Consider the following 72089-nt stretch of genomic DNA (forward strand, 5'->3'; position numbering starts at 1 on the left):
ATGTAATGTTTTAGCCATGAAGCCACTTATTCAAACAAAATTTTACCCAAAAATCCTGATCTAAAAACAGAGAGAACTGGATCCATTCTGGTTGGTGTGGGGTAAAAAGCAGGATGTCCTGCCCACACAATCGCTTCCATACACACTCAGAGATACCTGATCTAAACCCAAGGACTCCATGGGACATGCTTTGAGAAACACTAATGGAGTTCAAACACTTAGATAGTAGAGCAAGCATGTCAAACTCAAAGGCTAACACAGGCCAAATAAACAAGGTTTAAGTTTATGTGGGCAACAAAAAAAACACAAAAGATTCAATTTTCATAGAAATGTAGGTTTATTTCAATAGAGACATGCTGAATACAAAGGGCTAAAATAAATGAGAAATTGTTAACATAAAATAATAGAACATTTTAATAAAAATTAATATTTTTCTTGAACATTAACTTACCAGACACTAAATAACTGCACAAATTAATAAGCATAATGCAAATAAGTCTATTTTTCTTGTTCTCCGAAAGCGAAATATTTCCTGTTGCGCACACCAAACAAGTCAGTCCAAGACTAATGACGTGGCAACTGGCTGCTAAAATATTCGCTGTTAGTATTAGTGAAGAGAAATGGTGTGCCTGCGCATAAGGCATGTAAGGGAAATGAATGCAACATGATTATAGTAATCAATCATTAGCAAACGCTGTAGTTCCTTATTAATAATCCTATATAGTAAAAGGGTAATATGCAAATCGACTGAACAGTGGAATAACTGGTCACTATGACGCATACTGACGACCAGGGGGCAGACGCTCAACGCAAGAGCTGCCCCCTGGTTGTCAGTGTGCTAGCCAGAAGCTGGGCTCACGGCTGGCAAGTGCAGTGGCAGTGGTGCTAAGGATGTCTGACTGACGGCTTAGGCCTGCTCCCTGCGGGCGTAAGCCATCAGTCAGACATCCCCCAAGGGCTCCCAAACTGCGAAAGGGCACAGCCTGGTTTGAAGGACCCCCACGAGTGCATGAATTTTGTGCCCTGGGCCTCTAGTTATATATAACAGAATATTGTAAAAATTAAGTTACGAAATTTTTATTAAAACATTTCTTACATACCGTTATATTGGCTGGGCTGCAAAAATATTCATTGTGGGACACATACAGCCCGTGGGCCATGATTTTGACATGCTTGCAGTAGAGGAAAATGTGATTAAATGGACAAAGAGATTATGTGACCTGAACAGGCTACAGAGTGATTGGCAACCAAACTGGGATCAGAAACCTGCTCTTTTGTTTTGTTTTAATATATGTTTTTATTGATTTCACAGAGGAAGGGAGATGGAGAGAGAGATAGAAACATCAGTGATGAGACAGAATCATTGATTGGCTGCCTCCTACATACCCCCAACTGGGGATTGAGCCCACAACCTGGGCATGTACCCTGACTGGGAACTGAACCATCACCTCCTGGTTCAAAGGTCCATGGTCAACTACTGAGCCACACCAGGCAGGCTGCTCTTCTGATTTTTATGCTGAGAAGAGTGAGCGGCTGTTAGGTGCAAGTACTATGCTAGATTTGGCAGTATATGGGGAAGCCTCAGCAGGGCCCTATGACACCCATCACTTAGGTTTCATCTAGGTGGTTGGTGTCTCTATACTGGTTTATAGGTCTTCAGGTGGATGTGTCTACCCCTGTAAGCCACCTTGGCTTTCAGAAATCACTGTGTCTGGGGAGAAAATATGGGGAAATATGGATGGAAAGAAAGAGATGGAATCAAGTAAAGTATACTTACTTTTCTTAACTTCTAGTAAATCCCTAATGAAAGGGTTGGTGGGATGGACTATCTTCCTGAAAGCCCATTGTAAAGCCAGCAAGTACTTTCCTGAACAGTCAGGTAGAAAACAGAATAAATAACATTTGTAAGAATGAAGTTGCTAGGAAACTTACACATTTCCATTCATGTGAGTACTAAGGTCTCCATCTAATAAGTTCTATATTGGAACTGACCAGGGCCTTCAGTGTTTCCTGGCCTTTCTCGCTGACATGAAACTTTAATGAAGGGGGCCTTTTATTTATTTTTACTTAAAAATATTTTTATTGATTTCAGAGAGGGAGATAGAAACACCAGTGATGAGAGAGAATCATTGGTTGGCTGCCTCCTGCCACACTGGGAATCGAGCCCACAACCCAGGCATGTGCCCTGACTGGGAATCAAACCATGACCTCCTGGTTCATAGTCGATGCTCAACCACTAAGCCACGCCAGCTGGGCAATGAAGGGGGCCTTTTAGAGCACAGTGTTTCAGCCAACTGAGAATAGAGCTCCAGACAAGAAATATAGAGGTAAGAGTTGTATTGTCAGCTCTGCTGCCTACTTGGGCAAGTAAATTGACCTCCCTGAGCAAAATGAAGGGGTTGAAGCAGACAAGGACTCTTCTGGTTTTAAAATGTCTTTTATTCCATATGAAGAGTCTGGCCCTAACTGGTTTGGCTCAGTGGATAGAGCGTTGGCCTGCGGACTGAAGGATCCCGGGTTCGATTCCGGTCAAGGGCATGTACCTTGGTTGCGGGCACATCCTCAGTAGGAGGTGTGCAGGAGGCAGCTGATCGATGTTTCTCTCTCATCGATGTTTCTGGCTCTCTATCCCTCTCCCTTCCTCTCTGTAAAAAATCAATAAAATATATTTTTTTAAAAAAGAGTCTGCAGCAAATGGCTGCCATCTTAAGCCAAAGAGCTTGCTGCAGCCTTCTCAGTTACACCTGCAGAGTCAGGTCATTGTCATAATCAATAGTGTCATAAAGAGTAGGTAATGATTTCTGAATCTGAACTCTCTCCTCTAAACCACTAATGCAAAGGAAGAGAACAATATGATTATTTCCTAAGCAACACATCACTTCAGTTTCATGGGTCACAATGTCCTGGGAACACTCTCCTTTCATTATCTACTGAGTTGAAGGAGAAGGTGCAGATTACAATGGAGAGATAAGTAAGGCTGGCATACGTGTTTGTGTGTGTGTGTGTGTGTGTGTGTGTGTGTGTGTGTGTGTGTAGAGAGAGAGAGAGAGAGAGAGAGAGAGGTGACACAGAAAGAGAGAGTCAAAGAGAGACATATATTATAGACAAGGAGAAAGTGGTAGAAGCAGAAGTCAGAAGTGTGTCAACGGTCAGCTGGCAAGTCTAGTGGAAAGAAGGCATATATCCTGCCACTTTCTCTGTTGTGAGACAGATGGGAAAAATTGCTGGGAAGGCCATCCCACCAGCTCAGCACTTAGGTAATATAGTCTCTGAAAGCTAGAACCTATTTTTATACCTGCCATTTATTTATTAATTCAATAAACATTTACTGAGCACTTACTATGAGAATAGACTAGTGGTCATGTTCTCTATCTTAAAGAAGCTCATAGGCTGCTATGGGTTCTGGCCCAGCGAACAGATAATTACAGTATGATAAATGCCATGATGAGGGAAGTCCAGGGATTAAGTGAAAACTCCCAAGTTTCATCCTTGGCTTGTTAAAGAAGGATTCTTTGGAAAAAGTCATGTCACCTGAAGGTGAAGCAAAAGCCAGCCTGGTGTTGGAGGAGGTGGAAGGAGAAAGAATGCTTTAGGCAGAAGTAGAACTACAGGTTATTTCAATTATCTTCTTTGTGCTTAGCAGTGTTTTTCAAATGTTCTTCATTGGACATATATTACATTTATATAGAAAGAATGTTAAAATATAAAAGACAGCAATAGCTATCTATTTTTAAAAATTTTTAATTTTTTTTCAATTACAGTTTACATTCAATATTATTTTGTATTACTTTCAGATGTACAGCATAGTGGTTAGACAATCATACACTTCACAAAGTGATCCTCCTGACATTTTCAATACCCACCTAGCACCATATATAGTAATTATAATATTATTTTTAAATTTATATTTATTGTTGACAGTATTATAGATGTCCCCCTTTTACCCTATTGACCCCCTCCACTCTGACCCCACCCCCACAATATTATTGACTATATTTTCTATACTGATTTAACATCCCCATGACTATTTTGTAACAAACAATCTGTATTTCTCAATCCCTTCACATTTTTCACCCAGTCCCCCAACCCCTCTCCTCTGGCAGCCATCAGTATGTTCTTTGTATCTCTGAATCTGTTTCTGTTTTGTTTGTTCATTTATATTGTTCTTTAGATTCCACATATAAGTGAGATCATATGGCATTTCTTTTTCGGACTGACTTATTTCACTTAGCATAATACCTTCTAGGTTCACCCATGTTGCCACAAATAAGATTTCATTCTTTTTTTTAATGGCTGAATAATCACAATGGCCCTCTCTTAATCAGTGAGCACCAATGAGAACTTCCTTAGCTTTGTGACACACTGACAGGGAGAGAAGAGAACACTGCAATTATTACTAATAACAGTAATGATAATATTTGTTGAGTTCTTACTACATTTTAGTGTTTTCCAGGCACCTCATTTAATCCTTACAATAATCCTCCACAATAGGCACAATTATTATCATCTTTATTCATGGATGAAAATACTAAGGCCCAGAGGCCACACAATTATTAAGTGGTAGAGGCAGGAATCAAATCCAAATAGCCCAATGGCAGAGCCCTGGCTTGTGACTACTACATTGTACTGCCCCTCTCTTCAAGATTAAAGTGATACACACAGAGATCAACTAGTGTTTTAACTCCTTCCTCTTATAAGAAACAACTGCTTGCCATCAGCTGACTATGTCTCTATCTCCTCCAAGTGGGGGTGGGGAGTCAACGGATAGTCTTTTTAAAAAAATATTTTTATTGATTTCAGCGAGGAGGGGAGAGGGAGAGAGAGTTAGAAACATCAGTGATGAGAGAGAATCATTGATTGGCTGCTTCCTGCATGGCCCCTACTGGGGATTGAGCCCACAACCTGGGCATGTGCCCTTGACTGGAATCGAACCTGGGACTCTTTCCACTGAGCCAAACCAGCTAGGGCGGGATAGTTTTCATGTGTGTGCCGAGAGGGAGATCAGATGCACAAAGAGCAGGAAGTGAGTGTCCTAAGGTTGCATGACAAGCTAATGGCTGAATGGGTTCCAAAAATCCACTTCAGCATCCCAACTACAGGACCCCTGCTTTGATCTGGTCACACCAGCAAAGCTTATTTTATGGGAAGTATCCGGTTTTCAAATCAGTGCCATAAATCCAAATGGTTTATTAAAAGTCCCCTATACTAATGGTGGTGTGCTGTCATGCAATCCCTATGTTAACCACATGGTTATGCTGCAGACAAATCTAGGAATTTGAGGAAGCAGGGGTTTAAGAATATTTGTGGTATTTTTATAAATTGTGATAGAGCTACATAATTAAAGCCATCCAAAAGAATGAGGTAAAGCCATATGTCTTTTAAGGAACATTTTCAAGATATGTAAATAAGTGAGAAAAGCAGGTCACTAAACAATATGAAGAGCAGGCTCACATTTGTCTAATTAAAATAAAAAAGAGTATACAGACACACACAGAGACACACACACATATATATACTGAGTGGCCAGATTATTATGATCTCTGGATTATTATAATCCTATATAATAAAAGGCTAATATGCAAATTGTCCCATCGACCAGGAGTTCAACCAGCAGGCAGGCCGGCCAACCTCCCATGTCCCCTCCCCCTGGCCAGGCTGGCCAGACCCCACCCATGCACGAATTCATGCACCGGGCCTCTAATATATACTGAGTGGCCAGATTATTATGCATTCAGATATCATAATAATCTGGCCACTCAGTGTGTGTGTGTGTGTGTGTGTGTGTGTGTGTGTGTGTGTGTATGCAGATATATGCATATTTTTTACCTGAGCATGTAAAAAAGAGACTGTTAACAGTTATTGCTTTTTTATCTTGAAATACAGAATTTTATTTAGAAACTGCTTAAAGTAGAAAAGAAAAAAACCCTGTCAAGAAAGACCAGGTGAAAAATGGGTTCCCAATAAAATGGAATTTTAGGGCAACAAAAGTTTAAAGGCCACAAAAGAGAAATAGCACCACTGTTATTTGAATAATGGCTAGTTACTTGCATTTTTGGCATTGTTAATCTCTGAATCAGGGTTTCTCTCTGAATTTCACAATCTATACAACAATCTATAATAATAACAATCTATAATAATAAAAGGGTAATATGCTAATTAGACCAGACATCTTCCAGATAGTCTTTCTGACAAAGCCGGGGCCGGAGGGAAGCAACCCGGGTCCTGGGTACCTGCCAGCAGCCAGAGGAGAGAAGCCTGGGTCCCAGGTGCTGGAGGGAAGCCGGTGCTGGCAGCCGGGGGAAGGAAGGTCTACTCTTGCACAAATTTTCGTGCATCAGGCCTCTAGTTTATTATAAAATACCTGCTTTCACACACATTTTAGGACAAACTACCACCATCAACAAATCAATACAATCACATCAGGGGCTGAACAAGCTCAAAAGTGGGTAACACACATTTTGCAGAATTCTGCCAAAGGAACTGAATAGGCTGTAGGCAAAGCAAATGAGGAGTGTTAAGGAATGAAATAGTTTAAATATTAATAATTAATTCAGACATGGTACTGTATTTTCTGCAAAAGAAACTTAACATTTAGTAGCACCCTAACAAAATTTTATCTCCAAAGAGATTAGTGCACTGGCAAAGTATTCTGATAACAGTGGAGGGCTGTGGACAGAAGGTACCAAAAACACCCAGCCTTGCAGATCTCAAGGTAGCGATGGCCTTCACTGATCACTCCCTTTGTCAGAAGTCCAAAAAGAACTTGCAGCATGATCACCTGCCTGCTGAACTTTCACTCTAAGCAGCAAACTTTAAGGAGCCAAAGAGGAGTCCCCAGTGGGCAAGGGATGCAGAAAAACATGTTAAGTGTAAACTTAAAAGACAGCAAAATGGGACACAAACCCCCATTCAAATCCCAGAGATGTGGGCAAGTCCCCAAAAGTAGTTGTTAAATTTTATTTATTTATTTTTTAAAGAATTTTTGTGAGTTTATTTGAGCCAAAATGTCGACATATGCCGGGAAGCAGAACCTCAACGAATTGAGATAATGCTCCCAGTTGTTAGATTTTAAAACTGAACACACCTCATTTCCCAAAAACACAATACATAGAAATTTCAGGGGTAACTGGAAAAATCATCAGAGAAATGCTCAATGAATATCAAGCTATTCAACTCAAATATCTTAGGGCTGAAACATACCCTCTATTCATTCAGCCAACAATGCCTCTTGCTTCTTAGCAGAGATGCAATTGGTCAAGGACACCAAATGGCTTTAGAGAACAACTTTTTACATTTTCCTTCTGGGCCAAGGTTAGGCCTATGAAGATTCAAACAGCCCTGCAAGGCCTGTGAACAGCAAGTTCTAAAGGTTCCAAGGTCTGGCCCTTCCTTCCCAGACACGAGGGCAACACACAAACTCTCCTGTCAGGTTAAAATTTATATTTTAAAATATGCAAATGTAATTTAAGTACTCTTAAGGTATTCATTTATTAAAACGTTCTCTGCCATGATTTCACATTAGCTAAAAATTAAAATCAGGCCGAAACCGGTTTGGCTCAGTGGATAGAGCGTCGGCCTGCGGACTCAAGGGTCCCAGGTTCGATTCCGGTCAAGGGCATGTACCTTGGTTGCGGGCACATCCCCAGTAGGGGGTGTGCAAGAGGCAGCTGATCGATGTTTCTCTCTCATCGATGTTACTGACTCTCTATCCCTCTCCCTTCCTCTCTGTAAAAAATCAATAAAATATATTAAAAAAATTAAAATCAGTCTTTACATTTCGCTACTGAGGTATCCACCTCAGCGTATCACATAAAAACACCTTCTCCAGCAATCAGTGTTACCAGCATCCATATGGTGATCCCATGGTCAGCCTCTCTGTTGCCTAAGTGAACCAACTAGATGTTAATACTGCTCTGCTCCAAGGTAAAACCTCCTAACTCAAACTTATTGAAAAAAGAGTGAAACTTCTGCAAAGTGCACTTTAAGAAGAGGTACTTTTTGCTTATGAAAAGAAAACAGTGAGTCCTCTAAAAATAATAAAAGGGAGTATTTTACAGTTAACCACAGGATTTGGAGTGAAGAATTCGGATGTTGCTCTGCTGGCCTAAGCTGTTAATATTCTTCTTGTTCTTCCTATGGGCCCCCTTCATCAGGTATCACAAAGCCTTCATCTTTGGCATAGAGAATGCCCACAATCCTCTGCAATACAGGGTTGCTTTCTCCCTAGTTCTCTTGGCAAATCAATTTAAAGGTCCTTAGCTTTCCAAAGTAGAAATCTCTTTCTTTCTTCAATTCTTGGAGAGTAAGTTTCAATATGCTGACCTGCTGCATCAGTTCAGTTACTTCGTGGTCCCCATTGCCCACACCAGGATTCTTTCGCAGCACACCTGGGCCAGCCTTAGGGGTTGCAGCAGTTCTGTGTGTAGCAATGGGCCTCTGTGGGCTGCACTGCTAGAGCTGAGAGGTTTCTTCGGTTTGTTCATAGCTGGAGCAACAAGGGAGGGAGCCACTGCAGTTTCTTGACCTTGTCTGGCAGCTACAGGGTCATAGTCTTTTCCATCATAGTTTGCATCAAAAACCTTCTTGAACCACTGCACGAATTCAAAATTGTCCTGAAATTTTCCTTTTACTAATCTGTCCACAGGAATTATTTTGTCAACACCCATCCTCTTAAAACCTGCTTGTAGTATTTTGAAGTTCTGGGTGTATTCATGTTCTAGCTTAGCTTGAAATTTCACTTTCTTCAAGGCAATGGAGCCAGGGAACAGCATGTCCATAAACTGACAATAGGCAGCCCCTGAGCACAACTGTTCCACCTTTGTCAGATTCAACTGCAGGGACTCATTGATCCAGGCCAGCATGTCATGTCGACTTAGGTTATCACTGGTGACTGATGTTGAATATACGTTCACTGCCATCTTTGGCTCGCGGAGGAACCACGTCCACTGCCGAGCCCGGCTTCGGTTCCGTCTTCCTCTCGTTCAAATCGTCTGACCCTGCCCGCCCACGTGATGACCTCACCTAGTTATTGCTTTTTAAAAAATATATTATATTGATTTTTTACAGAGAGGAAGGGAGAGGGATAGAGAGCTAGAAACATCGATGAGAGAGAAACATCGACCAGCCGCCTCCTGCACACCCTCCACCGGGGATGTGCCCGCAACCAATGTACATGCCCTTGACCGGAATAGAACCTGGGACCCTTCAGTCCGCAGACCGATGCTCTATCCACTGAGCCAAACCGGTTTCGGCTAGTTATTGCTTTTCAAATTTTCTTTTTCTTTTTATTATTTATTTATTTTTAAAATAGATTTTTATTGATTTCAGAGAGGAAGGGAGAGGGAGAGAGAGATAGAAACATCAGTGATGAGAGAGAATCATTAATCAGCTGCCTCCTGCACGCCCCACACCCACAGCCCAGACATGTGCCCTGACTGGGAATCAAACCATGATCTCCTGGTTCATAGGTTGACACTCAACCACTGAGCCATGCAGGTCAGGCAACAGTTATAACTTTGAGGAGTGGGACTGTGGTCCAAGGGAGGGGAAAGGGTATTTCCTTTAGATTTTATATCTTTTAAAATTATTTCAATCTTTTTAAATTTTTAAATTTTTTACTGATTTCAGAGAGGAAGGGAGAGGGAAAGAAAGATTGAAACATCAGCTACCTCCTGCACGGGGTGTGGGATGGGGAAATGGTGGGGGGACCCCAGGCATGTGCCCTGACCAGGAACCAAACCGTGGCCTCCTGGTTTATAAGTCGATGTTCAACCACTGAACCACATCAGCTAGGGAAAATTATTTCAATTTTTAATTATTTGTATCCATTAATTTAAAAATCATTATTACAAACACAGTCCAATTGCTGTAAAAATTTAAATACAGCAGAAGTTAATAAAAGTCCCTTCTCTCCCACCTCTTAATCCCATCCCTAGAGGACAGTTAACCACAGATATGAGTTTGGGGCCTGGTTTACTCGGTGTGGTTTCCAGAACAGCAGCATCAGGATCATCTGAGAAATTGCTAGAAATGCAGATTCTCATGCCCCACCCCAGATTTGCTCAAACTCCATAGCGGAGCCTAGTAATCTGTATTTTAAAAAGCCCCTTGGTAATTTGGGTGCATGCTCAAAGTTGAGAACCATTTCATTTTAGCAGGTTAGACTAGATCTTTGGTGGTGGTGTTGGGGGGAAGGGGGATTTGAGAAGAATCCTCCTGGGGAAAACTAATAATTCAAAATGACATGTCCCCATTCACCCAGCGAGCTCTTGGTCAAGGGTTGGCAGCCCCTTGAGCTCACTGTGACCTCTACATTGGGGTTGAGTGATAACCGTACTGCCACAGTTTGAAGGCATTATCTAGAAAAAGGGAACATGTTAGATGGAGAACCAGGCCGACATGGCTCAGTGGATGAATGTTGACCTATGAACCAGGAAGTCACAGTTCAATTCCCGGTCAGAGCACATGCCCGGGTTGTGGGCTATATCCCCAGTGTGGGGTGTGCAGGAGGCAGCTGATCAATGAATCTCTCTTATCACTGATGTTCCTCTTTCTTTCTCTGTCTCCCCTCATCTCTGAAATCAATAAAAAAGGAGAAAGGTAAAAGGAGTATAGAAGAAACTAAACAAGGATGAGTCAAGAAAGGAAATATGGCAGAGAGAGAATGAAGATAAAAAAGTCTTAAGATGGCAAGTAGATGACACCAACAACTTAGGGCCACTCATTCATTGAGTTAATTCATATTTATCATTTTAAAATGATAAATCTCTATATCTTTGTTAATTTCCTTCCCCTGACTCACACATTTCATTGTCTATGAAACTGAGAGTCCTTATGACATTGATTAAGTTTAGCTTGAAATCATAGCTCTAGAAATCATATGTCTCTCTCTGTATATGTATATATACCCCTCAGAAATCTATCCTCCCTCCTGACCCCAAATCATTAACCCAGGAGGCAGCAAAAGATAGAACTCAGTCCTGACTAATGGTGTCAAGGTTTGGACCTCTGGCAGGCTAAAGATAACATCTTGACCTAAGTTATGTTTCAGCTCCAGGCCCTCAGGTGGAATGATCCCTGGCTATTTTCCAAATAAACCAGACAGGAGGACACAGGAACAGACCTCAGAACTATCCTCAAGACCAGAAGAAATGATTTATTACCTTTACCTCACCTCTGACCAATCAGCACCCAGTACAACCCCAAACCCCTAACACACAAGTGTCTTGTGATTTTTGCCCTTTATTACCTGTAACCTACATGCCATCAGGCAGTTGCGGGTATTGAACATCAGCTTCCCATTCTCCTGGGTGTTGTCATCTATAATAATAAAAGGGTAATATGCAAATCGACTGAGCGGCTGAACAGTGGAACGACCATCCAGACGACCTTCCGGACGAAGCCAGGGCTGTGAGAACTGAGGCAGCCGGGGCTGCAAGGGTGGCTGGGGCTGTGAGGGCGGCCAGGGCTGTGAAGGCCTACTCTTGGATGAATTTCATGCATCGGGACTCTAGTTTATAATAAAATAACTAAGATTTCTCCATTGTAATTTTCAGTATTTAGTGTTTGGCTCTGCTAATGCTGGGTGGACAGACTTTCTGTTCCTCTGACCTATACATTTCATTGTCTATCATTTACCAAATGTGATAAGTTCATTATTTCTTACACCATTCAGTGTCTTGACATTTAGGAAGTGTTTGCTAGTGATCCCTGCTCCCTGGCCAAAGAATCATGAGCTCTCAAAGGGTTCCAAAGACTCTTAATCTAACTGGGCATGTGTGTGTGCATGTGTGTGTTTGCTGAGGAATTTCGCCCACTGGGGAGGTGTGAGGTATGGTAGGAGAGGAAGTGCACATGAAAGCACTCTGGATGCAGCACTATCAACAATCTAGTCAACACATATGAAGCTCAGATTGGAAGGGATCTTCTAGAGTTCCTGAAACATCGACCCTAGTCCCACAGGCTTGACTGTACCGCAGAAGAGCCTGGGGAAAGCTCCTTCAACTGGGCTGGGGTAATGAAAGACAGTGCATACAAAAGTAAGTAGTTTTCAGTGCTGGCCTGTGTGACTCAGTTGGTTGAACATCGACCCATGACCAGGAGGTCATGGTTCAGTTCCCTGTCAGGGCTCATACCTGTGTTGTGGGGTCAATCCCCAGTAGGGGGCATGCAGGAGGCAGCCGATCAATGATTCTCACTCATCATTGATGTTTCTCTCCCCTCTCCCGTCCTCACTGAAATCACTAAAAACAATTTTTTTTTTAAAAAAAGTAAGTAGTTTTCACAAGGTTTGAGATGGGGGGAACATTAAACAACTCTAAGTATAGAAGCTGAGACCAAACAAAGCTTTAAGTATTTTTAGCCTATTTTCTTTTTTACAAAATACCCATCACTTACCTATGACTTCCAAAACATTGTTCTGTCTCATGAACATACCTGTCCCAGTCAAGGAATCAGCATTTGTTTTGTCAGAGGAAAAGGTTGCAATGGTGGATTTAGTATAAAAGGCTGATCTATCTTACTGTGTTCCATTTTTTAATTTGATGACATCTGCAAGAGGTTAAGGGCAACAATTTATTAAACCAGATCTTTGACTCATTGAGGCACTTTGCTTCCTTATCCTATATAATAAAAGGCTAATATGCAAATTGTCCCCTCGACCGGGAGTTTGACCAGGGGGCAGGACTGGCTGGCCAACTGCCTGAGGCCCCTCCCCCAGCCGGCCCCGCCCCCAGTCCCCCCCCCCCCCCATCAGGGGCTGGGTGGCCGGCCAACTTCCCACGTCCTGTCCCCCTGGCTGACCCTGCCCGATTGCCCCAATCCAGTCCAGCCAGCCGGCCGGACCCCACCTGTGCACAAATTCATGCACCGGGCCTCTAGTATTTTATTTTATTTTTATTTATTTATTTATTTTATTTAAAAATATGGAACGCTTCTCGAATTTGCGTGTCATCCTTGCGCAGGGGCCATGCTAATCTTCTCTGTATCGTTCCAATTTTAGTATATGTGCTGCCGAAGCGAGCACGGGCCTCTAGTATTTTAAATAAAAGAGCATTTACTCTTACAGATTCCTGGAATTAGAAAGCTGGAGCCACTTAGAGATAATCTCTGACCCATTAATATTGCCTTGGGGAGTTTTGAGAAAAATACAATGCCCAGGCCCCACTCTATACCAACTGAATTTGAATCTCAAAGGACAGGACCAAGGGGCACCTCTGGTTTTAAAGCCCCACAAGTGATTCCAACAGGATTGAGAAACAGCTCTTAGTAAAATATATATATAATAAATAAATAAACAAAACACAAAAACAAACAAACAAAAAAGACAGGACCTACTATTTCAGAATCTCTGAGGGAATAAAGTACAGGAATCTGTATGTTATTAAAAATACCCAGATGATTCTTTTGGAAACTTACATTTGAGAAGCAGTACTTTATTTCAATTGGAAATTTTTATAGCTTTTGAATGCTTTCATTTGTTGAATATTGTAGGTTTCAACTGTTCAATTGTTAAATATACCAAATAGTATGTTTAGTATGAATTCATTAAAGGATATTTACATGTATATATGCATAGGAAAAGCAACTGGAAGGATGATGGATGGATATAGATAGATAAACACTGTCTCTGGGTAGTAGGTGTATGGATGATCTTTGTTTCCCGCCCCCCCTTTCTATTTTATTTCTATCTCATTTTCTCTCTCTATTTAAAGAAGAGTCTTCCTCTTTCTGAGTTGAATTTCCCTTTCTGAAAAACAGGGTGTTGTAACTTAGTGAACTTCAAGACCAGGTCCTGTTCTGGCGGTCAGTGACTTCATACTACCCACTAGCTCACTTGCCTATTTTAATAGCATGAACTGCATAGGTAACAACAGTGTTTGGAGAATCATCGTATATGATTCTTGTATGTATTATGTTGTGATGCCTAGCAACCGTTTTTACTCCAGCAAAATTATTCTCTTGTTCAAGGAATAGGAACTGAAATAATCTCTACCATCTACACCACCCGAAAGTTCATCCTTTCTCTTTCGCCTCAGATAAGGCCGTCCGCGCACATCTCTTAAGAACGTAAGAATGACCGTGAACCAAAAAGCCAGGGCGTGGTCGTTCCGCCCACCCGCCCTACATCACTACCCTTTTCGCGGCTTTGAAGCGCAGAGATTGGCTGAAGGCAAGAAAAAGCCCCGCCCCTAGTCTTATGACCAGCGCTGAAGCTCCCAGTCCCGGCTTTTACCGCGCTGTGGTCGGTGGTCAGCAACAGTCTTCCTCCGCTTCCCCGAGCCTTTTCCGTGGTGTTGCTGCTCTCGCTGCTGCCTGCTCTTCCGGATCATGGTGTGCTTCCGCCTTTCTCCGGTGCCGGGCTCGGGGTTCGTTCTGCTCTGCCTCATTCTGGGTGAGTTGTTGGGCCCTCCTGCTTAGTACCCGCCCCGCCTGGGCCCGGGGCGCCCAGTTCAAAGGCCACAACTTGCCGAACTGGTCTCGGGGGTGGGGGTTGAGAGGCTGAACAGCTGACACTGGGCGGTGGCGCTTGCCTCAGGTGACAAGCTATGACCTAGACGAGACCCGACGGGAGGGATGGCGAAGGAAGAAGGGCCAGTGAGAGTACGAAAGGGCAAGTAATCAGGGTGGGCTGGATGCCAAGAGAGTAGGTAGGAAAGAGCGAGGAGTGAAGCGGATGGGGTAGGAAGAGTCATTTGGGGAAAATACGAAGGAATGAGCTTAGGAAGTCGATACGTGCTGATTCTAGGGTGGCAGAGACTATTAGGAAAGCCCTGGCTTCCTAGGACCTGGGAAGAGTTTTGAAGATGGTGGAAAAGTAAGGGGCGAGAGAGAAAATTGGGGAAGGAAAAGACTGCCTGCGTGAAGAACTTGAGGGAAGTGGGGCAGATATGACAGTTGACTCTGAGGGACAGTGAGAGGGTTGGGGGCTTTGGTGGAAGGGTGACTAAAGAGATGAGGAATGATTCTGGATTTGACTTTGGTAGTTGGATTTCTGAGAGGGAAGGGACCTAAGGTGGCTGGGCAATTTCCAGGCAAGAAAACTCGGGCTCAACCTTTGGAGAGTAAAGGGATGAGTGGGAACTTCGATAAGGAGTGAATATCTGACTTGGAGGTGTTGAAGGTGTCAGTTTTCTACTAGTTTTGCTACTTTTCCAAGCCCCTAAATCCTCAAATGTTTCAATTGGAAGGACCTTCCAGATCCAAGGTTTTGAGAGTGTATGCTTCTTTGCTTTCAGAAGCTCGTTTTCTTCTTCCGTATCATACAACTGGTCTATTACTTGGTTTTCGGAGGAGGAAAAGGTGGAGGAGGGTAGGTAACTTGCTAAGGACTGGGTTGTTATCACTCATTATGTGGGTTCTGGAAAACTCCAGTGAACACTGTGAGAGGATGAGAGTGAAAAAAGGCAAATCTTATCATCTCAGAATGGCTGGGTGAATGTTGGCTGATTGTGTCCCCTCCCCCCCCCATAAGCAGTCAGTTTAATGCCTGAAAGGTGAACTTTGACTAAAATGTCTCTTCCTGACCTGCTTCATCCTGTTTGTTGCTACCCACTGACTCTTGCTGTTTGTGACCTAATTAAAAAAGAAACAAAAAACTGAAGGGACAGATCAGATGGGAGCGGAGAGGAAATCGATATATTAGGGGCCTGAGAAGACAGTGAGGAGTAAACATCTTATAATTCACACTTCAGGAGAATAAAATCAGCCCCCTAGAACAGTGGATTCTCAATCAGGGGATATTGGCAATATCTGGAGACATTTTTGGTTGTCACAGCTGGGAAGTGCTTTTAGCATCTAATGGTTAGAGGCCAGGCATGCTTCTAAATAACCTACAATGCACAAGACAGCTCCCCCTCCCCAAACAAAGAATTATCTACCTCAAAATGTCAGTAGTACCAAAGCTGAGAAATCTTGTTCCACATCCATAGCATTGAAAGGATTCTTGATTATCTGATGTAGTGATTCTCAAGGATCTTTGCTGGGAGTCTGTCAGATCAAAACTATTTACAGAAAAATACTAAGATATTATTTGTAATTTTCACTCTCATCCTCTCACCAGTGTTCAGTGGAGTTTTCCAGAAGCCACATAATGAGTGATGACATCACCCTGATGGCTCTGATATGTTTTACTTCTCAGTTTTAAATTCTATGGCAAATGCCTATAGATATAACTCACATAAAAGCTCTTTGAGATCCTCGGTGGATAAGACAGTAAAGGGGGTCTTGACACTGAAACATTTGTGAATCTCTGATCTAGTCCAGCTGTCCACAAAGTGCAGGAAACTCTTCTGTAGCCTTTCTGAAAGGGGGTCGTTGAGTCTTTGCTCAAGCACAGTTTGAAGCTTTCATGCTACTGAGAACTGAGCGATCCTAAGAAAGGATTATTTACCAGAAAAGCACCTTATCAGTGACTAGAACACATCTAACCACAGCATCTGCTAACCAGTAATTCGCTGCCAATTGAATCTGCACAAATATAACACTGTTATTGTTTAGAGAAAGTGAAACTAATAAATAGTTGTCTTACTTATTGGTTTTCATGTCATTATTTTTTTTAAATGAATGCTCTTTTGTTTTCACTTTACAAAAGCAATGCTTGCTCATTGCAGAAAATAAACATGCAAAAGAAACATAAAAGAACCTATCAGCTCATCTGCTAGTTTGCCATTTATTGATTGGGACTAACTAGATTCACCCTCTGGGAAGATTTCCTAGATTGATTACCTCCACTTGCAAGTTCAAAACAGATTTGAAGGAGTAAAAGTTAATAATGTACCCAGATCAGATTTTTAAAAGGTACTTTAAACAATAAAATAAAATTTAAAAAAGGGTAAAAATAATAATAAAAGGTACCAGGATGAAGTAGAAACCATGTATTCTATACAGCTGCTTTTTCCTGACAGCTGTTGGTTCAGTGTGGCACTAACTCCTTCCATGTGGTTTTGTCTCTTGGAATTTTAGCAGGTCTTCAGTTGCTTGGTGCATTTTGCATGTTGCTTTTATATATCAAAATAGCTACCAAGAATAAGTTTTTGAAAACTCAATAAATATTTGTAAAGTATCTGTTATGGATCCTATGCTGTTCCTGGGTACTAGGAGGGTGGTGAAGGATGATCTGTTCTGAATTTATAGCCTCATTAGCATTAGTGTTTTAGCTGTGCCACTTTGTGACTTTATAACTCTATCCCAGCTTCACCAGTAACTTTACTTTTTAAAAACAGCTGCTTTAGAGGAAGTGCAGAAAAGAATTCTTCGAGTCTATCTATTGGCCTTTTCCACAGAGTTAAATATGCTGATATTTATTTGAATTGTAACTGACTAGAGCACTTTCTGGAGAAGAGCTATATAGCAACATTATAAAGAGAGTACTAAATGAAAATCCTTTCCTAGCATCATTGCCTAACTGTGTTCCCGTCATGTGACATCAGAGATTTCAGAATTTTGTGGGTTTTGATTCTTATAACTAGTGACTTCTGGTTTTTATAGGGTTGAAGCTTTTCTGGGAGGGAAAAACCTCATAGAAATACCCTGAGTGTGTGTTTCACTGGTTGGAGCCCCTCCTTTCCACAAATGTTTCTTGAATGCCTATTTTGTACCAGCCGCTATACTAGGTGAAAGGTATAGATAGTGCAAAGGGAAAGACAGATGAGGTCCCAGCTCTTGGGAAGCTTACATTTTAGTGGCAGAAGACAATCCAACATGTAAATAATAGAATTTCAGAGAGTGCTAGGCGGTGTGAAGAAAATGCAGCAGGTAATGTGGAAAAGGAATGAGTAGATGATAGGGGTGGGTAATGGAGTCAGAAGGCCTTTCATTGTTGACATTTGAGCAGAGACCTGAGTGTTGGAAGATCAGCCAGGTGAGCATCTGGAGGAACAGGAGTAAATCTTGACTTTCCCAAATTCTTAGTTCATTACGCTAGCCTATTTTCCACTCTTTTTTTCCTAACAGTACCAGTGGTGTTCATTTCGGAGAGTGGAGACTATCTTATGTACAGTTATTTCCCTGTGTCTACCTAGCACAGGGCTTGGTACATATTTAACTCTCCGTAAATTTTTGTTGAGGGTACTCATTGATGGGCACTGGGGATATGATGGTGAACTAGACCAACTTGGTCTTCTTATTCCTCTTGAATCTTAAATTACGTTTTGAAAGAAGTTGTTTTTGTGTGTCTTTGAATTGAGATCATCAAGATTAATGCTAAGCAGTACAGATAATTATAAACCTATTTACTAAAGTATAATCCCATATAACAATGCTAGTATCTTACCTGTACCCCTTCATATATACCTACATAGTAGTGAAGGTTAACATGAAGAACAAGGAAGTCTGGTGAGAAGGAGATTATGGTTTTAACAAAGAACCAACTTCTCTCCTTTTGTGGGTGATCTAAAAGAGAATGTAAGCATTGAGATTTTTCTGTAGCCTAACCACATTTGGTTAAACTGATAACTTTGATTTCAAGGTTCTGCTAAAAATTATTCTAGCTATATTAGTGTGACTTGAAAGGACAGGCTATCATTGGTTATCACATCTGATAGGATTGTAGATATTCAAATATTTCATATGGGTGCAGCTTTCTTCCTCTGTATCCTTGGGTGGAATTTATGATCAAGGTTTGTTTCACAGTACTGTGTCTGACTTAAGTGATCCATTGGTGCAGGAAGGCTACTTTTCCTCATGTAGTAACAAAAGCATTCTGGTCATAATTTTGTATTACAGTGATCAGAGATCTCCTATCCAAAAGTATACTTTATGAGTACTTGTTGGTATCCTGCTATATGTTGCAAGAGAGTTCTGGAGGTCTGCCAGATACCACTCAGCAATAAGCACTTTCCACTAGTTGGATAATGTTGAATCTTATTTCCTTACCCACTCTGTGACCTTAAAAACATTAAATTATTTTGTAGCTTGCAATCATATTATTACTTTTATTTTTAAGAGATTTACCAGAAATCAAGAGTATCAGCAACTGAATGTGATGATTGTACCTATATTAGAAATTATAAGTGAGGAATTGTAAATAAGGAACAGTTAATCTGCCTTAAATCTATGAATAGAAAAGAAAGAGTAAATAGGTAGTATATGCCTATGTCCTGTTCTTTTGTTAAGACTCTGCTCAACATCATTTTGATTTGGTGAGTGTGAGGACAAGAATCTATAACTTTAATATGATGAAAATAAACATAAACCTAAAAGTTGGGAAGGGTTCCTTTAGGTGCTGTGTTTACTAGAAGGGAAGCTTGTAAGCTGGAACCTCTAACTTGCTTGGCAAAGTTCTCTTAGCTCTGAGGGTTTTATATGCTTTTGAAGAACCTATTAGAGAAATATGCACACTACAATTCTTCACAAGGTTAACTTACCCAGCGTCTCACAGCTAGTAAATTGGATGGCCTGATTTGAATTCTAGTTCTTCAATTCCAGGGATGGGGCTCTTAAGCACCTCATAATATTGCCTCTTAGATCATTGTTTGTTTTACTACCAGTATTATGTTCCCACCCACCCCATCTTCTTTACAAATGCATATTTTTCAGCTACATTGGGTCAAATAGACTTGTAAAAACGTAGCCATTTTTTTTGCAGTATCTTATGCTTTGAGAAATAACTTCTGATTTCTAAAAGAACCTATACATGATCTCTTTAAAAACAAATTAGAGAGGATATTTGAATTTGAGAAAATTGATTTTGAGGACTGCCTTTTTCTTTTCTTTGGAGAATGAACTCTCAACTCTATAATGACATACTCTAGGATATAGTCAGCTGTGGTTTTTTAATGGCATAAAGCCTTTAAACAAAAATGGTTTGGTTGGTCTAAAATCAAACACCGAAATCAGGATGGAAAATGCTGGAGATTTTTTACCAAAGTGTAAATATTTCAACTATAAACATACCTTATGAGAAAAGCATTATTCCTAGCCCGGAATTTATGTCAAAATTTGTTGAGGAAACTGACATGGGGTTTGAAGGAGCATCTAGAAAACTGACAGGTTGGGTTCATGATTTGGAAGAGCTAAAAGATTGGCCTTCCTATAATTAGATTAAGCTATATTTCAGGTCCTTATTGCAGTGTATTTGTACCTTGATATAATCAATCAGTTTTTATTGAGAATCTAATATATATTCAGCACTACTAGGAATGATAGGAGCTAGAATAAAGGTAATAGACATAGTCCCCACCACCATGACACCCATGATGGATGACATTCATATAAAAGACACACTCCTAGGGGCTGTGGCATAGATATGATCATTTGTTTAAAGGACTATATTGGAATTCAAAGGAATTGTAGAAACATTATCAAAAGAAATCTTGAATTCATATATATCATTCAGATATAGACTTTGGTATTTTTTTTATTAGTTAACAAATTACTTGTTACATGCTATAATTTACCATAGCACATCAGTTTGTTGGGAAGTGATAGTTGAAAACGGTTTTTGGAGCTTATGACAATAAGGAAGACAGGATTTGCAGACATAAAATAACTGAATAATTCAGGATAGTATGTGATATATTGAAATTTGGGGATGTCCACCGTGACTGCTCCTCCAGGGCGTTTATAATCAAGGAAATCTTTGTGGAGAAAATGGCTGCTGGAAAAATGGATAGCATATCAGTCTAGGTTCTTTAATTGTAAGCAACAGAAATAAAATCCAATTGATTTTAAGCAGAAAAGGAATTTATTAAAAAGATATCTGGGTATATGCATACCCTTTGACCCCCATACCCAATAGATGCACATACACATGGGTTTACTGATGTGTTCATTTGTAATAGAACCAAACTGGAAATTATGCAAATGCCCATCAACAGTAGCATAGATGAGTAGTAGAGTAGTCACCCAATGATAGAAAACTATACATACAGAGTGAGAATGGACAAACTGTAGTTACACACAACTGGAATGAACCTCACAAACATATTGAGTGAAAGAAGCCAGACATGAAAGAGCATAGAATGATTCTATTTATATCAAGTTGAAAAACAGGCAAAACTAATTTCTCCTGTTAGAAGTCAGGATAGTGGATAATGGTTACCCTTGGGAAGGAAATGGTAACTGGAAGGAGGAACGGAGAGAACTGTGAGAGTACTGGAATATTCTGTTTCTTGACACAGGTGGGTTCAGTTTGTGAAAAATCTTTGAGCTGTATACTTAATGTTATACATACTTTTATTTATATACTAGAGGCTCAGTGCATGAAAATTGTGCACTCAGGGGGGGTCCCTCAGCCCGGCCTGCACCCTCTTGCAGTCTGGGAGCACTCGGGGGATGTCCGACTGATGGCTTAGGCCTGCTCCCCCATAAGCATCCTTAGCACTAAGCTCGTCAGCCATGAGCCTGACTTCTGGCTGAGCAGCGCTACCCCTGTGGGAGTGCACTGACCACCAGGGGGCAGCTCCTGTGTTGAGTGTCTTCCCCCTGGTGGTCAGTGCGCCTCATAGCGACCGGTCATTCTGCCATCGGGCCAAATGTGAGAGGGCACAGGCCAGGCCGAGAAACCCCACCAGTGCACGATCAGACCTGGGGAGGAACCCGGAAGGGCTCCAGGGTGTGTCTGGCCCATCTTGCTCAGTCCCAATCTGCTGGACCCCAGCAGCCAGCTAACCTACCGGTGGAAGCGTCTGCCTCCTGGTGGTCAGTGCACATCATAGCAAGTGGTTGAGCAGCCTTAGCATATCATTAGCATATCATGCTTTCATTGGTTGAACAGCTGACCGGACGACCGAACACTTAGCATATTAGGCTTTTATTATATAGGATATATACTATATATTTCATAGAGAAAGGGAGAGGGAGAGAGAGTTAGAAATTCTGGGGGGTCAATGATGAGAGAGTATCATTGATAGGCTGTCTCCTGCATGCCCCACACTGGGGATTGAGCCCATAACCCAGGCATATGCCCTGACCAGGAATCGAACAGTGACCTCCTGGTTCAAGGGTCAATGCTCAACCACTGAGCCACACCAGCTGGTCATGCGTACTTTTCCCTTCCATATGTTATGCTGCATACTTTTCCATATGTGTGTTGCACATCAATACAATTTTCCTTTATAAAATATGCATATTAGGTAATGCAGAATTACTGGAGGTCCTGGCTACATATCCCAAAGTCTGATTCAGTATCCCAAATCATGTTCTTGAACTGCATTTCCACTGCCAAGCATTGAACTGAAGCTTGTACCACTGGCCACTGCCACTACCAGCTCTGCCTGCCTTGTTCCCTGGGAGCTTAATTCTGCTGTAGCTACTTCTACCTGAGGGAGACAGTTCCATTCCTGGCTCCTATACAAATTCTGGTGTGGATGCCTTTGTTAGGTGGAGCCTAGCACAAGATCCCATCCTTGCTGCAAGGGAGGCTTGGGAAAGCAAATATCTGACATTTTTAGCTTTTAAAGTAGGCAGTTGTAAAAGAAGAAGGAGGAGGAGGAGAGGAAGGAGAAGAAGGAGGAGGGAGACGCGGAGGAGGGGAGGAGGAGGTAGCAGTGGAGAGGGTGTTTCAAAGTGAAATCTTTCTTGAGGTGAACATTTAGGTCAGTAGAAGAAAGTAAATTTCAAATGTTAGGTACAGTGTCTAGGGGTAGAGATTGAATACAACATAGCATTTGGGTCCAGTGGAACAAGTTTAACCAGGTCAAAGGGTGTGTTCTGGGAAAATGGCTAGAAAAAAGTTGAAGGAGTAGGGTGGGAAAGATTAAGGATTAATTTGAAAGCCAGGCAGAGGAATTCAAATTTAATATGGGAATTTCAGAGCCAATAAAAGTTTGTGAACAAGAATGTGTCCTGAGAGGAAGAGGTATTCAAGGACCATTAATCCGGCAACACTTCTGGAGCAGCAGCTAGGAGGTGTCTAGTAATTTAGGGAATGGGTGGTGGATTTCGAGTAGAAATAAAAGACAAAGACTGGATTTAAGAGAGCATTTGAAGGGGGAAAAAATCAATAGGACTTAACAAAGAAAATGAAGGAGAAGGTAATTCTCCTACTTTTGAGCCTGATGTGGTACCGCCTTTCATTCAGAGCTAGAGAGGGAGAGAAGGGGGCTAGTTTGGAGGAAATAGAAGAATGAATTTTCATTTTGGAATTGTTGAGTTTGAGGTAATAGGTCTTTCAGTACTAGTAAAAGTAGTCCCTGTGCAGTTGGAGATAGAGGCCAGACAGTGAAGTAAGCTCTGCGGAAGGAATACTAGTAGCTCTCACAGGAATAGAGGGTGTGAAGGGACTAGAACAAATGTGCCAGAGCTCAGAGTGCTTCTCAGATCTCACATTTAATGTAGTGGTAAATATAATGTAGTGGAAAATTTGGACTACAAATTGTACCTTCTGCTTCGTAAAGCTTTACCTCGGCCCATATTGCTACTATTATTATTTGATGCTGTTTTCTTTCTATTACTCTAATATCTTTGAAGTGTATATAATTAATCCATATGAGGCTTCTCTTGGTTATTTCTAATAGTTTTGAATGCTTTAAATACAAGGAGAATATGTTCAAGCTAGGGACTTTAAACAAGACTGAGAGAGGCTGCATATAAAAAGCAGGCCTCCAGTTGATTAGAAAAATTATGAGTTGGAATTCTCAGCACCACTACCGGGTAGCCTTGGATCAGTGATGACAGCTCCATTCCATATTGTACTTAGAAAAGAATGGCTGTAAAACCTACTTAGGCCTCACCAGGTCTTTTCGAGCCTTAGCCAGTACATTTAGGCACTATCAGTAACCACAAGCTTTAGCACAATATTCAGGCTTGGCAAGGCAGCCTGGACTCTGGAGCCTGACGACAGGCTTTTGTGTACAGCTTGTAAGCTGTTGCTGAGGCACGCCTTCTTAGTATTCCTCTTAGGACTTTATTCTCTATAGTCTGTTACAAGTTCCTACTTGTAGATTATGCTATATTGCTCAGATATCATTAAAGGATCTGCAGCTATCTTAACAGGAAACAGCTCATCCCTTGGGCGATGTGTGAAATAGTGAAGAAAATCCTTAGATAGTTACCCATCATTGAAGCTGCTGGTGTGTTTGCTGGCATATAGTACCGTGAGTCCTCGGTCTCTCCAGGGTAATAGGTAATATCCTCCATATATTTAGCTTAGTGTAGATCTTACTCAAATTAGCAGAAAAGACTCAAGGGTTTGTCTGTCTCCCGCATAGTTTCTCTACCTAAAGAGGTAGCAGGTTGACAATGCAGGAAGTGATTTTGAGTTCGTGTCAAAGGATCTATCAGCCTTTCTAATTAATAGGATTTGTAAGTGAAACAAAAAGTGATGGACCAATATTGCATTTATAAAAAATAACTTTTTGCTTATGGATCAGATGACCTTTGCAACTCTGCTCTTTTGCTCCTATGGTAGACATGCATCGAAAGAGTTATCCCACCTCTTCACATCAGACGAAAGTAGTTTGCCTAGACATCCGCTTGTCATAGTTCATGTAGTTTCTGACAGACTTTAAGGCAACAAGACCATTGAATATCAGATCTATCATTTTTGCAGAGAGAGTTCCCTGAGTTGGTTTGAGAGAAGCAGGAGTTTAATACCCTTTCTAACCTCTCCCTTACTTCATTTATCCTAAAGGGCAAAAATCTGAACAGGCTAACTATAATTGGCTAAAACAAAGCCAGCAAGGCACAGATTAATGTCACCAACCTGTGGCATTACCTATACATCCTAGGTCAAGCAATCATTATTTTGGGAAGAAGAAATGCTAACTTTATCAATAGCATTCCACTAAAGATAAAAAGAAAAACAATGACCAAGATACCATATCTATTAAAAATACTTTGTTTCATTTTAGAGCTGGCTGAACTTCAGTGGTGGATAGAGCTTGTTCTTATATATGCTTTTGTAGTACAATTTAAAAAATCTTATTCTTTTTTCATCTTTTTAGGAGCTGTCTCGTCTTATGCATTAGAACTTAATTTGACGGATTCAAAAAATGTTACTTGCCTTTATGCAAAATGGCGGATGAATTTCACAATAGGCTATGAGACTACAAGCAAAACTAATGTAAGTATTTTTCTTTTTCTTTGAGTTTTATAGCAGGAATATAATTCTATTCTTTTTATCCTTTACATGCATTTATACAAATAAGATTTCATATGTTAACTGACTTAAATTCTGTGGGTTTTTTAAAAAACTTGTATCCTTGAATATATTCTGGTCAGTGTTGGAAGGAATATTTTAATTGGTTCTTTGAAGTGTTTTTGGAGTTCCTTAAGGGCAAATGATCTGAAGACTCTATGGTGTTCTAACTACTTCTGTAATGTTTTTAACATGTATTAACATCAAAGCTTGTCCCTTTTAAAATAGCTTGCTATTAAAAATCTCGCTTTTTGGCAGTACTTCTCAATCCCTTTGCCTTTTTATTTTCTTTTAGTTAAGGTCTTGCCTGCTTACAACCTGATTTTTAAAAAATCAACTTAAGAACAGAAATTCAGGCTAGTTTTCCTTTTCCTTTCAGACATAGTCATTTGTCCAGAAGACTGGTGTGTAGCTGAGGAATCTGAGACTGGTTTACACAGCAAATCAGGCAAAGGGCAACCTAGCCATGGGGGATGTGTAATGTAGACTGAAGTGACACATCCTGCGAAAATGCTTGTTGCTCACTACTGTCTGTTTGTTCCTTACAAACTTCTTTTTTATTTCAACTTCATCTTGTTTGTTTGTTTATATAACTACTAGAGGCCCAGTGCAAAAAATTCATGCACGGGGTGGGGGGTGTCCCTCAGCCCGGCCTGCACCCTCTCCAATCTGGGACCCCTCAGCAGTCGGACATCCCTCTCACAATCTGGGACTGCTGGCACCCAACCGCTCACCTGCCTGCCAGCCTGATTGCCCCAACTGCCCTCCCTTGCAGGCCTGATCAACGCCTAACTGCCCTCCCCTGCCGGCCCTATTGCCTGCAACTACCCTCCCCTGCAGGCTCGGTTGCCCCCAACTGCTCTCCTCTGCCAGCCTGGTCGCCCCTAACTGCCCTCCCCTGCAGGCCTGGTTGCCCCCAACTGCCTTCCCCTGTCAGCCTGGTCACCTGCAACTGCCCTCCCCGGCAGGCCCGGTCTCCCCCAACTGCCCTCCTCTGCCAGCTTGGTTGCCCCTAACTGCCCTCCCCTGCCAGCCTGATCTCGCCCCCCAACTGCCCTCCCCTGCAGGCCTGATGGCCCTCAACTGCCTTCCCCTGCTGGCCTGTTCGCCCCCAACTGCCCTCCCCTGCTGGCCATCTTGTGGTGGCCACTTTGTGATGATGTGAGGGTGTCATGTGAGGGCGCGAGGACCACCTAGGCTTTTATTAGTATAGATTAAATTTATTGTGTTTTATTGGTTAGTAACATGTAATTTTCAGGTGTACAAAATTATAATACATCATCTGTATATTGCATTGTATGCTCAACACTCAATCTACTTTCCATTACCTTATATTTGACCCCCTTTACCTATTTTGCTCTCCCTACCTCTCTTTCCCTTGTTGTCTGTATCGATGAGCTTGTTTTTGTTTGTTTTGTTAGTTTATTGCTTTTTATTTTATATTTCATATATGAGTGAAAGCTTATGGTTTTTGTCCTTTTTCATCTTAGCATAATACTCTCAAAACCTATCCATATTGTTGCAAATGGCAATATTTCATCTTTTTATGGTTGAGTAGTATTCCATTGTATGTATGTACCACATCTTCTTTATCTAATCATCCATAAATCAAACTTCTTTTTCTTTTAGAAAACTGTAACCATTTCAGACTTTGGCAATGCAACATATAATGGAAGCATCTGTGGTGATGATCAGATTGGTCCCAAAATTGAGGTGCAATTTGGATCTGTTTTTTCCTGGACTGCGTATTTTACAAAGGAGGTGTCTACTTATTTAATTGAAAGTATCTCATTTTCCTATAACACTAATGATAGCACAACATTTCCTGATGCTAAAAAGAAAGGTAACCTTAATAATTGGATTTGTGTTATGTTCTCTTGCTGTTCATTAATAATAAAAAATGTGAATAATTTAAAAATTATGCTTATGCATGTATGTCTTCCTAACTAGACTGGAAACTATGCTTTTGTATCCTTCCACACCCATGTACACCCATGTTCAACACAAAATTGCTATTTGCTATGCTTTGTACCAGATAATACCTTAATCCTTCCCAATAAGCCTGAGAAGTAGATATTTTCCCAACTTTACAGGTAAAAGGAATGAGGCTTGATGATATTAAATTACTTTCCCAAACATCACACAGGCTAGTAAGTGGGTGAGCTGTTTTTTGAACCAAAGTCTATTGAGCTACACACTTAACTATTACTATTTATTTCATTCAATGGGCACGCAATAAATGTTGAATCAGTGAACAAATCCTTTATTAATAACTATTTTAAATGTGTACAAGTTCAGTAATCTAAGAGCAGCAGAAATGATTCATCTGCAAATCTTTTTAACATTTCAATAGGATTTTGCCAAAAATAAATGATGATTAATTAAAGGTAAAATGACTGGAGTCAACATTTGCTGCTATTTTGAGACAATATCAGGTCAAAATGAACTTGGAGAAAGCATTGGCAATTAGGTCACCATTGTAACTACTAGAACTAAAATGTGTATTAAAATGTTTTGAAGGCATGGATAATGGAGATTTCCATTGTGTTAGGGATATAATTCTCTCCTTTCTTCCCCCTCTGTTGAGGTTGAGTTAACATGATGTTTGTAGTGCTTAGCATTTCTCACCAGTATTATTTCATTCTGACCCCAGAAATAGATACAGAGACCTCAGTTGCCTAGACCTGGAGATAAATGACTCATTTGGATATATGGATATCAAAAGATCATATTTTAAGGACCCAGAAGTGAATGTGGTCATATAAAATGGGAGTTATCGCAGACTGAGATTTGGAAATCAAATCCTAGTTTTCTTTTTTACTAATCTCTTAGTTTGAGGGGATAATTAAAGCAAATTTGTTATGAGATATTGTATATATTTAGTTTTGTGCCCTACATTGTATTTCAGAGCTAGTATAAGATTTGCCCCTCACTTTCAAGGAGCTTAAACACTAATTGGAGAGACAAAGTGAAATTATTTTTTCAAGTTATATGGGAAAATTAGAAAGCATTGAGATCTGTGTGAAGTTGTTTGTGCTTGGGAGGCTGGAGGGCTCATAAACCTTTTAGGTCACCACTGTAACTACCAGATAATGTGAGAGAAGCTCTAGACCCCCTCTCTCAAAATATAGAGTGACTTTTGCATATTGTACATACTCCCTGAGCCCATCTGTGCATGCCTGCAGTTAAGAGGCCAGATTTAAAGTGTTCTCATAAGGGGTCCTGATTAAGAAAGCACAGAGAAAGGAGAGGTCAGTGTGTGTTGAAGTGAAAAGTAGGACCTGAGCTGAAACTCTGATAGTGTAGAATTAGAGTAAGCAGGGAATTTTGAGCAGAGTATTTCCAGCAGGGGGAAGCATAGTGTGTGCAGCAGTAATTGGAGAGCTGCCTGATTAAAATAGAGGCTGTGTGTGTAGCAGCAAGAAAATCAAGTTGGCTAGGTGGCAGTGGGTCTAAATTATAGGGAGCCTTGGAAGCCAAGGAAAGGCATTTAGCTTGATGGGGTAGGCACTGGGGAACCATTTTAGGTTTTTACCAGGAGAGTGATATAACAAAAGCCGGGACTACTAGTTTATAAAGAATGTTCTGCAGGATTAATTTGGAAGTGAGGAGACTGTATGCAGAGAAGCCAGCTTCAAAGGCTATTATAGTAATTAAGGTATGATGTGATGAGTGCCTGGACCAAATGGGTGGCAAGAAAAGGAGGCGGGGTTTAATCTGACAGATTTGATGGGAAAACTTTGGACTCTAAAAGTTAACACCTATTTCACCCAGCTTTTATTTTAAATAAGGAGAATGCAGATTTTTTTTATTACTAGTATCTGTGTAGTATTTGAAACTATTTGGAATTTAAAAGGGCTTCCTTAAATGGACTGTTGATGGTTTTTGAAATAATTTTGTGTTTTCTTTTTAGACTTCTGATAATTGAAGTGACTTGGAAATTGCTGTTCTCTTTAAAAATTTTTTTTCTTGATTAAAATACAGAAAAGTACCAAGAATAATATAACAAGCCCACGTGTACCCATTATCCAGAATTAGTAAATGCCATTGTTTTTCACATTTATCTTATCTTTTAATTTTATTTTTAAATATATATTTTTCTTTTTTTCCTTTTTTTTATTGTTTAAAGTATTACATATAGTAGTACATATATCTCCTTTTTTTCCCCCATTGACCTTCCCATTGATTTCAGAGAGGAAGGGAGAGGGAAAGAGAGATAGAAACATCAATGATGAGAGAGAATCATTGATCGGCTGCCTCCTGCACACCCCACACTGGGGATCGAGCCCACAACACAGGCATGTGCCCTGACCAGGAATTGAATTGTGACTGCCTGGTTCATAGGTTGACGCTCATCCACTGAGCCACGCTGGCTGGGCTAAAGAAATAAAATCTTACAAATACACTTGAGGTTTCCTTTGTACCCACTCTCTACAGCAGCAGTTCTCAACCTGTGACCCGCTAGCAGGGTCGCCTAAGACCATCGGAAAACACAGATATTTACATTACGATTCATTAACAGTAGCAAAATTACAGTTATGAAGTAGCAACAAAAATAATTTTATAGCTGGGGGTCACCACAACATGAGGAACTGTATTAAAGGGTCGCGGCATTAGAAAGGTTGAGAACCACTGCTCTAGAGCCATTTTCCTCTCTGCCTCCTGAGAGGTAACCACTCTCATGAATTTGGAGTATAGCCTTCCTGTCTATTTGTTCATTCTTGACTAATACACATGTCAATATATATGTTCATAAACAATACATAGTTTTAAAATGATACTTTTATAGTATAATTCAATATTTCTGCAACTTGTTTTTTCATTCATTTGTGTGTTTTTAAAAATTTCTTTATTGATTAAGGCATTACATATGTGTCCTTATCCCCCCATTTCCCCCCACCCCCCCCACTCATGCTCTCACCCCCTGTTGTCTGTGTCCATTGGTTAGGCTTGTATTCATTTGTTTTTTGAGGTCTAAATACAGTGAGTTCATGTAGCTGTTCACTTTAAGGGTAAAAATTTTGGAGAAAAATGTTCTAGTTTATTGGTAAAAAAAATTTTTTTTTGGCCATTAGAGGGCGCCAAGGCAGCATTAACTGGCTGCCTAGCTATATGATGAGAGACACAGAAAGCAGCCTATATTATGGACCTTGAATAGTACCTTCCTCCCTTACTGCTTCTCCAAAAGAAACTAAGCCTTTTGGGTGGATAAGTGTGATCACAGTCTTTTGAAGTTTTATTATAGGAAGTATAATAAATACTATGTACAGAATGGCTATAACTTACTGCTTTCACATTCTGAAGACTTCATGAAATGAAATAGTCTTTGAATTCTATCCAAGAAGAGGTTCCAAAAATTCATATAGTTACTATAACTTATTTTGCGATAGTAGCACAAAAATAAGGATTTACTATAAAATCCCTGATCAGTGCATCACTCTTCCATTTTAGTCACTGTCCTGTTGATTCTACCTTAGATATATGTTTTCAGCCTTGCCTCTTTGCCCTCTTCCTCTCACCATCTTAGTTTAGGCATCCCCCTCCTTGCTTTTAAAAACATTTCTTTATTGATTAAGGTATTACATATGTGTCCTTATCTCCCCCCATTACCCCCGACCCCCCCACTCATGCCCTCACCCCCCTGTTGTCTGTGTCCATTGGTTAGGCTTATATGCATGCATACAAGTCCTTTGGTTGATCTCTCCTCCTTACCTCCACCCTCCCCTACCTTCCCTCTGAGGTTTGACGGTCTGATCGATGCTTCTCTGACTCTGGATCTGTTTTTTTTCATCAGTTTATGTTGTTCATTATATTCCATAAATGAGTGAGATCATGTGATATTTATCTTTATCTGACTGGCTTATTTCACTTAGCATAATACTCTCCAGTTCCATCCATGCTGTTGCAAATGGTAAGAATTTCTTCTTTTTTACCGCAGCGTAGTATTCCATTGTGTAGATGTACCACAGTTTTTCAATCCATTCATCTACTGATGGGCACTTAAGCTGTTTCCAAATCTTAGCTATGGTGAATTGTGCCACTCTGAACATACGGGTGCATATATCCTTTCTGATTGGTGTTTCTAGTTTCTTGGGATATATTCCTAGAAGTGGGATCACTGGGTCAAATGGGAGTTCCATTTTCAGTTTTTTGAGGAAACTCCATACTGTTCTCCACAGTGGCTGTACCAGTCTGCATTCCCACCAGCAGTGCACGAGGGTTCCTTTTTCTCCGCATCCTCACCAGCACTTGTCGTTTGTTGATTTGTTTATGATAGCCATTCTGACAGGTGTGAGATGGTACCGCATTGTCATTTTGATTTGCATCTCTCGGATGATTAGTGACTTTGAGCATGTTTTCATATGTCTCTTGGCCTTCCTTCTGTCCTCTTTCGAAAAGTATCTATTTAGGTCATTTGCCCAGCTTTTGATTGGGTCGTTTATCTTCCTTTTGTTAAGTTGTATGAGTTCCCTGTAAATGTTGGAGATTAAACCCTTATCGGTGATAACATTGGCAAATATGTTCTCCCATGCAGTGCGCTTTCTTGTTGTTTTATTGATGGTTTCTGTTGCTGTGCAGAAGCTTTTTATTTTGATGTAGTTCCATTTGTTTATTTTCGCTTTAGTTTCCATTGCCCTAGGAGCAGTATCAGTGAAGAAATTGCTTCGGCATATGTCTGAGATTTTGCTGCCTGTGGATTCCTCTAGTATTTTTATGGTTTCCCATCTTATGTTTAAGTCCTTTATCCATTTTAAGTTTATTTTTGTGTATGGTGTAATTTGATGGTTTAGTTTCATTTTTTTGCATGTATCTGTCCAATTTTCCCAACACCATTTATTGAAGAGAATGTCTTGACTCCATTGTATGTTCATGCCTCCTTTGTCAAATATTAATTGAGCATAGTGGTTTGGGTCAATTTCTGAGTTCTCTATTCTATTCCATTAATCTATATGTCTGTTCTTGTGCCAGTACAAGGCTGTTTTGAGAACAGTGGCTTTGTAATACAGCTTGATATCTGGTATTGAGATCCCACCTACATTGTTCTTTCTTGAGATTGCTGCAGGTATTCAGGGTCTTTTTTTTATTTATTCCAGATGAATTTTTGGAAAGTTCATTCTTGGTCTGTGAAATATGCCATTGGTATTTTAATGGGGAGTGCATTGAATCTATAGATTGCTTTGGGTAGTATGGACATTTTGATGATGTTGAATCCATGAACACAGTATGTTCTTCCATCTGTTTAATTCTTCCTCTATCTCTTTTTTCACTGTCCAATCCATGAACACAGTATGTTCTTCCATCTGTTTAATTCTTCCTCTATCTCTTTTTTCACTGTCCTATAGTTTTTCACGTACCCCTCCTTGCTTTTTCCTTGACCATGTCATCAGCCTTCTAAGTGGTTTCCCTCTTAAATTACTTCCCCTAACATTTTTCTCCCCTGCCTATCCTCTATACTTTTGCTATTTCCTTCAAAATAAATTATACATGTGTTATGTGTTAGTTATTTCCAGCTTTAAAAACTGGAACTGACCTCCCATTGCTAAAAAATAAAGCCCCACTAACATGTCCTTAAATCAGATGAGATACTTCAGATTGTGACCACCTGTAGCTTGTCTTCCCTTCCTAGCCCCCATTTCTCTAACACCCTGTGTTTAAGCCATAGCCAATGTGTTGTTCCCTGAAGATGCCATGTTCTTGGTCACTTTGGAGATGGGGTGGGGCAGGCAGAAGAGAAGAAAGTGTAATGTATATTTATATTATCACTTTTTTTCCTACCTTCCTGAAAACAGCTATTGTTAATCTTCTTTTTTTTTTTAACAGAAAATTTTACTGTTCATGAACCTGTGGCAGTCAGAATTCCATTGGATGAGATCTTTAGATGCAATAGTATATTGACTTTAGGGAAGAAAGATGTTGTCCAGCACTATTGGGATGTTCATGTACAAGCTTTTGTCCAAAATGGCACAGTGAGCACAAAAGGTGACTACTTAAAGTATATGTTTCTGTACTTGGGTCCTAAATTAAGATGAGTATACCAGGTAGCTTTGTTGAAGTTGTTACCTGCAAGCAAGCATATACTAAGATTTATTCATAGTTTACACTGGACTGTAAAATTTTTATAAATAATAACAATTCTTATGGAATTTGTTATTTTAAATTTATAATGTACCTCTTGTGGAATGGTATTTTTAAAATATTTTTTTTCTTGATTTCAGAGAGGGAGAGAGAGATAGAAGCATCAATGATGAGAGAGACTCACTAATCGGCTGCCTTCTGCACACCCCCCACTGGGGATCGAGCCTGCAACCCGGGCATGTCCCCTGACTAGGAATCGAACCATGACTTCCTATTTCATAGGTTGATGTTCAACCATTGAGCCATGCCGGCCAGGCTGGAATGGTATATTAAAATGCTTTATTCATAGTGTTTTCAGCCACTACAATCTAGTCTTTGTTTGATCAAATCCTCAAATAGTATTTGATCCTCAGCTCTTTCGATTTTGACGATGCAAGTCCAAAGCATAGAAATTATATGTCTGAGTTCTAATCTTGAATTTTATAAATTGGTTTTATATTTTTCATATAACTTTATGGAAATGTAACACTTTCTCATTCATCACTTCTGGGAAACTACCAACACTTCCTAAAAAGAGGTTGAAATGCCTATGATTTGCTATAGGGGTAACAAAAAGAAAAAGTTCATTTGTATTTAAATCCTTCAATAATTTGTAAACTTTCTTCTGGTAAACACTATCCTTCTTTATAGTGGTTGTATATGGGAGAGAAGGGGGCAGGCCTACATTGGAGCAAAATGTTTTCAAACTTAAATCTCTGATTTTCACATAAGAGGCAGTGAAGTTTTTGGGAATAAAGGGACTTAAGGGTCTGAAATGATGGATGTGCAGCCGGCCATGTTTGAGTAGATAAAACATTTGTGTGTCGAGCCTGTCTGCGGTGTCATAACTCTCAGAGATTGTCTGCATATGAAGCAGCAGTTTGAGAAACCTGACTCATTTATTTTAAAATATCAATCAAGCTATTCCCTCCCCTTCTTTTGGACTTCTATTATGATAAATAGTTTGCTCTTCCTAGGCCTTATGAGTTAAGAAAAAGTCTACTTTAGTTTATTTTGTCCTTTGTTTGTTTTAGAGTTTCTGTGTGATAAAGATAAAACTTCAACCACTGTCGTGCCCATTGCTCCCACAACTTTACCATCTCCTACTACAACACCTGCTCAAAAGGAAAAACCAGAGATTGGATCCTATTCAGTTAATAATACTAATGGTACTTGTCTTCTGGCTACCATGGGGCTGCAGCTGAACATGACTCAAGATAAGGTATAGTTGTCTATAGACATCACTCAAGATAATGTACGGTTGTTTATTTTTATGGTTACATTCTATTTGCATCTCCTTTCAAATAGTGTGTCCTACATTCAGCTCAAGAGTAGTGTTACCGGAATGACGGCATTTTAAATGGAGATTTGATGTTGACTCTGAGTTTTGATGAGTTTGGAGTTATTATAACCATGAAGAGTTAATGTCGCTCTCGAGGTGTTATATCAGGCAGTGGGAAACCTAGCAGTTTAAAGGACTCTGGGTTTACATTCCATTTGCCATCAGTAGATCAGGCAATATCAGAGTTGATCATTATTTCAGTCAGTTTAAATATAACTCCTTCACACTTTTATTGAAAACATGCACTATAGGTTGATGTATGGGAGCAGTGTAGCTATCTATTTCTCCTGCTATTTGATGACTGGAATCATACAGATATGTCCACATACAGCATGGCACTTCTAGTTGCAGTGTTCCACTGAGCCTACAGAGGGTGTACCAACAAACAAATCCCATTTCCAGAGACCCATGACTTAAACAAGCCAGATAGCTCTTGCTCCATAAATTATGTGTATTTTCATTTGGCTCCTTACTAAGGAAGCTTCCCTCTTGTTTTTCTTTCTTTTTTTTTAAGTCATCTGAGTTACAGCTTGAGGGCCTGTGCCAGCTTTGTTTTAAAGTAAGACATCATAAACTTAAGTATCCAGACAAAAGGATTTTCTTATTCTCCACTAAAATTGGTCTTATTAGATTATAAGGTTTTGTTGTATACATTTCTGGCTTATCTGTACCTTCCTCCCCACTTCTTCCCTTAAAGGTTGTTACAGTTATTAACATCAAACCCAATACAACTGACTTCACTGGCAGCTGCCATTCTCAAACTGCTCTACTTAGGCTGAACGGCAGCAACATTAACTATCTTGACTTTGTCTTTGCTGTGGTGAGTAATAGATTTTTCTAAACTTAGACTTATTCTCTCAGAAAGACATCTGAAAGTATAAATAGGTGTGTGTGTGTGTGTGTGTGTGTGTGTGTGTGTGTGTGTGTGTGTTGGGGAGATATTTAGCTCTATTTTCCATTTCAACACTACTTAATTATAGAGTGTAGTCCATTGATTCCTGTCAATCCCCCAGGGTCACCTCAATGGTCTGTGGCTGGACTCTTACATTAATGTTCACCAATTGTGGCTATTCTGCATTTATATAGATCTTAGGGTAGGAGCATGAATTAACCCACATCCAAAAAATTGTCTAGCCCATCCAGTGTGGCTCAGTGTTTGAGTATCGACCTATGAACCAGGAGGTCACTGGTTTGATTCCTGGTCAGGGCATATGCCCAGGTTGTGGGCTTGATCACAATAGGGGGCATGCAGGAGGTAGCTGATCAATGATTCTCTCTCATAATTGATGTTTCTATCTCTCTTCCTCTCTGAAATCAATAAAAATATATTTAAAAAAACAACTGTCTAATCTCTCCATATATAAAAAGTATATATACATATGTATGTATGTGTGTATATACATATATATATATATATATGCACATGTATACTTATAATTATCTATGTATATAAAAGCCTAAGCACCCTTAGGACAGACGACCAAATGACTGGCTGGTAGCAATGATGTGCACTGACCACCAGGGGACAGATGCTCAATGCAGGAGCTGCCCCCTGGTGGTCAGTGCGCTCCCACAGCCAACCTCCCATGGCTGGCCAACCTCCTGTGGTCCCTCCCCCTGGCCGGTGGCCCGATTGGCCTGATCAGGACTGGGCGAGATGGCCCCGATTGGCCCTGGTCGCCAGGCAGACTGAGGGACCCCACCCATGCACAAATTCATGCACTGGGCCGCTAGTGTGTGTGTGTGTGTGTGTGTGTGTGTGTGTGTGTGTGTATATATATATATATATATATATATATATATATATATATATATGATAAAGTAATAGCCATACTATTTTTCTCTATTATTGGTTAGAAAACTCTCATGTTTGTGTACTATAATATTTTAGGCATTTTGGAAGCTATACTGTTTGTAATAGTACCAGTAATAACAGCTACATTTATTGAGTAATTGATATCTATAAGGCTCTGTATAAGTACTTTACATGCATTAATTCATTAAATCAAGACAGTTTATAATGGCAGCATTCAGGTTTTTATTCATATTTGTATCAAGGGCTGAACCTTAAACAGAAAGTTCCAAGTTACACACATTCTCTACTTCTTGCTAGCATAAATGAATCATCAGAAACCTTTATTTTCACCTTCTCCGAAGCAATTATTATCCCCACAATTTTTGGAGGGGGGTGTGTGTATCTAAGGGATGGGAAAATAGTCTTGACGTCTGATATAGAAAAAATTAGTCTGTTACTATTTGTTTTATATCTGAACTTGGTTTATTGAATCTAAAACCTTTTTTTCTCTATGGACTATAATGCCAAGAAATTTAGGATTATATTAGACAATTACAATTTAGAAAGGTTTACAAAAATCTTCCCTTTTCTAACATTCAAATCATTCCTCTGTTATACTACATATATGATCAGTGAATTACTATTAAAACCATTTAGTTACACTTGTCCTTTTCAGTGTGGTAAGAGCAGGCCTCCCTAGACACATCCTCTTTTATTTTTATAAATATATTTCTATTGATTTCAGAGTGAGGAAGGGAGAGGGAGAGAGAGATAGAGATAGAAACATCAATGATGAGAGAGAATTGTTGATTGGTTGCCTCCTGCATGCCCCACACTGGGGATTGAGCCTGAAACTCAGGCATGTGCCCTGATCTGGAATCAAACCATGACCTCCTGGTTCATGGGTCTACACTCAGCCACTGAGCCACACCAGCCAGGTGACACATTATCTTTTAAAGTTGCATGGTGATTATACTATAGTCACTAAGAATGAGGAAATTCATATTTTAGGTTTATTCCCTTTTGAGTGATTGAGTTTGATCTTTCTATATATGGTAAGGTCCTATATATGGTAAAAGGACCATGGTTTCTTCTGACTCTCATGGGAAAATATTTAATAATTACAATATTTAATTTGCCTAGCAGACTATTTTAAAGTGCAATCCAGAATAGTTGTATTTTAACCATGCTACAGGCACTTTGAAAATTCAGGAAACACCTGTAATGTCACTAGAGTTCAGTGGGGCCCATCTCACCTTCATGATAAATGCTTCCAAAGGAGAATTTATTGAATTCCAGTGTATTATTTGCAGGATGCTATGGTGGGATACAAAGAAGGCATATATTCTTAAGGTGCCCACAATTTAGTGGTAAAGATAGAAATGGACAAATAATTATTGTTTCGTGGGAGGCCTTGAATGCCATGCTGAGACTTTTGAACTTGGTTCTGTGGGCAATAGAGTACTGTAGAAGGTACCTACAAAGTGAGATGAGTGTTAGACCAGAGGAAAAGACAAGGTGCTATGGGAGTACAGAGGCTGGAGTGGTTAATTCTGGCTGTTGGTGAGTCAGGAAAGCTTAATGGAATAGATGACATTTGAGCTGGACCTTCAAGGATGGGTCATATTTGTACACAAGGGGAGTGAGTACAAAAGTACAGGTTATTTCTGGATAAAGTAACCCAGTCAAGGGCATGTAGCATGTTTAGTAAAAGATAAATATGGAAGAGTCGTTGGGACAAATTGTGGAGAGCCTTGAATGCTGAGCCAGGACATAGCCTAAACAGAGGAGAGATGTGAGGAGGTGGTCAAGTATTCCTTTATGCTTCCTTCTGAAATTTCTGAGTCTGTCCCCTTGTTTTCATTCCCTACTGCTTTTGCCCTGATTCCAGTTTCCATTACTTCATACCTGGACTATTCAGTCTCCTTAATTAATCCCTCTTCTTCCTCCCCTCCCTCAATGTTCTGCATCAGCTAATCTTCTTGAAGTACATCTCTTCCTCAGAAACCTTCAGTGGTTCTGTTTTGCCAGTAAGATAACATCTAAATTCCTGGCAAGATAGTTCTAGCCTCCCTCCCCAAAACTGTGCAATGTAACCTGCAATCCAGCTTTGTTTCCTTCATTCCCTCTTCGTGAATCTCATGCTTTCCTCACCTTGTTTTCTGTACACAATCCAGTGAGGTAGGAGATAGGTAGTAATCCACACATAGGCTCTGCAGCCAGACTTCCTGGATTCAAATCCCAGCTCACTGACTACTAACCATATAGCCTCTGGGAAAGTTACTTAACATCTCTTCACTTTGATTACCCCATCTCAAAATGGGGTAGTGTAATTATTCAATGAAGCTTCATATGTAAAGTTTTAAGAACAGTGCTTGGCACTTAGGAAGTTCTCAGATGCTAGTATACTTGTGTTTACACTTATTTTTTTAAAATATATTTTTATTGATTTCAAAGAGGAAGGGAGAGGGAGAGATAGAAACATCAATGATGAGACAGAATCACTGATCGGCTGCCTCCTGCATGCCCCTCACTGGGGACTGAGCCCACAACCCGAGCATGTGCCCTTGACCAGAGTCGAACCCGGGACCCTTCAGTCCCCAGACTGACGCTCTATCCACTGAGCCACACCAGCTAGGGCATGATTGCACTTATTTTCTACCTTCACTCATGTTGTTGCCTTCTTGAATACCCTTTTCTGTTTCTTTTCTAATTGAATCCTACCCAATTCAAATGGCCCATCCCTAAGCTTGCATTACTTTTGCTCCTCCCTTAGTTGGAAGTAATTTTTCTCCTTTTTATTTTCATAACTTAATCACTTTCTTTTTGTAATATGGTCATTTATATACAGTATATATATAAATTTAGGTCTGTTAATTGTTTAATATCTGAACTTGGTTTCTTAAACCTAAAACCTTTTTTCTCTATGGAATATATGCTGAATAATTGAGGATTATATCCTATCTAATAAAAAAGTAATATGCAAATTGACCATCACTCCAACACACAAAATGGCCACCCCCATGTGGTCAAAGATGGTTGCCCCCATGTGGACACAAGATGGCCTGTAGGGGAGGGCAGTTAGGGGTGACCAGGCCAGCAGAGGAGGGCAGTTGGAGGCGACCAGGCCTGTAGGGGAGGGCAGTTGGGGGGGACCAGGTCTGCAGGGGAGGGCAGTTGGGGGGGACCAAGCCTGCAGGGGAGGGCAGTTGGGGGGGATCAGGCCTGCAGGGGAGGGCAGTTGGGGCCGACCAGGCCGGCAGGGGAGGGCAGTTAGGGGTGACTAGGCTGGCAAGGGAGGGCAGTTAGGGGTTACCGGGCCAGCAGGAGAGGGCAGTTGGGGGCACCCAGGCTGGCAGGGGAGGGCAATTAGGGGTGACCAGGCCAGCCGGGGAGGGCAGTTATGGGCAATCGGGCCAGCAGGGGAGCAGTTAGGTGTCAATCAGGCTGGCAGGGGAGTGATTAGGGGGTGATCAGGCTGGCAGGCTTAAGTGGTTAGGGGCAATCAGGCAGGCAGGCAGGCGAGTGGTTGGGAGCCAGCAGTCCCGGATTGTGAAAGGGAAGTCAGACATCCCTCAAGGGGTCCCAGATTGGAGAGGGTGCAGGCTGGGCTGAGGGACACCCCCCAGCCCTGTGCATGAATTTCATGCACCAGGCCTCTAGTCTAATTATGTTTTAGAAAGATTTACAAAAAATATTTCCTTTTCTAACATTCAAATCATTCCTCTGCTATAGTACATATATGACCAGTGAATATAATATTAAATTCCAAGACTCACTGGAACATTCCAAGACCCCCAGGGGATGTTTAAAACCACAGATAGTACCACACCCTGTATATACTGTGTTTTCTCCTATACATGCATACTGATGATAAATTTAATTTATAAATTTGCCACAGTAAGAGATTAACAATAAATAATAAAATAGAGCAATTAGAACAATATACTGTAATACAAGTTACGTGAATTTGATTTCTCTCTCTACAAATATCTGGAATTTTCCATTTAAGATTTGTGTACTGTGGTTGACCATGAACAACTAAAATCGTGGAAAGTAAAACTGCAGAAAGCAAAACTGGATAATGGGGGACTACTGTATTTATCTTATCTTCCCTGGCAGATTGCAAACGGGGGGTGGAGGGCACAGGATTCAAATCTGGTTCATTTTGCTAGCTCCCTGGAGCACTTCAATATGTTACCTTGTACATACTAAGCACTGACATAATTGGAATGACTGGCTAATCAGATGAGTGCTTCAAAACAATAATAGCAGAGAAGGAAAGCTTGAGCTTGAGAGGCTGAAAGGCAGAGAGCTCAGTTAGAGGCAATTATGATCCAAGCTAGAGGTGGGGAGGGCTTAGCAAGTGACAGGAGGAATAAAATGGAGGAAATTAATTGTGGAGTGTCTGAGAACCATATACTATATCTCTGGTCCAAAATTTGGAAACAAAATGCAGAGGGAAAGGGTTTCTGTCCTGTTTTGTATTCTCTACTTAGTTACAATTTATTCTAATATTAAATTCCAATACCCACTGAAACATTCCAAGACCCCCAGGGGATTACAGCTCTGCTGAGCACAGCAATTAGACCTGTAGAATACTTTCTGTTGAATAAAGGTCTAATTCATAGTTTTATCTTTTGGGTAATGGTATTAGATTGCTTTTATTCTGTAGAAAGTAACTACCTGTAAAATTATTTGCAGTGTAATATTAGTTCCAGCCTGTATATCTAGTCAGCTGTAATAGAGATGAGCTCTGTAAATTCTCTGATATGAAACAGTCCTTATAATGTGTTGATTAACTGCAAACTCGTTTTTTTTAAATAGAAAAATGAAAACCGATTCTATCTGAAGGAAGTGAATGTCAGCATGTATTTGGTTAATGGCTCTGGTAAGCAAAATATTGGCCTCGGGGTAAAGAGTGTGTGTGACACTGAAGGAATAGAAACCATAATTGTCTTGTTACCAAATAGTGCCTTATCCAATGGGACAGATTTTGTGTGAAAAATCATACTTTGACTACAACTTAAAATCAGTAACTTAGCACTATAGTAGTCTATCTTTTGCAGTATACCATATTTTCAAATCATGGTGGGTAATAGTTAAGGATGTAACTGATTTTTAGACTATAGAAACATCTATAGAAAAAGCAGGGAACAGTGACAGATAATGACTAGAATTAGTGAGTTGATTATATTGTAAGGTACAAAACGTTGAATCATTGTATTGTACACATGAAACTAATATAATATTGTATACCAACTATACTTAAATTTAGAAAAAAGGGGAGATAGGGAACCTAGTGATGGGAAGAATTGCTTTTTTTAGGTAGACCTTGTACCCCAAGCTCTTATACTTCACTGAAAAATCCTGAGGACAGTCTCACTTTTTATGTTAATAGCATAAGAAGTTACTAACATTTTTTTTCTTTAAAGTTTTCAGCATTGCAAATAACAATCTTAGCTACTGGGATGCCCCCCTGGGAAGTTCTTATATGTGCAACAAAGAGCAGACGATTTCAGTGTCTGGAGCATTTCAGATAAATACCTTTTATCTAAGGGTTCAGCCTTTCAATGTGATAGAAGGAAAGTATTCTACAGGTAAGAGTCAAACCAGTTTTATTAATAATTGATAGTCTTATGTTGATTTTTCCTTTGAGTCATGGAAACTTAAGCATTGAACTAGAGAAATATAAACTCCCCTCTCGACTCCATTGTAGAGTTCTCAAAGCCTTGAGCAAGTTGTATCACTCTATATTTGGCTCATCATTTTGCTCAACGTAGATTTTCGTGTGATCTGAAAACCATTTGCAACAAACTTCTTAAAGCTAAAAACTGATAAAAGCTTCACATGAGCTTTACTTAAGGTAGGGACGCTTCCCCCAGGTTTTAGTTTGTGAGAAGGATGGCACTTGGCAGCAGCTTTGAGCATCTGGCATCTGCCTTGGGGCCATCTTCTAGCTGGAAACATTTTCATACTTGAATAAAAGCAGTTTGGTCATATTTTGTTGAGACAAAAGATTATGGTAGCAAAGCCTCAAATATCAGGAACTATGCTTTGGCCAGCCAGAATGATCTGGAGAATTTAAAAAAGCATGTGCCAGTTTGAATGAGCCTTTTTGAAGATCTTCTCAGTCCTTATGATAGTGTTTATCAGATTTTTAATGAAACCTTTGAAAGCGGCTCATTACAGTGTTTATATGAGTATGAAAGATGCATTTGGCATTACAAGATTAAAATTTGCATGAAGGAAAAAGTACATAAAATTCCTTAATTGACTTGACCTTTTAAACCATTTACTTAAAATTGTTGGTTTGTGGTTTGCAGCTCTGCTGAGCACAGCTATCCAGTCATTCACAGCATTTTTAACAATTAATTCCATGGTTTAGAACAGGGGTGGGGAACGTTCAGCCCGTGGGCCGTATAAGGCCCACTAAATCATTTGGTCTGGCCCTGCCAAGGCATTAGGGTGAATTAAATAAATGTTTTACCAAATATAGTAGGCTCATTTTTAAGTTGATAATTTTGTATGGCCCACGGATGTTAATAAATATCCATCTGGCCCTTGGCAGAAAAAAGGTTCCTCACCCCTGGTTTAGAAAGAAATGTAGAAGCTGTGTTTAAAAATCAATATGCTTTGAGCCATTCAGCTACTTTTGCAGTAGTGCTGAATACCTAGCCTGACTTGGTTAGGTCACAGTAAATTGGGTTCTTCACCCTACTACCATTCTTGTGACAAGAGAGGTTAATCACACTTTAAAATTTTTAAAAACATTTATTTTCCCTTTTGTTAGTTTTTCTTTTTTACTTCAATTATTTTGATCCTTTAATAATTTTCTTCTTGAGTCTTTATCTAGCTCCTCTACATTATTACCTTAATTTTAGGTCCAGATTTGTGTTAGAATTTAAAATTATTTGCAGTGTAATATCAGCTCAAGCCTGTATATCTAGTCAGCTGTAATAGAGATGAGCTCTGTAAATTCTCTAATTTGAAACTTTGCTTTTTATGTACATAGAATTTAAAATGTCACCCAAAGGAGTATACAACATTTAATATAAGGGTAGGCAAAATAGGTCTATACTATGAATACACTAAACAGTTTATTCTTGTATTATTATTTTGTATTTTTCCATATGAACAACTTTAATCTGATTTTGCCAATTCCTGTGTTGATAATGAATATATCACCAATTTGTTGGGCTATGCTTTTGACTGTGGGTGCCTATAAATACAATGCACTGGCAATACTTGACTATATAGGAGAAAGAAATAGACTTGTAGTAAGGTAAAAGAGTGTTGATTGGATTTTACTGGATCAGACTACTCCCTAGGAATAGAAAAAATATTCTATGGACTGCCAATCCTGACCAGATTGATAAATGTATGATAAGTGTAATAGACACACTCAAAGTAGTAAGAGGTCCCAGTTTCTTGACTTTTGCAGCCACTAAAATCATGTACTCTAAGTCAGGGATCTGTATACTTTTCTATAAAGGCCCAGACAGTAAATGTTTAAGTTTTGAAGGCCATATGGTCTTTCTCACAACTAGTCAGCTCTGCTATTGTAGCACGAGAACAGCCACAGGCAATAACCAAATGAGTGTGCCTGTATTCCAATAAAACTTTAATTGTAGATACTGAAATTTGAATTTCATGTAATTCTCATGTCTCAAAATATTCTTTTTTGTTTCTTTTAAACTATTTAAAAATGTTTAAAAGCCATTTTTAGCTCTTGGGCCAAATTGGGCCAATGGGCTAGTTTGCTGTTCTCTGTCTAAAGGATTCCAGAGCTAGTCTGGCCATCCTAATCCCATGATTAAACCATCCTGATCTGGTCCCAGTCTCCCAAAAGATATTTACTCTACCACCAAGAGGCTCATCTGGCCATGTAAAATTTATTTAAAATGCTTCATTTTAAATAAAGTAATACTCCTGTTTTGGAAAGGATTTTGCATATAAATAAAGAAACATGTACTCATGTATGCATTTACTCATAAATTTGAATATATATGTATTCATATATATTAATATATGTACAAACATACGAATGAAAGAACAAATGAGTTTTAGGATTTTAATTCTAGAGCAATCTATAATATTCTGTAGCTTTATCTTTAAAATATACCTGTCTTAATTACTTAAAGTTGAACTTGTAAGAGCACTTCTGACTTTTGAATCAACATCTTTTACTTTTGGACATTCTTTTTTTTTTTATTATACTCATTATTTGTTACACACTTTTTCTCACCTACAGCCCAGGAGTGTTCGCTGGATGATGACACCATTCTAATACCAATTATAGTTGGTGCTGGTCTTTCAGGCTTGATTATCGTTATAGTGATTGCTTACCTAATTGGCAGAAGAAAAAGTTATGCTGGATATCAGACGCTGTAACACTAATGCATATGTGATCTCTGTTCCAAAGTAATAAAGCAAGTACAAGTTCCCAACATGCAATACTATTCAATTTAAGGTATATTTACTTTTAGTTCTGATCTTAGAACCAGTGGTATGGGGGGTTTTGTACTTAAATAAATACAAACACCCCAAAACTATAAACTACAAATTGGTCATGTGAATTTGGTTTTCCTAACCAAGGCATTAAATCTGTTGTTTCTACAGCCGAAGGCATGTGCAAAATCACCTGGATTATAGGTTCTATTTTATTGGCTTCAATTAGTGTTTCAGTGTTTTTACTTTAGTCATTCTGACTAGAAATATACAGTTTAGGAAAAACAGGTTTTAAAAAGAGATTTGTTTTCTTGCATGTGATTGAATTGAGACAGTACATTCTACAGTGGATTTGTACTTGCTCCTTTTGCATTTTTTTCTGTGATTTTGTTTGCAGGTTAACTTAGCTGCATTTGACCTAATAGATATGCCAGTAGATTTGAACAGTCTAATATTATGTTCTTAGCAATGACTGCTTTCCTAATGCTTTTTGAATACATTTGTATTTAATGTGCTGTAATGACAAAAGATGCAAAGCTTTTGAAATTTTAGAATAGGTGTTAAGCTTATTGTTTAATCCCTTCTGAAAAAACCCCCTGAATATTTCAATCTTTTAAATTGCAAGATACAAGACTATTCCCGCTGGGCATTTTAATTTTCTAGGTGCTTTAGAGATAATTGCTAGGCAGTGCCAATTTTGGGCCTTTGCCATTTTACCTGTAAATTGGTCTCTACCTGCAGAGCTAAAGTTAATGTAGACTTCTCTTTAGACTTCCAGTATCCTTGATGGTAGTAGTATCTTTTATTCCATTTTTATCTTTTCTTTTCCTTAAAGAAGAAATGCCAGTATGTCCTAGAACCTAGATAAAGAAGGACACTTACACCTATAAAGTAACTTGCACCTAACCCAAAAGTCTCGGTCTTCTCCATTAAAATGTTGTTCTTTTTTTTTAAAGAGTTGTTCTTTGTTTCCAGTTTACAGTGATTGCTACAACATTTACTAATTTGGCTTTCCTATTTAAATGGTTATATGCTAATCAAAACTTATATTATTATTGTTCATTGTGGTAGAATCATTATTAATTCATGTATTTTGTGTTCAGTTTTATCCTCTGGGGAGATGCACCAGTTGTCCATCTACCATGAACCACCTAATGTTTATATGAGAAAGAAAAACATTTCAGCTTCATAGTTAACATATGAAGTGTTTCTTGCTGTTTCTAGGTGTTTTTTATTGGAATGGCTGAGCAAATATTTAGAAATTGTTAATATACAGCCATATACCAAAGGTGCCTGAGTTTTTTTTTTGGGGGGGTAGGAGATTGTATACCCCTGTTCACTGGAAAATGAGATATCTGGGTTCCGAAGTATTATTGATGTTGAATTAATTTGGTAGTATAACTAAAAACACACGCACAAACACACACAAGCAATTGCCTGTTAGCATGTATATATCTATAACTATCTTTCGAGTTATATTGGAGTGCTGAATATTTTTCCCCAATTAAATTTGCTCTCTGTTTAGAGTAGCCTGAAATTCTTACTGGCTTAGAATCAGATTCCTGATCAACCCCTCTCTTAAAGCTACAATGAGCTGCATTGTCAGCGTAAGGCACTTATAAAAGACAAAATATAGATCTGATTTTTAAAAATATTTTTTATTTAAATAGTATGTTAGTGTAAGATTGTTAACCTTAAAAGAATGGATAATGCTTACAAGAACATAGGTCTTAGATGTTTCTAATGAGTCAAAACAAAGCAGCTTTTTTAAAAAAAGAGATTAAAGTGTAAGTGGGTGGCACTGGCTTAATGCTGTTAATGTTTCTAAAAGTTTCTACATTTAATTATATATCTGGTTCATATGAAAATCTCTCATTAACACTGTTTTCTAGAAAATCTGACTTCATTGAATATTTTTGTATCTTACGTGGGCCAGTTTATATATGGTTATTTCCTACAGCCACATGCTCTTTGTACCTTTTGTAGTTTCATTTGCTTTACTGGGTTTACACCTTGATGGTCTAACACTCTAGATGGTTCTGAGTGTTTTTCATGTGTTAGCATTTATATAAAGAAACTGGTCCATGTAAATACTTCTCATGTTTTTCTTTCAAATGTTTAAGCCACTAGTTGATGTATGGTATTTCTCTAGATATTTGCTTGTCCATTTGCTCAACATATTGCTTCTAAAACAAACAATAAAGGTTATTTTATTTCTTAAGGAAATTTGCTCACATTATTTCCCATTGGTTGAAGTCAAGATTTTGTATATCACATAATGGCAATTTCCTCCAAAAGGAAAAACTTTACAAATGCTTAGAAATAGAACTAAATTGTTTCCAAAATGTTCTGTTGTGTTATTACTATCTGGAAGAGTGGTCCAATACATGGGTCTGTACTGATGCTGGGATGGCTACAGTATAAGAATCACCTGGGAAACTTGTTATAAAAATTCAAGTTCCAGGCACCATTCCTAGAGTATTTAATATTTAATTTAGCAGGTCTGGGATAAGGTGTGCGTGCGTGTGTGTGTGCGTGTGTAAGCTCCTCAGCCAGACCTGGTGTGTAGCCAATTGTGGAACCAGCAATCAAGAATATTCATTTAAGCCATAGCTGGTTTGGCACAATGGATGGAGCGTTGGCCTGCAGACTGAAGGGTTCCAGGCTCGATTCTGGTCAAGGGCACCACCTTGGTTACAGGCTTGATTCCCCAGCCCTGGTCAGGGTGTGTGTGGGAGGCAACCAATTGATGTGTCTCTTTCACATCGATTATTCTCTCTGTCTTTCCCCCTTCCTTCCGCTCTCTCTAAAAATCAATGGAAAAAATATCCTTGAGTGAGGATTAACAACAACAACAAAAGAATATTTATTTAATAGTGAAAAGCATCAGAGTATCTTGTGCATTTTTCTCAACTCCTAAAACGAGGCTGATATTTCATACCTATACATAGCAGCTATGCATTGCAGCCATATAATCCAAACTATTGATCTGAACCAAAATAGGATTGTGTGCAATCTCTCACTCTAAAATATTTGAACCTTAGTATATCACACACAAAAATAATTTAGCAATCTGGCTCATAACTTTCCTCTGGATTACCCAGTTAAGCCATGTGACTGCCAGTTAATCATCACAGCCCCCACCTTTGCTATTAGCTTCCATGTCACTTTGGCCAAGCTGTTTAACTTCTGGGGTCTCTTAAAGCTGAGGGCTTTATTTCTCTATTTCTTTTGAGTGGTAGTTTTCCATTTCAGTGAAGATTTGAGTATATTTACCAGTAGAAGGAATCTGATAAGAAGCTCCTTATTATGTATCAAGAACATAACTTTACATACAGTGTAAAATGCACCTTCTTGTTTCTTTTCTTTTTTAGGAGGAATTCTTATAAGACACACATATTTTTTAAGATGATAGCATTTCATCTCTGTTTAGGTAGATAATGTTAAATTGGCTTGGGCTCATCTCTCTCCCACCCGCTTCCTTATCTATTACCTTGGTAGCTAACTTTCTGCATCAAAATTGCCATATTTTGTTTTTGAAATTAGTATAGACATATTTGGGTGATACTCAATAGCTTGAGGTATCTTTTCAGATTCATGTGATATAGTTCAGTTTGGTTATACGTCTAAAAGATATGTAATAAAAAAAGATGTCACATAAGAATGTAATTCCTAACACTGACTTTTACAAAGAGAAATTTGACACAATTGATTTTAAGAGGAGTTTTTGTTTTATATTTTTTAATAAATGTATATCTCAAAAAATGTGTATCTCAGGTTTCCAACTCACACTGAATATTATTTTTGAAGGATTTCTGAACAGAAATTTGAAGATAACAGGTTTTTTTAATCTACAAGAAACTTTGTTGAAATTTCAATGCCCATGAATAGTTTATCTTTAAAAATCTTCACTGCTTCTCTGACTATTAAACTCTTCCAAAAATACACTTTTCCTTTCTCCCAAAATATTTTCAGTACCGTCTCAAGTGTACATTAGGCAAATAGATCAGTTCAAAATGACTTATAGAGTGCTCGCTTCGCCAGCACATATATTAAAATAGGAACAAAATGACTTATAAAATGAGATTTTCTTTTCTTCAGGATGTGATCCTATTAAAATTCCTGTTTTACCAAAATATCTTCCCATTACTTAAAGAATCCTTAAAGGTTGGATGCACAAAATCATTATTTATTATAAATTAATACTTCACATGCTAATTGAGAGCATTTTAAATAAGTAACAGCATCTAGAAAGATCTTTGTAAGAGTGGAATTGCCTTTTTTATCTACTTTGGGAATATGTCTTACATGAAAGCTTTATTAGCACTATTTATGAAAACTGTTTCAGTACTAGGTCAAATACCCAATTTGGGAAAGATGACTATGAATCAATTGCCAGAATTAGAAATTAATCTACTAATGAATTTTTTAAAAACCCAAGTTATATTAAATTCAAGGCATAATACTATAAGGTGTATGTTACCTAATGGTTTATTTGCTGGGTGCTAATTTGGGAAATTGAAGGGGAGGAACTAACTGGGTGCTCTTAACAAACACCATGTATTTACAAGTCACATCTAGCAACCTCAGCTATCTGGATTTTTAACAGGACCAAGAAGCAGGTAAAAAAGATCATTGAGCTGGTAGCCACAGTTGATGTCATAAAGTCCATAAACTCCAGGACTGCATCTTGTTCCCAGTTATTGCCCCAGAGGCTAGCGTGGCACATTTCTTAAATACAAGCACAATCAGAATTACCTTGCAGCCTGTTCATTCTTATTTTTGACACAAATTCTAATAAGTTTAATTAGCTGATTTGTACATCCCTGGTAGATTGCCAGCTAGGAGGAGATCTAGGGCATTAAGAGTCAAGGAAATGGAAAAATAGTAAGAAGTGGTGATTCAACATCCTAGCCTTCTTCCCTTTTTGCAAACGTATCTCTATCTGAACCACTTGTTCCTTCTTCTTCTCCAGTCTCAGTAAGTTTTCTTTTCCTGGTCAATGCTTCTGGAATCCCATTTCTTCTACCTCTTAGGAAACCTTGTACTATTCAGCATCTCCAACCTGTCAGATACTAATGGCCCTTTCCCTCATCCTATAAACACCTTGAAGATAATCTTTCTTGACCTTGTATCCCCCTTATAATGACCTCCCCACTGTCCTTTCTGTTATTCTAAACTTCTTGAAAGGAGTATTGTGTGTTCCCCATCCCAAGTTCTTGATCTTCTACCAGTCATTCCTTGTTCACTCTTAAACCTGCAGCAATTTGACTTATAGCCCTCACCTTCCATATTGCTAGATCCAATTGCAATTTCTGAGACTTCTCTAATATTTTACACTATTCTCCCACACTACCTGAAACTGTTTCCTTCTTTGACTTCTGTGGCACTATTTTCTACCTGCCTTTTCTACTTCTTTTTCCTGCTCCTTGATCCCTCAAATAGTGGTATTCCCAAGGGCTTTGCCTCTGGTCCTCTTTTTACTACTTTCTGTCACTGAAAAATATCTTTGTGGTTTAACTACCACTTAGGTTCATCAACCACTTGACTCGGACACAGGTATTTTAAACTCAGCAGATCTAACACTGAACATCCCCATCTTGCACATATCCCTCTCTACCCTCCCCCATACACAAAATTTAAAAAATTAAACAGCCCCCACACACAAATAACTACAAACAAACCTGAAATGCATATATTCTTCCTCCTGTATTCCCTATCATCATGAACTAGCAATGGCATCTACATAGTCACTCAAGCTGTGTGGAATTGAAATCCATTCAAATTATCTCCTCCTATCACATCTCTGACATCCATTTGGTCAGTTCTGCCTTCTAATCGGATCTCTAGCCTGTCCCTTATGCATTTCCACTTCGTTAACCCAGTTCAGGACCATATTATTGGACATCTGAACTCTAGCAATAGAGGTGCTTTCTAACTTAATAGTACCAGTCTTCCATCTGCCACAACTTCCTGACTAAAATCCTGCTGCACTTTTTTTTTTTTTTTTTTGGCTGTCAGATAAAGCCCAAACTACGAGAGCATACAATGCCTTTGTGAGCTGGTCCTAGTACCCCTTTCCTGCTGCTTTTCCAGCCAAGAGTACCTCTTGATATGATGTTCTAGCTATGCCAACCTTTTTGCGTTTCTCCTGAAGTGCCATGTTTTCATACTTTCCTTATTTTTGTCTGTGCTGTTCCCTGTATCTGGAGTGCCTTTTCCCCATTACCTGCAGAGTTAATTTCTACTCTTCTTTTTAAAATTTATCTTTATTGTTGAAAGTATTACAGATGTCCCTCTTTCCCGCCCCCCCCCCATTGATCCCCTCTACCCATCCCCTGCCCCAGACCTTCACTCCCCTATTGTCTGTGTCCATGGGTTATGCATACAAGTTCTTTGGGTAATCTCTCCCCACCCACCCACCCACCCACCCAACCCTGCCTTCCATCTGAGACTCATCAGCCTGTTCCATACTTCTATGTCTCTGGATCTATTTTGTCCATCATCTTATTTAAAAACACAGTGTTACTTCTTTTTAAAGTATGTCTTGTGTAACAAGGCTGAGTTGAGCATGCTTTTGAACACTTCCATGACACTTTGTGTGTTGCCTGCCTCTATTACAGCCCATTTTTAAATTATAATCACTGATTTTTTTGTCTGATTCTCACACTGGACTGATCATCTTGAGACAGACAGTTATACCACCAGGGCTAGTTTGGATTTTTCCCTACTATTAAATGACTCCAGATTGCTATGCAGTGAGTTCTTGGGTCTGCATAGTATAGTTGTTCACTTGGTTCATTTCATTAATACTTCACAACCTGCAGTGTTCCACTGTGCTTCAACATCATAACAGTTTGCCTCTAAAGGCTCACAGCATGAACATCAAGGAAAGGCTAATTATATTTATCCATTATCTTCTGTTTAAGAAATCTGGGAAGTATGTGATCGTCTTATATAACTTTCATCCAAAATGACTGCATTTTGGGGGTGCTTAAAAATGTGTGATTTTGTTATTTGGAAAATCACTTTTGTGGGACATCTTATTTGCTGGTAATGAATGCCAATGACTTGTTACTTTGGTGTAAACAAATATGTGTTGAGAAGTGCTGTCATTTTAACTTAAAATTTACAGATTTGAAGTTCTGTCACTTTCTGTCTCAATTTCCTTTCTCCACATCTAGCTCAAGACTGCAGTGCAGATGAAGACAACTTCCTTGTGCCCATAGCAGTGGGAGCAGCATTGGCAGGAGTACTTATTCTAATGTTGCTGATTTACTTAATTGGTCTCAAGCACCATCACACTGGATATGAGCAGTTTTAGAACCTGCAATCTGATTGATTATATAAAAATACATGCACATAAGATTTTCTTGCCTCTTAATTTGGAAACACTTTGCTCCTTAAAATTAATTATTAAATCAGTGCTAGCATTTTGAGATAAATCTTTATAAATAAAAAACTGTTATGTTTGATCAGCTTAAAATAAAAAATGTTTTTGCTGGTCCTGAATATAAACTTGTTAAAAAGAACATTGGTGTGCAATGTTTTAAGATCTGTCTTAAGCTTTGGCCAAATTTTGATCCTAAAATGCCTTAAACTTGTTAACATGGTCATTATAAGAATAAAATATGTAGCTGTCTGTTAATAGAATTAATAAGTACTATTTCACTACTAGTATTCTGTTTCAATGTATAAGAACTATTCTGATTTAAAGTCATCACAGTGTCTTTGCATACAGTTCATTAAATATTGATGTGGCATGAATGTCCATCAGATATACTCAAACTTGCTTTTCAGTTGAATGTCCTCAGGGCCATCAGCATTTTTTAGGTTATGTGACTTTTTGTTGATTTCTTTGAGTCCAAGTTACAGATGAAGTCAGTTTCTCAGGCTTGTGACTTTTACCTTCTAGGTAAATAATAGAACCAAAAGGTCACAACAGGTAAATAATAGAACCAAAAGGTCACAACTTAACCTGGCCTGAGAATTAGTTTTTTTTTTAATGTTTCCTTTTCCTCAATAGACACTGAAAAGATTCAAGCATATTTAACCACTTGCCTTTTTTTTCTTGTTATTCTTGTCTTTGGATGCCTGATTAGCATTGAAAGATAGAAATATTCTATGAACTAATTGGGACAGATTGTGTTGTGTTTCTGTACCTCATTTTGTTGATCTCTAGAGCATTAAAATCTATTTAGTGTTGTCATCAGACTGGTACTTATGAAATGTAAGCTAACAGCAATCTTAGAAGGGATGCAGTGAAGCATAGCAACTAGGCTCTTGCTTCTTCATGATTGCCCCTGGGGCACAGAGCATAGATGGAGGGTAGAGAGAAACTGTTGGCATTATTAAAATGCTTCAATAGGGGCTAGATAACCCGCCCCTATTGAAGCATATTCCTTGTTATAAGTGCAGCACAGATATTGAATGTAAAAACAAGAAGGACTCTTAATCAATAGACTTGAGAAGACTGTCACGTTGAAATTATTATTTTATTCATTCTATGTGTATATTGGTTTGTTCAGAATTTCTGTAACTCACTGATTACAGTATTTTGGTGCCCAGCTATCAGTCTCTGAAGGCTTTCATTACGTAACATACAGGAAATCCTTTCAACAAAGGCTACCGTAATTACTTAAAACTCATATACTCAGAACCTTAGCAACTGTTTTTCTTTTTTTATGAATGACAAAAGTACAAGAGGAGGAAAAGATAAACTTAGAGGAAAATGCAAGTTATTTAATCATAAATCATACCAAATATCACATTTTATTAATTGCATTAGACTTATACTGGAAAGGACCTTAAAGATTATTTACTCTAACCCTATAATTTTACAGAAAGGGAAGTAACTTCAATGAAGTTACATATCTAGTGGTCAACAAAACCTTTATTAGGATTTTGATAAAAATTGTCCCAGTAAAATGTAGTCACTGAATAGTAAAACTAGTTTAAACTTGAAATTATATGATCAGAATGGGGCACTTTGAACTTCTGTACTACTTTCAATAAATAACACAGGATCTCAACTTCTTTTAAGTATTTTTAAAGCAGTGATTATTTGCTTTTTCAATAATAATAATATACTGGAACACTCCTATTTTGATCTCTATTTGCTACTTCAAAACCTAAACCTCCTTGGACGGGATCTCAAACATGGGAGGAAAACAGAAGGGGACGAACATTTGTTGATCACCTGATGTATATCAGATGCTTTAGAAATGCAATTATATTTAATCCTCTAATACCTTATAATAGGTTTTATTATCCCCCTTTTACAGATGAGAAAAGTGAGGCCAAGTTTAAATAACTTGACCAAGGTCCTTTATTTAGTAATTGATGGAGTCAAGGTTCAAACTCAGTTCTGTCTGAATCCAGAGCTCAAAATCTATGTGGCACACACTGCCTTCTGGGTGGTCCAGTGGAATGAACTGAAATGTATAGGATTCTTCTGTTATTCTTCCAGGCCACTGCTCAGCTAAAAATAACTGTATATAATCCTGTAATTACCTATTGCCTGTGTGAAAAAGTTTATACTGCATTTTTTTAAAATCATAAGTCCTTTTCAATTTAAATTTTATTATTCATACAGAGTTCTTATTTATATTTCAACTAGAGGCCTGGTGCACAGATTCATGCACCGGTGGGGTCACTCGGCCTAAATCCCGGTGGGGATTGGGCTAAAACTGGCTCTCTGACATCCCCCGAGGGGTCCCAGATTGCAAGAGAGTGCAAGCCAGGCCAAGGGACCCCACAGGTGCACAATCAGGGCTGGGGAGGGACCATGTCTGGCCCGTCTCGCCCAGTCCCGATTGGTCGGACCCCAGCAGCAAGCTAACCTACTGGTCAGAGTGTCTGCCCTTTGGTGGTCAGTGCATGTCATAGTGACCGGTCGAACGGTCAAATGGTCGGACACTTAGCATATTAGGCTTTTATTGTATAGGACTAGAGGCCCAGTGTATGAAATTCGGTCCCTAGGCCTGGCCAGCGACCGAAGTGCGAGCATCTGTCATGGAAGGGCAGGTCCCAGCTGACCTCTGGGCCCTGGGCAGCACCTGGGTTCCCGGGCCCTCGTGTGCCCCCCTCCACCTGAGTCACGGCGCCTGAACCCCCACCCGGAGATGCAGTGAGCATGGCCCGATGCTGCAGGCTGGGGCACAGCGTAGGCCTCTGGGCTGCCCAGTGGTGCCTCACAGAAGCCAGGGGGGCAAGCGTGCTCTCTCCTGGCCGCCCTCGCAGACCATTTCCTGTGCCAACCCATGGGGAGCCCAACTGGCCCATGCAGTCCCGGTGGCTGCAGCCTGGCTCACCCGGAAGAGGCCATGTGGGTGTGGGGCAGGCTCCTTACAGGTGCCCTGGCACCTGAGCATGGAGCTTCCCCAGTGCACAAGCCCTGGCATCCCAGGGGAGGGTAGCAGGGGGAGTGGGAGCGAGCTCAGCAGACACCCCGCATCTCGCCATCTGCAGGGCCATCGATCTGGGCTGGGTCCTCCCTTCCCCCGCCACTGATCACCATCTGTGAGGTGATTGGGGGTGGTTGGGCCCTGGCTCACACCTGCCTTGGCCTGGCGCCACCCGCTCACCTGCTCCACCATCCCACCAGGGTCCGGCTCTCATCGGGAGCCCATCAGGCCAGCAGCGCCTCCACTGCTGCCCACTGCCAGCACTGTGTCGCTGATGCCTGCCATGTTCCGTGCGGCCCCCTGGTGGTCAGTGCACGTCATAGCGAGCGGTTGAACTCCCGGTCGAGGGGACAATTTGCGTATTAGGCTTTTATTATATAGGATGATAGTTGTGGCAAGGAGAAAAGGAGTGGGGAAATACTCAGGCAGTGGTCTTAAGTGTAGATGATAGTTCTTTAACCCAGTGCATTGCACAATTAAACATCAAGTCTCCCCATGTTAGGAAAACACAATTCTGTGTTTTGGACCTTCCCCCTTCTTTTCTTAATTTCTCCTTTGTGTACTGAGACATTTGGTGTGATCTGAGATGAACTGATGAGAGATATAAGGGGATCAGATGCTTAGAAATCTTTGGGTGGATATAGAGAAAATAGAGAATCGGGGTAATGCTCTAAAAGACTAACCTACATACACTTTCAAAATGCTTCTTATTTGCTTGTTTCTGCTTAATTGCATTCCTTACTAATTTCTGTTTCTTGCTTTCTGTCCTTTTCTAACAGCTGAAGAATGTTCTGCGGACTCTGACCTCAACTTTCTTATTCCTGTTGCAGTGGGTGTGGCCTTGGGCTTCCTTATAATTGTTGTCTTTATCTCTTATATGATTGGAAGAAGGAAAAGTCGTACTGGATATCAGTCTGTGTAGCCAATTAAATTTAGTGCAATTGATTGTTTGAGATATGCAGACTAACCTCAGTGAATTGCTAGCTAACTTGGGCATGAGTAGCACTTATTTAAGAAAAAAAAGTTTTAAGACCAATTTTCTTTGTTTTTCTATTTTTCCTTCCTTTGTTAAAGTATAATTGAAAGAAAAATTGTGGCTTAGAATATGTTTTTTTAGTAAGAAATAATTTTAAGCCTCTGGATCTAATTATGAGAGCATGTCTACTGAACTATAATTTTATATGTTGCAGTTACTTGTATTTTGCTACTTTGACATTATTTGCAGAATCAAAGCTGTTAGAGAATTTAACTTGCTTCAGGAAATAAATTCAAGAAAATAATAAATTCGTTTTCGTGGGAGGCAAACATAAAATTTGGTTCATAATAAGACTTTCTTTCCCAACCTCCTGATGAGGATTATTTAAATCTGTGTTTTTCTGCTAGTTAATAAAGGAAGGAAAGAAATGGCTTCACAAAACTGTGTTTAATAGCAAAAGCCTGGCTCTTTTCTTCACTGTTAGTGGCTACTATATTTTAATGGGGATGCCTTTTTTTAATTTTCCTTTGGAGTTTAGACTATACTGATTATACAGACTTGACATTTATGCCAAAGGATGAAGTAAGATCTTCGGCTTTTTTTTTTTTTAAGGTGTTGATATAGAGTGGGTTATGGTTTTTTTTAGGGTTATGATTTAGAATGTTTTTTTCCTTTAGAGCCTTAACTTGTTCAGAAAGTTAATCCATCCTTCGATAAAAACAAACGTCTGTACTTTGTGTGCCTCCTGTACTCTCCCATTCCCTATGTGAATAAGTTCTAATGGGTATTTTTAATGTATTTCTTTCTTTCTTCTCAAAGCAGCAAGTGCTAACTCTAGAGGCTAGTGGGCCCTGACGTGTCATCAGTTAGATGGCTGCCTAGCCAAAGCTGGACTGGGATTATTCTGTATATTTTTTTATCTTGATATAGATTTATATCCTGGAAGAGACCTCTAGCTTTTGGGGTAAGATTCTAGAGACTACTCATCCCAGTATCTGTTTGATTGGCAAGGCTGTTGAATTGCCCTTTGATTTACAAGCACTGTGTTGTATTTCTCTAGAGCCCAAGTAGCTGCTTTGCACACCTGTGACTAGTATAAGGCAGATGCTTATTTTATCAAGCTATTTTTTTCTATATATAACTAAAAACAAAGGTTTCCAAAGATCTGCCTTCACTTCAAAAATGTTCCATGGAATAATTAAGCTTAAACCTCAAGTTAGTTTGTTATTAAAACCAAGGATCAAGTCCCCATCTACTCTCAGCGCAATGCAGATGCTCGCCACTGTATTGTTGCCATTAACTGATGCCAGAACTCTGCCCAAAACTGGAACTATAACATATTTTTTAAAAAAAGAAAATTCATCAACATCTTTCTTTACTATTTTACCTATATGTGCATCTCAAAAGCATATTTCCAAACTGGAGTAGAAAGTCAGATTGCTCAATCACTTCTCCCTTCGAACATTCTAGTTCTGACTTGCAGAGTCAAGCTCTCCCCTATTTGCTAAGTATATCAAGAATGTTTTCTTGCCCTAGCCAGTTTGGCTCAGTGGATAGAGCATCAGCCTGCAGACCAGAGGGTCCCGGGTTCGATTCCAGTCAAGGGCATGCACCTTGGTTGCAGGCTCCTCCCCGGCCCGGGCCCTGGTACAGGAGGCAACCAATCAATGCGTTTCTCTCACATCGAGGTTTCTCTCTGTCTTTCCCTCTCTCTTCCACTCTCCCTAAAAATCAATGGAAAAATATCCTCGGGTGAGGATTAACAAAAAAGAATGTTCTCTTTTCAAATGTTCTGTAAAAACAATTGCTTGTTTGTTATTTGGCCAAAATGATGGCACCATAAAGAACAGTAGCTTCATTTCAATAAAACATTTTTGAGATAATTATCTAGAAGCCAGGTTATTTAAATCAGATTGTGACCTTGGTAAGTATAGGAATTGGAAATTCAAATACATTCAAAATTATAGGTTTGTTTAAAAGTGTTCTACTTTTTGGGTAGGGAACTAATATCACTATTTCTTCATTAAGTTTCATGGCTTTATTTTAGATAATTACCAAATGTGTGTTTAATCTTGTTTGAGAATTAAGTTTAAAATACAAAATATCAATAGAGGATTAAAGCAAACACTGCTTCAACTCCAATAAAATACAGGAAGCCCCAAATCTATGATATGAATGTTCAATTAGCTTTGCTTATTGAGTTAATTTTTATATCAGTACAATAGTACATCAGACAGTAGGACTTTGAGCTCATGAATAAAAAGAATTGTTTTTCACCTAAGCTTCTTTGGAAGAACTGATGCTTGCAGCTAACTAAAGTTTTGGATATATCAATTTAAGGAACTAATTAATACCTGCAAAATAAAGCATACTGTGGTACTCCTGTTTGATCTGATATGTGTGATTTTTATAATCAATGGATTATAAAATAATAAAGATCATACAATCCATATCACTGTGGATAACTTCATTTTTATTCATATACTCGGCCATAAGAGCTTGGATTGATTTGTGTGATCTAAGTTCCTCAAATTCTAGTCTCTTGAATTGTCAATAGGAATCATATGATCTCATAGGTCTGCAAATTAACTAAGTGCCATCATTAAGAAGGCATTAGAACCTTTAGTTCAGATACCTCAAGTATGAGGGCCTGTCTGATCATGAATATTCCTAGAAAACATTCTGAATCAAATCTGGGTCTGACAAATGTAATAGCTTCTATATAAATGTACTTTTAGCGTGTATCTATCTGCATTGATGAACTGTACGCATTGTTGAAGTTCATGCCATCCTGAGCAAGATACTGGTAGACCTCAGTGATGTGGCCAGGCAAAGGAAGAGCTGTTCATTTTCTGAAAATGTCTTCAAATTCCTTACAACATAGTCTAATGCTCAAGTGTTATATAATTGGATTAAATGGCAACACACTCCATTTTAAATAAGGGACACTTTTGGTGGCAAAAAGAATTAAACATTGGCTCTCTCTATAGTTTCTGAGTAATAGGGTTTTGTATTCTGATTGTTAGACACTTACTGGCTTTTAATTAAGAAAAAAATAATGGCCTTACCTTGCTTTGTGGGACTGGGGAGGAGGATCTCAATAGAACCTGTCTTTATTGTCTCAGCTAATTCACTAAATATACTTCACAAGTCCATGCATCTCTCAGGTCCTCTGAAGAACCACTTTAAGATTACTGATAGCAAGAAGAGTGGTTCGGTGGGTCAAAAGTGGGATTACAGTTGTTTGTATGGAAAATAATAAATAATAATACAAGAATAAACTCTTGTGTTTTATGTACTTACATACTTTTGCCCCCACCCTGTATATTGCTGTGAGGGTTACCATGTATCTGAAAAGTCAATTTGGTGGTTTGTCTTAAGTTCAATGCGTACACTCTGAATGCTAGAACTACCTTTAAAACTCTAGAGAAATGTTCTACTTTCTCTTTACTTTTACTATCTGTATTTTTTTTTAATCCTTACCTGAGGATATGTGTTTTATTGATTTTAGTCAGAGAGGAAGGGAGAGAGAGGAGAGAAACATAGATGTGAGAAACATTGATTGGTTGTCTCCCATATTCATTCCAACCGGGCATCGAACCCGCAACCTTTTGGTGTACCTGATGACATTTCAACCAACTGAGCCACCAGGCCAGTGTTCTTTGCTTTTACTATTTGTATTTTAATGACAGTGTCAATTTCAGTCCATATGTTTTAAGACCTATGCATAATGAACAGAAGAAATCTTGGTAAGCAATGCATTTTTAGTAGGAAAAAGCAGCTATAGTTTTACTGAGCAGTTACAGTGCTGTGCACTTTACACATATTATTTCACTTAATCCTCACAGCAACTCTGAGGTTGGGCAGTATCATTCCAAGTTTACAGATAAAGTAACTGAGGCTTGAGTTGGGTTACTTAACCAAAGTTGCACAGGGACTAAGTGACAATACTGCCATTTGAGCCCAGCTCTGCCTGCCTTCAAAAACCATGCTCTTAACCACTCTGCATCCTGGTTTCTAAGAAACAATCAATTTTTTAAAAATTTATGCCTTATATTAAATGGTTATAGAAATCGGACTTTTGTACTCTTCTGTCCTGTATGATGTAGTCACCCATAAATGTTCTTCAGTATTCTTAAAATAACTTGAGTTTTGTTCAGCCCACTGGAGGGGCAGACGGATGTTGCGGCAGCATGCCTTTTGAAAGAACAAACCAAGGCCAGTTTGTGCTGTGCCTCATCAGTAATACTTAAGCCCTGAATGTCACTTTTCTCAGAGTAGCCTCATCTAGTTATTCTGATCACGTACCATTATGATTCTGCCCTCAAACTGTCCTGCACCATGAGTCATTTTGACGGTGCATTAGTATATTTAAGAGACTAAATGGAACTATTTCTCTCCTCACTTTCCCTAAATTAATACACCCCTACCCCAAGTCATCCTGTGGCTTTAAGTGCAGTATAGCCATGACAGCTATCCTTGCTGGGTGGTTCTGAGTCCCAATATGCAGTTTCTACACTTAGATCTAGAGCCTTTTGGAAAAGATTTCAAGGAATTCTTACCCACATACTTAAAGTTTCCAACCCTACTCTGCAGTGCTACCCTCTCCACCTCATCTACTGCTCTCCTGTACTCACTCCACTCCAGCCATACTGGCCCTATTGCTACTCCTCACAAATCCTAAGGCTTCTCTCACTTCAAGGCCCTTGTACTTGGCCTGCCTTCTACTTGGAAAGATCCTGTAACTATCATGCTTACCCTCTCATCCCATTCAATACTTTTTTCAAATGTCACCCAGTCAGTGAGGCATTCCCTCACCACCCTATTTAAAATAGCACTCCTGCCAAAACCGGTTTGGCTCAGTGGATAGAGCGTCGGCCTGCGGACTGAAAGGTCCCAGGTTCTATTCCGGTCAAGGGCATGTACTTTGGTTGCGGGCACATCCCCAGTGGGGAGTGTGCAGGAGGCAGCTGATCGATGTTTCTCTCTCATCGATGTTTCTAGCTCTCTATCCCTCTCCCTTCCTCTCTGTAAAAAATCAATAAAATATATTTAAAATAGCACTCCTTGCTCCCAGGACTGTCCATTCCCCTTACTATTTCATTTCTTATCACCTATCACCATCTGATACACTATATATTTTACTTAATCTGTGTTCCATGTATGTTTCCCACTAGAAGGTAAACTTCATGAGAGAAGGAATTTTTCTGTGTTTACTACTCTGTCCAAGTCCCTAGAACAGTGCCTGGCACGTAATTCACATTGAATAAATATTTGCTGAATGGATGACCAGTTATCTTGTGTAATAACTAAACATTTATTAAGCACTCAATACCTTATTTCATCAAATCTAAGATGCCATTAATTGTAACATAAATATTGCCAATTAAACTGTGGTTATGAGAGGCCTACTGGTTTCAACCCTGTTAAAATGTGAAAAAATGTACATCTTAGAGTTGATGTGTGCCAGGCACTGTGGAGATTGCTGTCTATGGATTATATCATCTACCATTTATTCCATTTAATGCAGCTGGGATTCAGAGCCAAGCTGTCGGAGGTGAAGTCTTTAAGCACTCTAAGATTCCAGCCTCCCTTTAGTATGACATTCTGGTTCTTGTGTTAGTTTCAATTCCAAAAACAGAATTCTGTATCTGTGGTTGGTATAATTTTCAACTTTAAAGCAGACAATATGTACTATTCCTTCATCCTTCTTTGAAGTGCTAGATAGTATTGTTTGACAAGTATATCAGAATAGAACTTGAATCCTGGCTTTTACTACACCGTAGCAGTGTGAACTTGGACAGTTATTAACCTCTCTAAACTTAGGTTTCTCCATCTGTAAAATGGAGATGATACTACTTCTCATCCCGTAGAGTTTTAAGGAGAATTAAATAACATAATGCTACCAAGTACATGGTAGTAAGTAATAACTGTGAGCTGTTTTTAATGATATAGATCAGGATATTTTTCCTAAAGACAGTAGATGTAAAATGTTTAGACAAGATCACAAAAGGAGGAAGTGAAGAAACAAAAATAGGGTTGAGATAAAACCCCAAGGAACAGAAATCCACTCAAACTAGGTTTTACAAAGGAAAGAATTATAAACATATGGTAAGTCTCACGGTATCCAATTGAAGGAAGTAGACCCGAGGCTCTAAGGGATAGAGAGTTAAATTATAAAGCTTCAACTGAGAGAATAAACAGGTGATGACTACCAGGAAAGTTTAGAAAAAAGATGAATAATGAGTGATGACAACTTGTACTGCATTTATTAAAATGTTATAAAGCCGTAATTAAATGTTAGATGAATATAAGAATACACCAAGTTTAACAGACAACACAAACTCACACACACACATACACACACACTGCTAGGTATTTGGCATTTGATAAAGATGTTCTTTTCACATCAATGGGGAAAGAATGGAACATTGGAAAATAATACTGAGATACAAGGTTAATTATTCTTTAGGAAAATACATTTAAACACCACCCTCACAATAAACACCAAAATAAACTCAAGGATGATTAAAGAGTTCGAATTTTTTTAAACTATAAAAGATATAGAATCAAATGTAGATGGTTGTATATCTTATCTATACTAATAAAAGCCTCGGTGGCCCTCGCACCCTCGCGTCATCACAGGATGGCTGCCCCCACATCGTCACAAGATGGCCACCCCCATTTTGTCACAATATGGCCACCACAAGATGGCCGCACCCCACATCGTCACAATATGGCCACCACAAGATGGCCAGCAGGGGAGGGCAGTTGTGGGCAATCAGGCCTGCAAGGGAGGGCAGTTGGGGGTGATCAGGCCAGCAGGGGAGCAGTTAGGCATCAATCGGGCCAGCAGGGGAGTGGTTAGGGGGCGATCAGGCTGGCAGGCAGAAGCAGTTAGGGGCAATAAGGCAGGCAGGCAAGTGGTTAGGAGCCAGCAGTCCCGGATTGTGAGGGGTTCCATATTGGAGAGGGTGCAGGCTGGGCTGAGGGACACCCCTCCAGTGCACGAATTTCATGCACCAGGCCTCCAGTCCTATATAATAAAGAGCTAATATGGCCGTTGTGCCCTCGTGTCCTTGCACCGGGCCTGGAGGACCTGAGGCCGTGCCCCCTGCCCCGGCACTGGGGCCTGGGGACCTGAGGCCATGCCCCCCACTCTGGCACCATGACCTGGGGACCTGAGGCCGTGCCCCCCGCCCAGCACCAGGCCGGGGGACCTGAGGCTGCGCACCCTGCCTGGTGGGGCTTGACGGGGACCTGAGGCTGTGCTCCCCACCTGGCACTGGGCTGGGGGACCTGAGGCTGCGCCCCCCACCCTGCAGGGCTTGATGGGGGTGAGGCCGGCCAGGTCTGGGTCTCACGCAATTTTGAGGTGCACACGGGTGGGCAGGGACTTGACTCTGGGTCCCACGGTATGCCCCAGATTCTGACAGGAGGGAGATTTTCATATACATTTTACTAATTTTCTTTTATCTCTGACACTTCTATTATAGAGAAAGGGAAAATAGCAATATTAAAATATTTCTTCTAATTAATTCCCTTTTAATGTGCACAAATTTCATGCACTGGGCCACTAGTCTTAAAATAAAGTTCTTCCTAAGAATATAATGAAATGACAGTAGAAAAAAAAATCTCAATATATAAAAGTTTAGTACTTCTAACCATCAAAATGCCACCAGATACCAATTTAAACTATAAACAAGGGGAAATACTTGCAATCTTAAGTATGACAAAGGATTAGGTTAACATCCTTACAATCAAATACAAAACAAGATACGATGAATATTCCATGAGTAAACTTGAATAAGGACATGAATAGCTAAATCATGACAGAAGAAACACAAATGAATAGGTTGAGCCCTGGCCAGTGTTGCTACATGGTTAGAGTATCAGTGGGAGCACCGAAGAGTTGCAGGTTTGATTCCCCATCAAGGGCACGTATCTGAGTTTTGGGTTTGATCCCCAGCCCTGGTTGGGCACATTCAGGAGGCAACTGGTAGGTGTTTCTCTCTCTCTCTCTCTCTCTCTCTCTCTCTCTCTCTCTCTCTCTCCCTTCCTCATGCCCAGGGATCATCCCTTCCATCCCCTGTAAAAAAAAAAAAAAAAATCAATGGAAAAAATATCCTTGGGTGAGGATTAACAACAACAACAACAAAAGTAAGTTGAAAAAAATGTTCCATCTTCCTAGTAAGCAAAGAAATATAAATTAAAATGAGATATCCTTCAAACTAGATAAGGTCCTTTTAATGATGATATTTACTCTTGGCCACAGTAAAGAAAACTGTACGCTAACATAATGTTGAGAGTGAAAATAAAAATTGGAAAACAATCTAAATGCCCAATAAAATAGAAGTAATTAAGCAAATTGAAACATTGACATGACAGAATGTTACATAGCCATTTAAAATCACTTTCTCAAATAATACAAATATGAGACTATGTTTGTGTCTTACTGTTAAAAATGTTGGAAAGAAAAAAAAAGAAAAAAAATGTTGGAAAGAAAATGTACCATTATTCTGTTTTGGCATATATATACTAGTATGTGTATGTATGTGTGTGTGTGTGTGTGTGTGTGTGTATGTGTACATATTAGAGGCCTGGTGCATGAAATTTGTGCACGGGGGTCCCTCAGCCCAACCTGCACCCTCTACAATCCAGGAGCTCTCAGGGGATGTCCTACTGATGGCTCAGGCCCACTCCCCATGGTTCTCTGCTCTCTGCAGGGCCTGGAGGTTTCCCTGCAGCCTTGGAGATGAAGCCCCCATGCCCTGCTGTCTGCTCTCTGCCTGCTGCCATGCGCCATGCGAAGGAAGCCCCAATGCCCTGCAGTGTGCTCTGTCTGCCAGGCCTGGGGGCTTTGCTGACACGGACACACTAAGGAAGCCCCCATGCCCTGTTGTCCGGGTTCTGTCTGTGGGGTCTGGGGGTGTTCCCACCGCCACCTTGCTAAGGAAGCCCCCAAGCCCTGCTGTCTGGGCTCTGTCTGCTGGGCCTGGGGGTGTTCCCGCTGCCTCTGCTCTAAGTAAGCCGCCGTGCCCTGCTCTCTGGGCTGTGTATGCAGGGCCTGGGGCTTCCCCGCTGCTGCGCTGAGGAAGCCGTCATGCCCTGCTCTCCAGGCTCTGTCTGCAGGGCCTGGGGCTTCCCCGCTTCCACGCTGAGGAAGCCGCCATGCCCTGCTCTCCGGGCTGTGTCTGCAGGGCCTGGGGCTTCCCCGCTGCTGCGCTGAGGAAGCCTCCATGCCCTGCTCTCCAGGCTGTGTCTGCAGGGCCTGGGACTTCCCCACTGCCGCCATGTCCTGCTCTCCGGCCTCTGTTTGTTGGTCAGACAGGCCAGACACTCCAGCAGCGGGGCTGAGGTGACTGGGCGTCGCCATCTTGTGGCTATGGAGGCTGCCATTTTTGTCACGGAGTGATGGTTAATTTGCATATCACTCTATTATTAGATAGAATATATATATATATATAAAATCTGCCACCCAAGAGGTGCTTCTTCTTATTCCTACCCTTCCCCCATGCTAGGTAAAGACTCCACTGCAGCCAAAACCAGTTTGGCTCAGTGGATAGAGCGTCGGCCTGCGGACTCAAGGGTCCCGGGTTCGATTCCGGTCGGGGGCATGTGCCTTGGTTGCGGGCACATCCCCAGTGGGGGGTGTGCAGGAGGCAGCTGGTCGATGTTTCTCTCTCGTCGATGTTTCTGGCTCTCTATCCCTCTCTCTTCCTCTCTGTAAAAAATCAATAAAATATATTTAAAAAACAAACAAGACTCCACTGCAGGAAGGGTCCACATTGGAGCCACTACTACAGTCTGGGAGGCTATAAAAAAAGTATGTACCACATCCTGTCTTGGTGTATACGTATGTATGTACATGTGTGTATATATATAATGTAAGTACAGTAAAATATAAACAGCAGTCATCTCCAGGTTTGGAGATCATAGATGATTTTGTTTCTTATATTTCTGTTTTGGTAAATCCAGTTTACTTTGATAATCAGAAAGGGCCATAGGAAAATGATTTCCCAAGAGAGTGGGTTTTGAATCTCCTAGTTCTCTCTTGCATTCTACTCATAAAGGACAGCTGGCTCTGAGAGAGGACAAAGCCTCCATTCCTACCGGATGTGAGGGCTTTCCCTTCATTGGAAACATGTTTTTATAAAGAAAAATTACTTTACATTGCTCATTAGTCCAGTCACCTTGCCTTTACCATGCATCATGCATAGCTCTCTGACTCTCAAAGGGATGCAGAGGCACACTTATCACTGGTCTGTTGTTGCTTCCTGTGACACCTGAGAGATGCTTCTCCCCATCCCTACACTTTTGCACATGCTCCTGCAGAGGTCCCCATAAGAAAGGTCAGGATTGGAACCACTAGTTAACATCTGAGATAAACAGGAGTGGAAGTGTTGATGGCAAGGGGCTCTGTGGAGGTGGACTGGGGAACCTACCAGCCACCACATGCTGCTCTGTTTCCTGCATCTCTATCTCTGCTGGCTTCACCAGGCTGACATCTCTAGGAACTATGTCCACAATCATCTTCTTCCAAGATCTTCTTTTTGAGCACCAACACTCCACAGTGACCAAGCCTGCCTGACTCTTTTGCCATCTCCACCCACTTTCCTCTCCCCTACTGCCTCGATGACTCAGAATCCTTCCATTATAATCAGTTTTATTGGGGCAGGATCGCTTCTGTGCTCTGCCCCATTGCTGCCCTTGTACCCAGCAGATAGCCATACACCCCCATTTGCCTCAGGGAAAATTTCTTGTTAGCAGACTATCTAAGCCTGGCTGTTTTCCAGAATCCTGAGCACCTTGATGGGTTTGTGCGCAGGAAGGAGGGGACAGTGCCTTGGAAAACAGAAATGCAGGAGAAAAATTTCTACCGAGAGGGACAGAGCCTCAGGGAAATGGTACACATAGGGAGGCTGGACATCAGAAATGTACGACATCAAGGCTGGACATCATTAGGTCTCCTAGCCTAGGCAGAAGCCCCCTCCCCACTTCACCTCTCATTCCCCACGGGCCCAGGAGCAGCAGAGATGCCCACCTTCGAGGGACTATGTGGACTTGGACAGCAAGGAGAACAGAGACTGCAAGTAAATGATTGAAGGCCCCACAGTCTCCCCCTCCCATTCTTGAGTAACTCTCAGGAAGAGGAGTGGCCCTTCATTAATGAATGAGATTGACCTTTCACTTCAGTGGGATGGAGGGAAGATGCAGATTTAAGCTGCAGCCTTGGAGCAAACCTGCCCTGAGATGCACACTACACAGGAGACACAGCAGGAAAGTACACACGCTTTATTTCTAGTTAGAATCAGAGAAACATCAACAAAGGGTGAACTTGGTGAACTGGGCAGATCTCAAGGGGGAAACTCTAAGACATCTTTTGTTCAAACAGGCTGATCTAACTCCTCCTCCCTGCCCCCACCCCGGGCTCCACCTTGGCTGCCCCCTTGCAGCAGCTGCCTCAGGAGTGGAGAGCCTGTCCAGAATACACCAAGTGGAAGGAGCATTCTCAAGAGTGCCTGTCCCACCCAGTCCAGTCTATTTTTAATCCAGTTAGCCTTCCCAAGAGAAGTGCAATGTCTGTCCTTAGAATTCCTTTTGCTCTTCATCCACTCTTGACTGGAAGGGGACTTACGATGAAAGTGGCCGAGGTTCAGGGCTTGAGTGTATAGCTAACACTCCTGAAGCACTGCCCTTCTGTAAGACAGAAGAATACTAGAAAAGTCCCGCTTACATTCTTGTGAGGCCATTTTTCTGATCTTTGCCACTGCCCATTCGTCTCCATTGGGATTAACGTGATGAGTGGTTCAGTCATTCAAGTCCTTCTATGAAAGTCTCTGACTTTGTCCCCAAAATCGTAGAGATGGATCTTGACATTATTTCAGTTGGATTCACCCAAAAGCCACAGTACATGCTAGACAAAGAAGACACCTCTGGTCTATACTGTATCTCAAATTAGGCTCTCTCCTATCATCTAATCAAACTCATCCAACTGGGAAATAATGTGTATATCACATAACATATAATTGTAGTTTCTTACAAATATTAGACAACTATTTGTTCAATGAATTAATGAATAAAACTCAATAAAATTGCTATAATCTCTAAAATTTAATACTACTCTCCCAATCCTCTTTGAACTGTGCTGTTAATCCATTTTCACCAACAGAAGGATTAAGTTCTAACAAAATCTATCTGCTCTCCTTTGTTCTAAGATGTGTGCCAGAATATCTCCTATTCCCTGATCCCTTCACATTCTTTTTATCTCCAGCCAGCTGAGGTGTCACTGAGGTGAAGGCTGCTTGCTGAGAGGCAGAAGGGTTACTTCGTGAGGGTTCACGCACTGGAAGCCAGAGCTTCTTCAGCTTCACACAATTTCCTGGAGCTTAGAGACACAAAGAACAGGCCCTCACCTATGGATGTTATAAAAACCAAATCAAGAAACAAATATGAATGCTGTTGCAGTTTACAGCGTAATAATCACATTTTCAAGGAAAAGCATTGTTCCTGGAATATACTGTATCTTATTTTCTAAAAGCATCATTATTCTCAGCCAAATACCTGGTATTATGGGAAAGAGGAAGTTACGGAGAATACAGAAAGGAGAAAAAGAGAATGTTTCATCATGTCAGCCTCCACAGGGTGTCAACCAATTGGTAGCAGCCATCTAGAATCCAACACCTGTGAACTTAAATGCAATTGGAGAAATTTTCCTTTAAAGGATTAATAAATATTCCTCAAAAAATTACAAATGGAACTGCCTTTTGATCCAGCAATCCCACTTCTGGGAATATAAATCTAAGAATCCCCAAAACACCAATTCGAATGAATATATGCACACCTATGTTCATAGCAGCATTACTTACAAAAGCCAAGATCTGGAAACAGCCGCAATACGCATCAGTAGATGAGTGAATAAAAAAGCTGTGGTACATTTACGCAATGGAATACTATGCAGCTGTAAAAAAGGAAATCTTACCTTTTGCAACAGCATGGATGGGCCTGGAGATTATTGTGCTAAATGAAATAAGCCAGTCAGAGAAAGACAAATACCATATGATCTCACTTATATGTGGAATCTAATGAACAAAATAAGCTGACAAACAAAATAGAAACAGATCCCTGGCCAGTGTGACTCAGTTGGTTGGGCATTGTCCTGTGCACAAAAGGGTTGCTGGTTCAATTCCTGGTCAGGGCATATGCCCCAGTTTCTCTCTCAATCCCCGGTGGGGGACGTACAGGAGGCATCCAATTGATGTTCCACTCCCCAATCGATGTTTCTCTTTCCCTCTCCCTTCCTCTCTCTCTGAAAATCAATAAAAATATTTTAAAAAATAATCTAATTTAAAAAAATAGAAACAGAGGCATGGATACATGGAACAGACTGACAGCTGTCAGAAAAGAGGAGGTGTGGGGACTGGATGAAATAAGGTAAATGATTAATCAAAGAACATATAGGCATAACCCATAGACACAGACAACAGTGTGGCCAGAGGAAAGGGGGGCCGGGGGCTGGGTAGAGGTGAGCAAAGGAGAGGAAATGGGGACATCTATAATAGTATCAATAATAAAAGTAAAGTAAAAAATGATTAATGAACATATTCAATAGAATCTCATCTTTCTTTAAAACAATACACACTATATACACATATATACATACATGTATAATATGAAATTGGGGGAAAGAGATTAACATGTGGAAATAGATATATTAATGTTAAAATGGTTATTGCTTAATGGTAGGATAATGACAATTTTTGTTTGCTACGTTTTAAAATTTTCTATGATGTAAATAAAAGTTTTGTTTTTATTTTCAGAAGGGAGCGTCTAGAAATTGCTTTCTCTTTCGAGTATGTGTCCATTCTTTTTCTACATCCCTGAACTCAGTGAGGAGCTTGTTTTGTGCCAAGGCTTACCACCTCACTTAATATCTAGATTCTAGCGCATTTATCTCAAGCAAAGTGTCTGGAAAAATTATTCACACTCTATACCACAGACAGTCCCAATACCTACCCCTGAGATCTGGGTTTCTCCTCTTGCTGGGATTTAAAGACTTTCTTACCTTTTAGTAGACTGGGCACCTGTCCCTGAGGTTGCTGCTTCTCTGAGGTTCGATCACTGCTCCAGCTGTGCCCTGAGGGGTTTATGAAGTGGGACTTCACAGGACCCTTCGTTTGGCCTTGGCTCTCCTTGTCACACTGCAGGGCTTTCTTCTTCTTGGACCCAACTGCAGGGTACCTGCCAGGTGGGTGGATCACCCCAGTAGGCATCTGGGGGGCTGGGGGGGCTGGCACGTAAAGCACACCTGTTGTCGAGACCATCTCCCTCTGGGAATCAGCACCCAAACTACGCTGCCTCATTTTGGCTAGCACCTGGCTCCGCTCCCCTACATTCAGAGGCTGCCTATCATACCAGAGCCGTTGCGCTAGAGGCTTGGGTACGACCTGCTGACTCAGTTTCCCAGCCAGGAGCAGCTGCCGTCGCGTGGCTTCGCGCTGGTCCAGCGTCCGTTGCAGGTCTTCCTGAGCCCGACTGCACTGCCAGACCAGCCAATCACGCTCCTTGAGCAACCGCTGCAGCTCGGACGCCAGAATCCTGGCGGCGGTCTCCTGCTCCTCTATTTGCTCCTGCAGTCGCCAGACCCCGCGCGCGTAGTCATCGCGCTGCCTCTCGGCTGCACGCACGCCCAAGGCCAACGCGCTCCAGGCGAAAGCCCTCTTGCTGGTGTCCGGCACCTGAGGGTTCATCACAATACTTCGCAGCTGGTCCTCTATCTCGTACCAGGGCCGCGTGCTGAATGTCGAGTAAAAGTCCGGGCCGCCGCCGTTTTGGAGCACCTCTTCGTTGATGAACCGGACTATCTCGCTGTAGCGGAAACCGCTCCGGGCGTCCCCTACGGATATTGCCATGGCGGCCCAGTCAGCGGACCGCCCCCGAAGCTGCTGTAGAAAGCGGTGGCCACCTACCTATTGGCCCCACTTCAGTCCTTGCCCAGTCCTGGCCTCCTCCTTGGCCTCTTTCCTTGTTCACCCACTTGTTCTAACGAAGAGTTGAGGCCAATCTTCTTAATAACGGGGTAGCACCACACAGATTTGAGCTCCAAGTTATGTGGAAAGGCGTGTCGCGAGGCACTGGCCTTGGCAGTGCGCCCCCTGCTGGATGGGCTGGTTGGGAGGTGCTCTGAGAGGCGGTGCTACTTTTCTTGGTACAACGCCTCCTTCAGGGCAAGCCTGCTGGGACACTGTGCCGGGGACTTCAATGCGCCCAGAGAGGACTGGATTCTTGTGTCAGAGGATTTCTGAGTTTTTGACAGACAACACCCAGACACGCTGAATGAATTTCTAACCTGGGAGTAGGATGAGTAGGTGCAAGGGGGCACTCTGGTTCAGCTCCCCCTCCCATAACTCTCAGTTGCTATATCAAACTTTTTATACGGTCTCAAGCTGTGTGCACTCTTCCCTCCTCATCTTAAGCAGATGACCTTGGAGTTCCTCTCATTAAGAAAACCCAGCCCAGTGGTGTTGCTCAGTGGTTGAATGTGAACCTAGGAAACAGGAGGTCATAGTTTGATTCCCCTTCAGGGCACATGTCCAGATTGTGGGCTCGATCCCCAGTAGGGGGCGTGCGGGATGCAGCCGATCAATGATTCTCTCTCATCATTGATGTTTCTATCTCTCCCTCTCCCTTCCTTTTCTGAAATCAATAAAAAAATTTTTTTTTTGAAAAATAAAATCCAGCAATTTCTCGGTGGTTAGAGCATTGGCTTCTGCACGTAAGGATCTCAAAAATATATTTAAAAAAAGAAAGTTCATGAACAGGAGTGAGGTGGGGGGCAATGGGGGGATAAGGACACATTTGTAATACCTTAATCAATTAAAAAAGGAAGTAGTCTACATTATGTCCACTTCATTGTGCTCCCTTCA

General features: G+C 40.3%; 1 protein-coding gene and 1 pseudogene across 4 annotated transcripts; one reads left to right on the forward strand and one right to left on the reverse strand.

Moving 5' to 3' along the window:
• Positions 1–8083: 8083 nt before the first annotated feature.
• Positions 8084–8964, reverse strand: LOC307095949 (microtubule-associated protein RP/EB family member 1-like; annotated as a pseudogene). The gene has a single exon. The product of its transcript is annotated as a microtubule-associated protein RP/EB family member 1-like (transcript).
• Positions 8965–14313: 5349 nt separating this feature from the next.
• Positions 14314–58686, forward strand: LAMP2 (lysosomal associated membrane protein 2; the record flags this gene model as incomplete). 3 transcript variants are annotated; one of them, XM_079764699.1, is made up of 9 exons in its annotated part: positions 14314–14392; positions 24885–25003; positions 26708–26921; positions 32900–33058; positions 34228–34415; positions 35233–35355; positions 41158–41221; positions 41766–41930; positions 55967–58686. In XM_079764699.1, the coding sequence occupies exons 1-9, from the start codon at positions 14329–14331 to the stop codon at positions 56107–56109; spliced, it is 1239 nt and encodes a 412-aa protein (XP_079620825.1). In that variant the 5' UTR covers positions 14314–14328. The 3 variants fall into 3 exon arrangements, with proteins under 3 accessions (XP_079620825.1, XP_079620824.1, XP_079620826.1); XM_079764698.1 differs by having other exon boundaries at positions 51966–56117; XM_079764700.1 differs by lacking the exon at positions 55967–58686 and adding an exon at positions 44585–44724.
• Between the last annotated feature and the right edge of the window lie 13403 nt (positions 58687–72089).

Source organism: Cnephaeus nilssonii (genome assembly GCF_951640355.1).
Source record: "Cnephaeus nilssonii genome assembly, chromosome: X".
Taxonomy (NCBI): domain Eukaryota; kingdom Metazoa; phylum Chordata; class Mammalia; order Chiroptera; family Vespertilionidae; genus Cnephaeus; species Cnephaeus nilssonii.